This window comes from Cnephaeus nilssonii (assembly GCF_951640355.1).
Source record: "Cnephaeus nilssonii genome assembly, chromosome: 9".
In the NCBI taxonomy this organism is placed as follows: domain Eukaryota; kingdom Metazoa; phylum Chordata; class Mammalia; order Chiroptera; family Vespertilionidae; genus Cnephaeus; species Cnephaeus nilssonii.
In genome coordinates this window covers 95,290,290-95,362,378 of record NC_137080.1, presented here as the reverse complement: position 1 = coordinate 95,362,378, position 72,089 = coordinate 95,290,290, and the positions used below count along the sequence as shown (strand labels likewise).

At 44.9% G+C, this 72,089-nt stretch overlaps 1 protein-coding gene across 1 annotated transcript; it reads right to left on the bottom strand.

The window, feature by feature from the left end:
- Window positions 1–37,755: 37,755 nt before the first annotated feature.
- On the bottom strand, window positions 37,756–65,937 carry BTNL2 (butyrophilin like 2; the record flags this gene model as incomplete). Its single annotated transcript, XM_079781656.1, is given in 10 exon segments — window positions 37,756–37,799; window positions 37,802–38,208; window positions 52,189–52,327; window positions 52,865–52,960; window positions 54,318–54,599; window positions 55,726–56,073; window positions 60,320–60,340; window positions 61,313–61,594; window positions 63,385–63,735; window positions 65,859–65,937. Coding segments are annotated over 10 exon segments (2,049 nt in total).
- Window positions 65,938–72,089: the final 6,152 nt, after the last annotated feature.

Genomic DNA, 72,089 nt, shown 5'->3' with positions numbered 1-72,089 from the left:
CCAAGCCCACAGCCAAAGTGGACAGCATAATTTCCTCCTTTGTGGGTGGAATATAGGTAGAGACACAGAGTCAAGGGAAGTCTCTTTGGGGTGGAAGAAAATCAGATCTCTGTACTTCAAGTAGGAGTTAATGGATGAAGAAAATGTAGATAGAAGGGAGAAGCTATGACTGCTGAAGAGGTAAGTGGGGTGGGGAGATGAGGTCAAAAGCAGGAGTGGAGGCATTTGCTTGAAAACAACATGGGTGTTTAATTGTTCTAGAGAGAAAAGTGAGACAGGTGAGCATGATATGGGTAAGGTAAGCAATGAAGGAGAAGGTGGAGAATCACGAGCCTCAAGCCCTGTCACTCTGACACGCAGGGAGCAGGTGGGACAGGGAGGCGTCCTCTGCCTAGTGCAGGAGCCCTGCCATACCAGACTTTGCAACAAGAAGAAAAACTTGCTCACAGACCCTTGCAGTAACGCTAAGGCACAATAGGAAATATTTAAATCAGTCTAGAGCTAATGCTTTCAATAATCCACCCCTGTCCCAGGAGTCTTTCCAGAAATGTGCCCAGGATGCACTAGGCTCTCCGCTGCCCAGCGGGCACATAGGATGGCACACCTGCTGGTGTGGAGTCCTCTTCCCCCTGGGACTCTAGCCGGGAGTGAATGTTTTCTGCGGAGTATTCAGGTTTACTATACTCCCAACATCCCGATTTCATTCATTTCCCGTATCTTCCATTCCCTCCTCTCTTTCCTTTCTCTTTTCATTTTGAAAGTCTCCTCTCCATAATGGGATTGCTTCAAGAATCAGAGAAAAGGAATGTTAGAAAGGTTCAAATTTATCAGTATAAAAGAAAACTGAGGCTGAGAGGGGAGAAGCCCTAGGCCAGTGGTCAGCAAACTGTGGCTCGTGAGCCACATGCGGCTCTTTGGCTCCTTGAGTTTTTAGCAAAGGCCAGCTTAGGAGTACCCTAGTTAAGTTAATAACAATGTACTTACCTATATAGTTAAGTTTAAAAAATTTGGCTCTCAAAAGAAATTTCAATCGTTGTACTGTTGATATTTGGCTCTGTTGACTAATGAGTTTGCCGACCACTGCCCTAGGCCTGTGGATGCTAAAATCATACAATATTCCCCCTCATTCATGTTTTCACTGTCCATGGTTTCAGTTACCTGCAGTCAACTGCAGTTATAAATACCAAATGGAAACTTCCAGAAATAAACAATACAGATGTCTTAAATTGCACGCTGTTCTGAGTAGTGTGATGAAATCTTGCCCTGTCCTGCCCTGTGCCCCTGGGACATGCATCATCCCTTGGTCTAATGTATCACCCTGCCTGTCAGTCACTCCCTGCCTGTCAGTCACTTAGTAGCTGGCTGGGTTATCGGATTGACTGTGGAGGTATCACAGGGCTCGTGTTCAAAGTAACTCTCATTTTACTTCATAATGGCCACCAAGTGCAAGAGCAGTGATGCTGGCAATTTGGCTATGCCAGAGAGAAGCTGTAAACTTATCCTAGATATGTACAGCAAAAAAACACAGTCTTCATAAAGTTCGGTACTAACTGCAACTTCAGGCTTCCACTGGGGGTCTGGGAACGTATCCCCATGGATAAGGCAGGACACTACTGTAGGCAGTTTTAGCCTCCAACATTCTGAGTCTACGCTCAGTGTACTTTTCTTCTATACCCCAAACAATTTTCTCCTCTTTCTATTCTTTCTGGAATATTCCTTTATTTTATTTTTTATTTTATTTAAAATATATTTTATTGATTTTTTTACAGAGAGAAAGGGAGAGGGATAGAGAGCTAGAAACATCGATGAGAGAGAAACATCGATCAGCTGCCTCCTGCACACCCTCTACTGGGGATGTGCCCACAACCAAGGTACATGCCCTTGACCAGAATCGAACCCGGGACCTTTCAGTCCGCAGGCCGACGCTCCATCCACTGAGCTACACCGGTCAGGGCTGGAATATTCCTTTAAATAATAATTTACTTTTTCCTACATATTGATTCTTCTAATTTTACTGTTCTTTTTATTAATTTCTGTAGTGTTCCTCTTGGAAAATAATGTAAATTATAGGGAAGATCTAGGAGTTTTAATGATATTAATCATGATAAATAATAGTAATATGCAAGCTACTATGAAATGCACCCTCAGTATTCAGCGGAGAAGGTTGAGCATTTGTCTTAGTTGCCTTGTGTTAGTGTTAAGTTTCTATGTGAAGTTTGATAGTTTCCACCATCTTTTGGGACCTTATTTAACTAATCTCTAAAATGACAGGGTTTAAAAATACTCTTTTCAGCTCAACTTTTAATGATTGACTTAGTCTAAATTTACAAACTGAAGTCCTATATTTCTGGGCCTTTCAGCCTTATCTGATAAAATCTAGGATCGTGGGGGAGCAAAAGGGCTGGCATTCTAAACTGAGGGCCCGCCTAGAAGAGAGCAGACAGGCAGAACAAGGTTCCCAGACACCCAGGGTTGATGGTGGAAGAACAGCCAGGCATTGCTCAGTCCCCTTGTGGGCTGTGCTACATGGACACGCAGGTACATTCATGAGGGCTGCTGCTAAAAGGCACTCAAGTTAACCCCCTTTGAAGAGAGACCTCAGAAAGAAGCCCTTACACTCCCCTCCAGGGAGCTCCAAATCCTTGATGCCACCTGTGGCATGATTTGGTCACGATGTTTAAGGATCCTGTGCTTTGGCTGTGCAAATGGCCCAGAGAGACGGAGGACTGGTGATGATCATGGAGGCCATTTCCTCCTGCGTTTCAGGCTTTGTGAAGCTGAAGCTTTTATGGGAACGTGGATGACTTAGACTAGCTTAAACTTTTTTTAGTCGCCTTATGTACTCCTTTCTTTTTACCCATTTACTCCTTTCTATTTCCTAAATTGAGAAATAGAAAAGAGACTTAAATATGACTCCTGGAGTTGACACTGAAGAATAAAGGTTAAAATCCATCAAAGTCTGGATTCATTGTTTTAAAAAGCATAGGGTTCTCACTGAACTCTTTTTAGAAAGGGACTCTGGTTCTCATTAAGGAATGTGAGTGACCAGATATTAGAATGCTTGGATGTGAATCTCAGTTTCTCTACTTACTAGCTGTGTGAGCCTGCACAATTCCTTAACTTTTTGGTACCTAAGTTTGTTTATTTTACATGGAGGATTTATGTCTACTTCATAAGAGTGCTATGAAGATGGAGAGGGCCTGGGGCAGCATGACACATATACTAAATATACTTATTGATTATTACATTATTGTTTAAATCGCAGTCTTCATCTATGTGTCCCTTAGAGGGATGGACCACAGCTTCCTCTGCCTTGGGAACTCTGCTGGCTTGAGATTTTCAAATAAATAACAGGATTAGGCCCTTTGAGCTCCTGGTTTGGGAGCCGCTTTCCCAACTCACCACCGTCCAGTGAGCTGCGGGTGAGGTTGATCTCACAAGAGGGCCGCCCTCATTTGGCAGGACTACACATCCTACTGAACTTCAGGAGTAAATAGCTCCCTGGTGGCCCCATCCAACTTCCAGCCAAACACTCTACCTTCTTCACCATCAGAGGGTGATTCTCATTTTAGTATCATAATGATTGGTATAACTCTTACTCTGATTTTCTTTCCACCCCTCCTTCCTCTCTAAACTCTCAACACACCATGCTGTTCTCTTCACCATCTTTTTAAAAATAAGCCCAACTGTCCTTTGAAATACTGTCTCTTTCAGCACTCTGATCGAAGGCTAATTTTTGATCCCATATCCATATACAACAGAGCCTGGAAATAGTGCAAGAGAAATTAAAGATGTGAGTTTATTGTTTTACTTTGTTGAGCTTGGTATTTTCCAAGGGCAGCCTTTATGATATATATATATATATATATATATATATATATATATATATATATATATATAAAACAACCTTATTTGTAGGATTGTGTTATGTCACAGTATTGGACTAGCAAAGTAATTTTGAAATTTAGTTAATTTACACTTTTTAATTTTTAAATTACATTTTAAAAATTGAATATTTTTTTACATATGCATAATATCCCAAATTCCTTGAAATCTTTTATTTCAAAAAGCTACTTTGGATTGAAAATCCAACATATTTCATGGTATCCTGGGGATAGTTGGACAAGCACAGGATTTGGCCTCCAAAGACTGAATTTAGAACCTCAGTTTTACCTTTATTAGCTAAGTCCCCTAGGGCAAGTTAAATAATGCCCTTCAACTTCAGTTTTCTCATCTGTAATTCCTTTAAATATGGATTCAATAAACATGGCTTTCTTTAATTCTCCCCCTGTCTTTTACTTCCATTTCCTGCCCTCTTCACACCCTCTTTCTTCTTTTGTTTTATCTCTCAAAGAAGGTATAATTATTTTGCTGGGACCATCATGACTAGCTAAAACCATTTTAATCCTCTCTTTATCCTTTTTGTTTTTAAAATTTTTAATCCTCACCTGAGAATATGTTTTTATTGACTTTACAGAGAGAGGGAGAAGGAGAGGGAGAGGGAGAGAGAAACTCCAGTGTGAGACAGAAATATCAATTGGTTGCCTCCCGTATGTGCTCTGATGGGGGAGCAAACCTGCAGTGTGGGTATGTACCCTGACGAGGATTGAACCCTCAGCCTTTTGGTGAATGGGACAAAGCTCCAGCCAAGTGAGCCACCCTGGCCAGGGCCTCTCTTTGTTCTTAACAAGTAGGTTTTTCAGTTTCTAAGATTTTCGTTAATTTCAGATAAATGTTCAATGATGGGGAAGAAGGAGGATGAGGGACAAGAGCTGGGCAGAGAGGGTACCATCCCAGCCCTGTGTCACACAAAACGGAATGGAAACTGGGACTAGAGAAGGCCCTCAGCCCATTGTTCTCTTAAAAAGAGACACAAATCTAAAAGCTTATGTGGTTGTCTGGCTCAAAAGCTACACATTTGTTTGTTTGTTTGGGGAGTGTCAGTTCAGGGAAACCCAGGAGCACCAACCCCTGAGTATGGTTCCAGCACAAGGAGGTAGGAATCAGACGTCTGGCACCAGGACGTGGGGACACCTCCAGGGAAGCTTCCCGCACCGCTCTGCACACAAAGCTTCGGAATTCTCAGAAGGCAGATAAGACCACTTCTCTCAGACCCTATCACATCCCTTGTCTAGTCTTTCTCACTAGCTCCTTGCTCTCTTCCTTCTTCCCTGTTTCCCCAGCATTACAAGTTTGGAAAGGTTTCCTATTTCCTGCTGACATGTCATCATGGTCAGCCACTAGGAAGTTTCATTACTTCCTGTACTTCTGGTTAATTACTGAGGTGTCTGCATTATTTAGAAAAAAGAAATTAAAGAAATGTAAAGTTAAGGCTTTGGCTGTGACTCAGTGAAGAAGTCTGGGCCATTTAGGAAAATGGCCCCGGGATTAAATGGGGCTAAGTGTCAGTACAATTGATGGAAAGTAAGGTACTTACCAATACTTGCTCGAGACGGTGCTGAAAGGAAACAAAATGAGAATGAGATCTGAGTTTCCAGGGAGAATTTCGGTTGCATAAGCGACTGCATCAGGAAGAGGGTGTGGAGAGGGCAGCAAGGGTCACATTCACTTTCTAGTGTCAGTTGCAATGCAATGTGGCGGGCGGATGGACAGCCACTTATGGGTTGCTCTTGGGGTATACACTTCGAAGGTTGTACATTTTCTCAGTAATACTCTGGTGGTAGGGTAGAATTGTAAGATCTATGCAACCCATCTGTTAATTTCTTTCAGTAAGAGGCTAACAATGTTTTGGGTATCACTAATTTCTCAGCCCATGGAAACTTTTTGCCTCTATCTTTCTTCTACTTCTGATCCTGCTTCTTATTCTTCCTCCTCCTCTCTCTTCTCAATTTTCTTTCTCCTTTTTCCTTTTTATTTAAAAAATCCTTTGTTGCAGCAAACTATTACTACATAACTGCTTCAGCAGGGGGTTTCCAATTTGTATAAAGCGAAGCCGAATTAGCAAGTAAACATATGAGAAGATGCTGAATTTCAGGAGTGAGCAGGAAAATGAAAATGAAAACATTTTATACTCATCAAAGTGGCAATAATGTAAAAGGATGACAAAACCTAGGGCTGTTACAGATGCCAGGTAACGGGAAACTTCCACACGTTTTAGTGTGCCTCCTGTGTAACTACCAAGGAGCTCAATAGCTAGCAAGTTAAAATATGCCTAAATTACATAATATTCAGGCACAATGTGACTCATGAATCTACTTCAGGGTGTGTCCCCCTGATAAGCTGTTTCCCACTTACTTAAGGACATTTTTGCAGCATTATTTATGATAGCAGAAATTGGAAACATTGAGAATGCAGCAGTAGAGGAAAGAATAGAATAAATATTGTATATTCATAAGTTGGAAAAATTTTCAACAATTAAGATGCATAACCTGCATTTCTATATATCTCAATATTACAAAGGTGTTTTTTTTGTGGGGGTGGAAAGCAAGTTGCAATGATACTTTCAGAATGATGCCATTTTAGTGAAATTTTTAAAAGATACATACAAAACAATACTATATATTATTCAGTGATACATAGAAATTATATAAACATATGAAAATAAGCTTAAAAGAATTTAATACATCCATAAGTCTTTGGAAGAGTAGATTGGATCTAGGTTTGTGGACAAAAATTTTTACTTTATTTGCCACTTGAGAAATATGACAAAATATCATTTATCAAATCTAGAGTGTGAATTTATGTGTTAATTATTTTTGTAATTTATATCTATAGCTTCTTTAAGAGAAAGAAAAACAAATACAGAAACTACAGGACTTGCAAACCAGATGACAGTAGAATTGAAAGAAAAGCACAAAAACTTACCTGAGGAGTTGGCTGATGGTGCTACACACACACACACACACACACACACACAGAATCTGGAATTAAGTGAATTATCAGAATCTGGAGGCTAACCTTAGTGTATCAGCTTCAATCATTGTAACCTCCTTTCAAAGGCGAGCCCTGGCCCAGGGAGATCCACTGACCTGGTGGTGGGTTCTGGAGGTCACCCCCACCAGCTATCGCCCATCTGTTCAGTCTCTATAAAGGGTTTCATCTTTTAGTTGACAGATGCTATTCCTGTGGAACTTCATGGCTTACATTTTTCTGCCCTCATCCTTTCCCTTTTTCCTTCTTGTCTCTTTTTCTCTTCTTCCCCCTAATCCCTATCACTTCCCCTTTTCACTCATCATTTTCCCTATTTTTTCCCTTGCCTCTCAATCAATTTGGAAACTTGTTTGTTACTGATAGACCACCCTAAACTAACACGGCCAGGAGACTTTAGCTCTCTCTTAGTATTTACATGAACTGATAGGGTTTCTTTTTCCTCAAAGCATTTAAAATCTAAAGAAATTTTACTAATGGGAAGCACATTTTTTGTTGAGAAATGAGAGAATGCTTACTACAACCTCCTCTGGATCCCTTTAAACCATAAACAAAACAAAAATCAGTTTTGATTTTCTATTTTTGTAGTTAATTTTAAATGATAGTTTAATTCAATATTAGTTTGTATCAGTTTCAGGTATATAGCATATTTGTTAGATAATCATATACTTTACAAAGTGATCCCACTGATATTTCAACTACCCACCTGGCACCATACTTAGTTATTATAATATTATTGACTATATTCCCCATGTTATACTTTACAACATGTGACTATTCTGTAACTGCCAATTTGTACTTCTTAACCCCTTCACCTTTTTCACCCAGGACCCCAACCCCTCTCCCCTCTGGCAGCCATCAATCTATTGTTCTCTGTATCTATGAGTCTGTTTTTATCTATAGGGTGTTCCCAAAACATATACACACATTTTGTATAAATTTAAGGCTGTGTTTATTAAAATACATTTCATTTTCAAAATTGAGCTGTCAGCTGCTAAAGTGTATATACATTTTTGGGACACCCTGTATTTCTGTAGTTTTGATATTTTTATAGAGGATCACAATCAACAACCTCAAATATCCAAATAGGTAAGAAACTGGAGGCACAACTTCCTTAGGGTTTAATTTTGTAAGTCAAATGACATGAAAAAGCAGCAAAGGTTAACTAAGGTAAACGAGTAATGAGGAGAAATGGTAACCTATATATGGAAGCACTGCAACAGGAGAGTACCCTATATAATAAAAGCCTAATATGCTAAGTGTCCGGTCTTTCGGTCGTACATTCAACCAAGCAAAGTATAACATGCTAATGATATGCTATGGCTGCTCAAACACTTGCTATAACGTGCGCTGACCACCAGGGGGCAGATGCTCTGACTGGTAGGTTAGCTTGCTGCTGGGGTCCAGCTGATGGGGACTGAGTGAGATGGGCCAGACAGGCCCTGGAGCCCTCCCTGGCTGGCCAACCTCCCGCGTCCCTCCCCAACCCTGATTGTGCACTAGTGGGGTCCCTCAGCCTGGCCTGTGCCCTCTCACAATCTGGGACCCCTTAGGGGATGTTGGAGAGTAGGTTTTGGCCCTATCCCACTCAACGCAGGAGCTGCTCCCTGGTGGTCAGTGCACTCCCATAGGGGGAGCACCGCTCAGCCAGAAGCTGGGCTCATGGCTGGTGAGCTCAGTGGTGGTGGCAGGAGCCTCTCTGCCTCCATGGCAGTGCTAAGGATTTCCGACTGATGGCCCACCCATCCCCTGAGGGCTCCCGGACTGTGAGAGGGAGCAGGCCAGACTGAGGGACCCCTCCCCCCCCGAGTGCATGAATTTTGTGCATCAGGCCTCCAGTGTTAGTTATAACATAAGTTGAGGCCATGTAAGAGAAAGAGGGCAAAATATTTACTTAGCTGATTGAGAATTTAAGTTCAATGAAGGTATGGCAAATTATAATGAATACATATATATATTTATGGTGATTGCCTGAGTGTCCTGTGACCTAAAATTTATTTCTTAGTGATGTCATGGAAACAGACTTTCTAAAAGATCTGAGGACAAAGCAAATTCCAGAAAATCAGTCATGTGTTCATTAAAGTGTAAAAATAAAAACTTCTGGAAGTGACTTGAGTTATGTTATACGATGATAGCATTTGATAGTTTATGCAAATATAAGTAGCTAAACTCTATCTAGAAATGTAAAGACAAGGTGTATTTTTTTTCTCAGCTTATTTTTGGAAAAAGAGTGTTTTTCTTCCATACTTGGTTGCCATTGTGATGGGAATTAAGGGCAGAACACATAAAATCAGTGTTTTACATTAATGCTACTTATTTCTCATGGTTCTGTGAGTTTTTAAAAAATAGTAAATACTTAAAAAAGTAAATATTAAGAGATGATGGATACTTTCATGTGCTATACTTATGGTTGCTATAAAAATAATATTAAAAATAAATTCAGTGCATTTAAAAAGTTTTGAATTACCATAGCAACTTTAATATAGAATATGTGATGTGTTTAAATTAAACTAAATTCACTAAGATTTAAATACTAAATTTAATGTACCTAAACTAATATAATGATCTCACCTAATATTTTTTTGTCAGAGAATTCCATCATCTCAAGTTGATGAGAAAATTTCTATTTCTATGTCAAGAAATTGTGTTTGAAAGACTAGTAGAGATTGGCAACTGAGAGATTTAGGATGACAGATTTAGAGGTGACTGGAAAGTCAGAGAAATAAATTGTGACTTGGTTTTATGAATTTTAAGTTATGGCTTATTCAGATCAGACAACTGTAAAATGTTTACCAATGCACATTTTTGCTAAGAATGCAAGGGTAGCCTAGAATGGAAAGGAGCTACAATTGCAGACTGTAAATAAACTGAAGAGCTGTAACCAGGAAATTAATAATGGTTACTAAATTGTGTAAGAATAAACTAACAACATGAAACTTGAAGGCAGACAATTCTACGTTCATACCCGGGTTGAGTCACTTGGAAATGACTCAACCTGGCCCTAAGGCATTGGGCCAGTCACTAACACTTTTCATGCATATGCTTCTCTTGTATAAATCAGGGATAACAATCTATAGAGAATTAATTGATTATTTAAGAACTGCTCGTTAAGATTCACCATGACTGGTGAGGAGAATAGGTAGTAAGAAGGCAAGAGTAGAAACATGGAAACCAGTTAGCAGGCAGTTGTAGTTCAGGCAAGAGATGTTGGGGCTTCGGTTAAGATTGTCATCATGCCCAAAAGTGGTCTAATTTGGGATGTGATTCAAAAGTATCAAGGATGGCATTTACTGGTGGATTAGATGAGAAGAGTGAGGAATGATTCCAAGGTAGATGGCCTGAGCAATTGGGTGGACACAGGTGCGAGTACCTGTGTGTAGTAGAAATCAGGACTTGGATTTTGGACATGTTAAGACTGAAATGCCTCTCATACATCTTCAAGACCATTGTATAATGATTGTCTAGGTTGTTTGCTACACAAAGGGATATGGGGATTGAAATCCCTACCGGCGTCCCTGATGTGGGGCTGTATCTATCTGGTGGGAGAACTCCTCTCTAATTCACACCAAAGTAACGGATAAGCTAGTAGAAGCTTGGGGTCACCATAGCGGACTTTTTGGGTTCTTCACACTTGTGTGGTTGGCAGGGCTAGGGCTGTTTATAGATATAAAATAAAATAAAATTTAAAATGCCCACCAGAGTAACTAGCACATGGTAGGTACCAAGTGCATGCTAATTCTCTTCCTTCCCCAGTGTGCAGAGTTTTATTTCACTTATCTGTGTATCCTTCAATTCCTCACATTCGGGTTGCTTCTTGGTTAAATATGATGTTCCAATGAGGAGGTTGTTTCTCAAAAAACATGAGATATAAGTGACAACAGTAGAAAATACCAGCACTTCTTTGTGCCCTTAGAATTTCAATGCGTATGTTATACCCTATGTCAGCAGTTCTCAACCTGTGGGTCGCGACCTCTTTGGGGGTTGAACGAGGTCGCCTAAGACCAGCAGAAAACAGGGGTCGCCTAAGACCAGCAGAAAACAGGGGTCGCCTAAGACCAGCAGAAAACACAGATATTTACATTACGATTTATAACAGTAGCAACTGTTATGAAGTAGCAACAAAAATAATTTTATGGTTGGGGTGTCACCACAACATGAGGAACTGTATTAAAGGGTCGCAGCATTAGGAAGGTTGAGAACCACTGCCCTATGTAATATTTACAGGGATTTATTCCTCCACTTCTTAACATTTGTATTAAGAAAGGCATGCCAAATTGTTAGCATTTTTGAACTCTGGAACATTGAATTACATTTGAGTACTCAGATTTCTTTTGTTAACTGATTAAGAGGTGGATAGGAGAGAAACTTGGTTGCTCTGGGGAAAACTTGCCTCATTGTATGAAAATGTATATTTCTCAACACTTCTCAGAATTTCTATACTGTTCTTGGTTTCTTGCGTTTTATCTGGGTAGGTTTTACAGCCCCTCATGTTATAACAGGAAAACATTAATTTTCCTTGAATTTCACCATAATTTCTAAATATACTTACGTAGATCATCATATGAAGTGTCTAGAGGATTGAGGAAAAACATAAGATTCTTAATTTCTCATAAACAGATTCCTTTATTAATTTCTTAACAACGTGGTATCTAGCTTATTTACCACTTTCTGTCGAATATGAATGTCGGAGTCCTAAAAGACAAGATGGAAAAAATGAGACCTACCTTGACCACTATGTCTACATTATATTCTCATTAGGTGTAAATGTTTACCTCTTCCTCCTTCAGATCTCTGAGAGGAAAAATCTTTGCTGGAAAAATACTAGATTAAGTTTACTACAGCCTATCAAGAAATGTTTCACTATTAGTCTAAAGCTAACTGCTAAGAGATTTTTCTACTTTCCCAGATGTTCTCATTTTCTTTGGAATCCATTTCAGAAAAGAAAGAGGGGATGCCATTGTCCTTTGCTCCTCATTCTGGTTTGTCAGGACAGTTGAATCAGAGGTAAGAAGATGAATGGATCAAGAGACCATGTGTGAGGTATGGACAGCAAACAGAGGACCAAGCTGCCTCTGTTCTTTTCTCTGGGAGATATGAGTCTATATGCTTGGTGTGTGTGTGTGTGTGTGTGTGTGTGTGTGTGTGTGTGTGTGTGTGCGTCCCTACAAAAAAGTAGAGTGAGCCTTGGAATCTCCTTAGAACCATCAGATTTCTGGATGTCTTATTTAAAATAATCTTTATCATAATTCTTTACTCATTCCAGACCACATGTCCTGATTTGAGAGTCAGAGTATAACTCTATTGTTAAGAAGAAATACTGAAATTCAGTATACTTTTATTCAGTATACAAATTTTTGCCTTAAATCAAGTGGTTATAGTATGGTGTAAGGATATGAGTATTGGACTCAGGTCCACAAACCTGGGTTCCCTAGACAACTCCTTCCTTTTCCATGACTTTGGCTAAACCTCTTAAACTTTGAGCATCAATTGTATCTTCTAAAATGGAGATAATAATATAAGTTGTGCTCACTCTTATATTGTACTTTATAGCTTACAAAGTATCTTTTCATGTATGCTATTCAATCTTCATGGCAACTCATGAATTATGCAGTTTATTCCTATTTTACACAATCAGGAATTGTTTTGGAGAGGTTCCTTAACCTTTCAAGATATTGGGATAAAGAGGAGCTGGAAAGAATTCCTTTTTTTTTTTTCTTTCTTTCTTTCTTTCTTCCTTTTTTTTTTTTGTTGTTGTTAATCCTCACCCGAGGATTTTTCCATCTATTTAGAGAGAGTAGAAGAGAGAGGGAAAGACAGAGAGAAAGACTGATGTGAGAGAGACACATGGATTGATTGTCTCCTGCACATCCCCTGACCAGGGCCCAGGCCGGGGAGGAGCCTGCAACAGAGGTACATGACCTTGACTGGAATTGAACCCAGAACCCTTCGGTCTGCAGGCCGACACTCTATCCACTGAGCCAAAGCAGCTAGGGCTGGAAAGAATTCTTTCAATGCTCTTAACAAGGGGACATATTTGCCTCTTCTGAAGAAATGCATAAATCTTTCATACTTATATACATGTATAGAGAAATTGATTGGCGGTTGGATATTCTAACACCACAAGATGATCTAACAAACCATGCTCAAAGGGAGATGCCTTTACTTTGTTCTCTAATGAACATATTCATCCATCAATTCTCTGGTGCTTTCTAATCTACTTACCTCTACCATCCTCATAGTCCAGAAGACTGGCACCTGGAGAACAAAGGAGAAAGAGCTTCATTATTTTGCTTCTTGAAAATTATTGGGCCTTTAAGAGTCTGAGAGCTAAGGTAGACATGAACTCCTGGTAGTGAATAATGATGGAAATTAATTCACTTTGTAGGAACTAGAGACTGCATAAGTAGCAGGAGTAGATGATGACAAGTGACCATGCCAGTCAACAGTTTCATTTTAGCGAGGCTAAATAATAATCAGAAGGGGCTTCAAAGTTGCTTTTCCTTCTTGGCACACCAGCACCTAGCTCCTCTTTTCCTTGTCTTAATATTTCTGGGTTATCTTTGTGCAACTTGGGCATCTCACTGGACAGTGCCATGGAAATCCTGCTTCACCTCTGGAACTTGGTGCTCCTTATCAATCATAATGACCTTAGTTGTGCTCACTCTTATTATTTCTAGCTACATTAGATTCTTTCCCAGGCCACATTGCCGAGGCCCTCATAGCTATCAAATTTAGACTTTCTGCCTCATTGCCTGAGGAGTCAGCTATTTCCATAGCTTGATGTCTCTGTTGCTGCTCTCAGACCACAGGCATCTGAAGAGAGCCTCAGAATTATGCAGATCTACACTACTAACTCATTCTGTCCAAACCAGTTGCTGCATAGAAGTCTCTGATGGATTTCTCCCAGTAACTTAGAACTGCCAATACAATGGTAAACAAGACAGATTTGGTCACTGACTTACGAAAATTCATAATAAATGCTTACTATCTTTCTTTTTCTCATTGGCATAAGTACTTACTTTGTTCTGAATTGTATCTTGAGGCATCCATTTCTGTGAAAGAATTAAGCAAAAATAGATCTGTGGGCTACTTGTAAGAGAGGTTATTTCTCCTGTCCCTACTCTCCTCACTCTAAACTTCATTTCTCTCAAGGTAGCCTTTTGATCCGATGCATTACCTCCTTTCTTTGTCTCTAACCAGCCCTGTGCTTCCTATCCTTCCACACCACTTAGTCTCCGAGGGACCATGGGACTGAGGATGAGAACTAGAGAGGGATGCAGCTGACTAGAAGGAAGTAGGAAAGATATTGAGAAAAATGCTGGAGAGACTGCATGGCCTAGAAATAGGTCATTGCCTTTATGAGCCCCACCTCTGTTTCCTTGACTCTATATTTGTCTGTTCTTATTATCTCCCCAATTTTAAGTAACTAAAATACTAGCTAGTGATGTCTACTAGCACAGTGCCTTCTCTCCCATTTTCCTCCTCAGGTAATTTTCCTTGGAGCGCAGATCATTTTCTTTTAGAGTATTATGCTTATTAATATTGTTAAACTCAATCTGATGTTTTTAGTTGACATTATTGTTAATGTGAGCTTTGGGAGCTAAAAAAGGTGGGCATATCATTAATAGGTCAGAGATTTGTTGATTCATGTATTGAAATTAATTTCCAGAATATTGGCAAAGTCTCTAGCTATCTGATAAGTAGAAATGAACTCAGACTACATCTTGGCATCCCTCCTTTTATGACTTTCACAGGGAATCTCCATTTTGACTCATTGTTACTCACCATTTTGCTTGAGTTGTGTCCATCTTGTTAACAAAATAGCCAGAATAGCAAGTCCCAGTAGAGTCAGGATGACAGCCAAAGTTATTTCTGAAACAAAAACTCACCTGTATTTAGGCTCTTTCACTATCAGAGACTTCTGGTCACCTCTTACTGTTGTCACCAGATAGACACCCTCCATCTGTTATCTCAACTCCTTTTTTCCTTTATCTTCCTCATCTGACCCTCCTCACATTTCTTCACCTGGCCATTTCTTAGCCTTTATGAAATTTCTTTTGCTGAGATACTGAGAACTTTGGATGCTGTGTAACCTTAGTTTAGAGCAGTGGTCGGCAAACGCATTAGTCAACAGAGCCAAATATCAACAGTACAACGATTGAAATTTCTTTTGAGAGCCAAAATTTTTAAACTTAAACTTCTTCTAATGCCACTTCTTCAAAATAGACTCACCCAGGCCATGGTATTTTATGGAAGAGCCTCACTCAAGGGGCCAAAGAGCCACATGTGGCTCGCGAGCCGCAGTTTGCCGACCATGGGTTTAGAGTATGAAAGATTTCCTCCACAACTGAGCTCCTTACTCTTGCAGGTGGGAGAAGCTTAGAGAGAATTATAGGTATGCAAAGCAATCCTCTGGGATGTGTGAAAACATATTGTTTTTATTTTTATGTAATTTTAGATTTAAAATTTAAATAGAAAACTATGCAATTTTATGTGATTTTAGATTTATTAGCTATAAAATTTTTAGATTTTTCCATTTTAAAGCATATATTAGTACACTAGTTATATGTATAACATTTACAAATATACATATAGAAGAACTACATGCTAAAATAGAAAGGAAGTGAAGAAGGAAGGGAGGAGTGAGTGAGTGAGTGAATGAATGAATGAGTGAATGAACAAATGAACCAACAATAAATATACCTGTGACAGCAAAAATTGCTGAAAAAAACTGAACTCTGAAAGGTAAGAAAATTAGTTATACCAAGATTTAGGCTACTGCAAAAAATCAGAAGGTGAATTCACCTCAAGATGTAATGACACACCTCCAATTAAGGCAGATTAGGCAAATGTCTACTGAATCTTTTAGGTGTTAGGTCATGTGAGAAAAACCTCCTGCCAAACCAAACTTCAAAAATATGCTCATCATGGGCCACCAAATGAACAGCAAATAATCAATTTAGCCTTTATCATGTAAGACATAATTTTGTAACTGATGTGGAATGATCCTTAGGGAAAGAAGAGATAACCAGGTGGTATACTCATATCAAACCTCTGGAAAGTAGTACTCCCTTTGACTGATGTGTGAGATGCTCTAGCTATGGAAATAATCTCCATTTATGCGGAAAGTAAGAAGATGAATTGAGTAGATTGTAAAGTGAGCAATATTATAGGAAATTAGATAATAGGCTAAGGAATTTTCCTGTTGCTCTGAAGGATGGTTATTTTCTTTGAGCAGCTCAAACTTCATAAACCTGAGTTGACTCAGGCTCCCAGAGGAATCAATAAGAGTGAAAGAAGAGAACTTGAAAGAGAGCAGGCAAGAAAGGTACCCAAAGAGAAAACTCCTGAACCAATAGTGTTGAGGAGGCCTCAGGGAGTCAGTCCATACCCCAAACTGCCATTTTCCAGGTATTGTCTTCGATGGGTTCTGTGTCATCTGGATTTCTTTGTCAGAGGGAGGTCAAGATAAAACTAACACCCCAAGCTCACTGTTTCTGAGTAGTATGAACTTGGATGTGGGGAAAGCCCCTGTAGACGGGTGCAGAGAGTCACAGAGGAATTGTATGCCTCAGGTTGATCAGACCTGAGCAGGCTATAGAAGTGTGGCCTATGAAGGTTCCAGAATTTGTGTCATAACAAAGAATTAGAACTTCAGAGAGGCAAGAGAAAAGTAAAAGGAGGTCCAAGACTGGGAAGATTTCAGAATACTTTGGAGGACCTTAAATTTACTCTATGTGGGCTCTGGAATAATTTCTAATTTTCCAGAGACTGTGAGGGCAGAGCTTGTGTTTCATTCAGTTTTGTAATGTTTGTGTCTGAGAATTCCTATAGAACAGGCACTTAATAAATTTTTCATGATTAAAAATGAGACAAATTTCTATATTTATGTTAAGAACTAGAGGCCCAGAGCATGAAATTCATGCAGGGGGGGAGGCGGGGGGAGGGCAGGGGTGTCCCTCAGCCCAGCCTGTACCTTCTCCAATATGGGACCCCTCAAAGGATGTCCGACTGCCCATTTAGGCATGATCCTGGTGGGATCGGGCCTAAATGGGCAGTCAGACAGCCCTCTCACAATTCAGGACTGCTGGCTCCCAACTGCTCGCCTGCCTGCCTTCCTGATTGCCCCTAACCCAGTGATGGCGAACCTATGACACGCATGTCAGCACTGACACGCGTAGCCATTTTTGTCGACATGCGGCCGCATGCGAAGGATGAAACATTTGTGACTAGAGTCTTGGAGTTAGAGTCGCAAATGTTTCATCCTCCCCTATTAGACACTCTGTGCTGGAGGTCTGTAGGCCAAAACAACAGAAGTCCGGCACAGAGCGTCTAGTTCTGGGACTTCCGGTTAAGCCGGGATCTTTGCCCTCACTTCCGCCGGCAGAGCAGGGAGCAGCGGAACGCAGCGGGGGATGCATCTCTGGGGGCCCTGCCATTACCAGTAACCAAATAACAGTTAACCACAGCAACCATTATGTACTGTTCTGGGGTGTCATGGATTTCTAATCCATCATTACTGAGATAAGTGAGGGGGAGGCTGGGAGAGGCGAGGGTTTGTGGCGTGCTATGGGTGCCGTTTTCCGCCATTAGAAATAGCGGCAGCCATTTTAATTCACATAAGGAACACCATCTTGCTCCATAGTGCAGACTCCATTTCACCACTATTACTGTTGTGCATCCTTATTAACCCCTATTTCTGCTTATGAATTCTGCCCTTTCCTAAAAGACAGTTATATGCACCATTTTGTGGTTAGTTAGGCTAGTTAACCCCTAATTGCCTGCAGGCCTAACAAGCTATCTATAATTCTATCTTCTGTCACTGCCCCCCTGATGGAGAACCCCAAAAATAAAAAACTAAGGTTAAGTAAAGGAAGTAGTAGCAGTGGCCGACCCTTTCAAGAGACATGGACTGAGATGTATGGCTTTATAGAAAAAAATGGCAGATCATTTTGCGTTCTATGTACTGAAATGGTAGTAAGCAAAATGTGGAATATAAATAGACATTTTGAAACTAATCATTCCCAGCTCTTGGAAAAAAGTGAGGATGAAAGGAAGGAATACATTTCCAGGCAGCTACACCTTTATAAGAGCCAATCTAATTCCATCCTTAAATTTATGAAACGCTCTACAAATTTAATATCTGCAAGTTTAAGCATTGCTCACTCTATAGCTCAGCATGGAAAAGCGCTCAGTGAGGGAGAATTTATTAAAGAAACTCTCCTAAGATGTGCACCAGTTCTATTTCACGATATGCAGAATAAAGATGCAATTATTAAGAGAATATCTGAGTTACCACTCAGTAGAAATATCATAAAAGACTGAATAATGAGACTGAACATAAATGTACAACATCAATTAAAGAGAGACATAAGTAAGTGTAAATATTTTTCGATCTCTCTTGATGAAACTACTGATGTCAAATCACATGCTCAGTTGGCCATTATTGGTCGATATTCTGATGGTCTCACAATGAGAGAAGAGTTGATAAAGTTAGTATCAGTGTCAACAAGTAAATCAGGAAGCGAAATATGTAAGGTTGTTATACAAACATTTTCATGACCTAAGCATTGATATCTCTAAAGTTGTGTCAGTGACGACAGATGGGGCACCAAATATGGTGGGGAAAAAAGTCGGATTTGTCAAATTGTTTACAGAAGCTATTAGACATCTGATTGTGCCTTTTCATTGTATTATCCATCAGGAGGCTTTATGTGCCAAGGCAGGATTCACCGACTTAAACGACTTAATGTCAGTTGTTACAAAAATAGTTAATTTAATAGCTGCTCGCCCTCTTCAAAAGCGAGAATTTTCGGCACTTTTACTGGAGGTTGATTCCACCTACAGTGGACTGCTGATGCACAATAATGTAAGATGGCTGAGCCGAGGCAAAGTTCTTGAGCGCTTTGTGGAGTGCTTTGAAGAAATTAAGGTATTTCTTGACGATAAGGATCTGGGAAACTTTCCTCAGCTTAATGATGATAAGTGGGTCAACACCCTGATGTTTTTTACAGATCTCTCTGTTCATATTAATGAACTGAACTTAAAGTTACAAGGTTTTGGCAAAAGTATTGACGTTATGTTTGGATACATAAAAGCTTTTGAAAGTAAAGTTAAAATTTTCAAGTAAGATGTAGAAACTAAAACTTATAAGTATTTTCCTCGAGTAACAAAGTATTTTGAGAAGGCCAGTGCAGCTGTACAAAATGAAATGGAACTCTTGCATATGAAGTACCAGCATGTTTTAGACTCGTTACTTGACCAGTTTAGGGATAGATTTAGTCAATTTAGAAGTCTAGAACAGACCATGAAAATAATTAAGTATCCTGATGTAGTAGTCTACAGTAGTTTGGAATTAAATGGTTTCCAATGGATGCAAATTGATGATTTGGAGATGCAACTTGCAGAATTTCAAGACAGTATCTGGGCTCAGGTGTTTGTTGACTTGAGGTCAAAGCTTGAGAATCTGGAAAGGTGCTGCTTGGAGAATCAAGAGGAGTGCCACTACAAACAGGAAATTTGGAGTGCCTGGAACTGACTACCAGACACTTTTAGCACCCTGAAAAATATAGCAATGGCTTTACTCACAATTTTTCCCTCTACATACTTTTGTGAGGCCTTATTCTCAGCATTAAATAATATCAAAACCAACAAAAGAAACAGATTGACAGATGAAGTTAGTAGCTCTTTCTTGGGCCTGAAGTGTACAAAATACCAACCTTCAATTGAAGAATTTAGCCAATGAAATTCAGCAACAAAAAAGTCACTAATAGGCAGGTTAGTTAAAGAATCCCCCCCCCCACCCCCGCTCACTTATCTTAGTTCACGGCACCCCACACAAGCTAAATAATATCAAGACCAACAAAAGAAACCAGCTGACGATGAACAAAGAAGTCACTAAGCAGGTAAGTTAAATATTTAGTTTTTGGTTTATTAAATACAATTATATATAACAATTATACATTTACGTTATTTAAACTATAAATATCGCGAAATAATGTTTTTTCCTCAAAGTGACACACTACCCGAGTTATGCTCAGTTTTTTGGTGAAGTTTGACACACCAAGCTCAAAAGGTTGCCCATCACTGCCCTAACCACTCCCCTGCCAGCCTGATTGATGCCTAACTGCTCCCCTGCCAGCCTGTATTCCCCTAACTGCCCTTCCCTGCAGGCCTGGTCACTCTTAACTGCTCTCCCCTGCAGGCCTGATCACCCCTAACTCCCCTCCCCTGCAGGTCTGGTCCCCCCCCAACTGCCCTTCCCTGTAGGCCTGGTCACCCCCAACTTCCCTCCTCTGCGGGCCTGGTCACCCCCAATTGCCCTCTCCTGCTGGCCTGATCACCCACATCTGCCCTCCCTTGCAGGCCTGGTCCCTCCCAACTGCCCTCCCCTGCTTGCCATCTTGTGTCCACATGGGGGCAGGATCTTTGACCACATGGGGCACCCATCTTCTGTGTTGGAGTGATGGTCAATTTGCATATTATCCTTTTATTAGATAGGCTAGAGGCCTGGTGAATGGGTGGGGGCCAGCTGGTTTGCCCTGAAGGTTGTCCCAGATCAGGGTGGGGGTCCCCTTGGGGCATGGGGCGGCCTGGGCGAGGGGCCTCTGGTGGTTTGCAGGCCGGCCATGCCCCCCCACGATCCAAGTGGAGGCCCTGGTATCTGGGATTTATTTATTTTCTACAGTTGAAACTTCGTAGCCTGGAGCTGAGCCAAGCCTTCTGCTCACTCCGTGGCAGCAGCCATTTCTGTTGTGATTTATTTATCTTCTATAATTGAAACTTTGTAGCCTTAAGCGGAGGCCTGGGCAGGTCAGGGAGTGCGGAAAGCTTGGCTTCCTCCATTGCCAGGGAAACCCAAGCCTCCCTCCTGCTCTCTCCATGGCAGCAGCCATTTTTTGGTTAATTTGCATACTCGCTTCTGATTGGCTGGTGGGCATGGCTTGTGGGTGTAGCAGAGTGATGGTTAATTTGCACATTACTCTTTTATTAGATAGGATAAACAGTAAATGAAGGGTAAACTGAGTTGTTGGGGTTAGATAGTAAGGGAAAGTCAGAGGTTTGTGGTGATAGGAAGAATGAGCCAGTGGATGGGGTTTCATAGCCAGTGTGGAGAACAGTGGAGTAATAGCTTTTCCTTTTTATTGAGTGTCTATAAGCTATCAGGCTCTGTAATAGGTACTTTACAAGTACAAACTCATTTAATCCTGAATAACCTGCAAAACGAAAACCTTCAAAACTGAGCCACCTGAACTCACCCAGCCAACAAAAGGCAGTTTCTGACTCTAAATCCCATAGTATTCACAAAGCCACACTTCATTTCAGTCTTGGAGGCTGACTGTCCATGATGGCATTTTTCAGGCGAAGTAGTCAGTCTCGGAGGGACAGTGACGTCCTCCAATTTCAGGATGCGTCATCTTCCAGGTCTGGGCAGCTTGGGACTACCTTAATTTTTAAAATCAACTTTGATAGTTGAAATTCTTATTTAGTCTATTTTATGCTCTAGGTTGATTATGGAGGAGTCATTTAAATTTTTTACACATGTAAATTTAAATTACTAGTATTTCAACAATCACCCCACAATTTATTTCAGTAAAGACTCATTGATAGAGATAATTTCATTCTTATTATACTACAAAGTGATTAGAACCATCGTAAGTCCAATAGTCAATTATAATGATTAATTATATAATTTTGAGTAATAGTACATCATAATAGAATCACTAGGACTTAATTACATAACATTTTGTAAAATAGACTAGTACCTCAGCCTGGTTTCTGAATTGTAACTCTCCAACTATAGAATAAATGTAAACTGACAGCAAAATTTGAATGGAGGAAACACGGTAATTCTATGATAATACACTCATAGCTACTGCTATCATCATAAAATCTGAACCTGAACTCAAAATAAACCAACAAAACTAACTACCCTTGTGATGGCTAGTTTTATGTGTCAACTTGACTAGGCTATAACACCTGTCTAGATGTTTCTGTGAAAGATTTTTTTAAATGTGATAAACATTTACAATCACAAGACTTTAAGTACAGCAGGCTACTTTCCATAATCTGTGTGGGGCTCCTTTAATCAATTGTAAGTCTCAAGAGCAAAGACAGATTTTTCATGGAAAAAATAATATTCCTTAAGACTGTATCATAGAAACTCTGCCTTAGTTTCTGGCCAGCTTTGCCTGCCCTGTGGATTTTGAACACAAGACTGTAGTAATAACAACTCTTACATGAATTTGCTGGCCCACCCTACAGATTTCAGGATTGCCAGCACCCACAGTGTGTGAGCCAATTCCCTTGAATAAATCTATTTAATTTATTACCTTATATATACCTTATAATTCTGTTTCTCTGGAGGATCCTAATACATCCCTTTGCTAAAAATACCTAATTGTCCACAATATGATATAGTGTATGTGTTAGCAAAACTATGTATGGGCCTTCTCTACATTTCCCGTAGGGGTGGAGGACATTTAATCTATTTTAGAAAACTGATCACGCACAATAGGAATTCTAAACTATGAGTAAGGAAAAAAGAATAATGTGAAGGAGTTCAGATATGTAACTTTCAATTGATTTGACTTGATTGAGGTTACAGTTTACAAACTGTAGAGTAATGAATAGCAAGCATCCCCTTTGTTTGCCTCTGACTATAATCATCCTTGTCCTTCCATTTAGGCATTTGGATAAGAAGAGGAAATGTAATGTTAATATTACTAACCAGTATCTAAAGTACATATACAGTATTATGTATTGTTGATTGGTGTGAGGTCCATATAATTTAAATACTCTTCATATACAGCCATATAGCAACTTTTTGGGCAAGGGCAAGACTCTTACTTTCTTTTTAAAAGCGGAAAATTTCTCTACTCCATTGGGATAGGCTAGGAAACCTTATGTTTTAGGCCATGTGTTTCTTTTTTAATCCTTGCCTGAGGATGTTTTTTTCATTGATTCTAGAGAGACTAAGGAAGAAGGAGAGAGAGAGAGAGAGAGAGAGAGAGAGAGAAAGAGAGAGAGAGAAAGGAACTTTGATCAGTGCATGGGATGACACTCTAACCACTGAGCAACACCATCCAAGCAGGGGCCATACGTTAAAAAAAAACAAAAACACCTTTGGATTTGCTCCAATTCTTAAAGCTGTTATCACTTGACATTAGAGAATTCTGCACTATAACATGTGGATAAGATGACTGAGCCAGAACATTGCCATGTTTTAAAGTGTAGTGCAATAATCCTATCTAATAAAAGGGTAGTATGCAAATTAGACGTCACTCCGCTACAAAAATGGCGGCGCCCATAGCCACAAAATGGCGGCGCCCAGTGTTCTCGGCTCCGCCAGAGTCCCCCAGTCCAACCCCGCCAGAGTACCCCAGTCCAGCCCCTCCAGAGTCCCACAGTCCGGCTGGGAGGCACTTGCGCTCCTACGCAAATGATCAAGCCCCACGCACCGGCCGGTCCCCCGCCGCCGCCGCCGCCCGAGGGGGACCGGCCGCCACCGCCGCCGCCGCCGCCCGCGCGGGCAGACCGGCCGGGGCGTGGGGCTGTCAAAGACTCAGCCGCATGCCCCGGCTGGTCCGCTGCTGCCGCCGCCGCTGCCGTGGCAGGATAATTTGCACACACAGGTGCTGGGCGGAGAGCAGAGTAGTAGAGCCAGTGGAGAGTGGAGCGGCTTGGGGAACTTCACTTCCCAAGCCACCAGACAGAGAGCAGAGAGGGAGAGCTGGCGGTTTGGAGGAATTGGCAGAGCGGGAGGCCGTGGGACGGAGACAGAGCAGGAAGGGAAAACCCAGAGTGCGAGGAGCACCAGGAATTCTGGGACTCATAGTTCTGGTGGCAGACAGATCTCCTAGACACTAGAGCAAAGTGAGTCAGTAGCAAGTTACTGTTGCAGTGGGAAATGGAGGGAAAGCAAAGGTGAGAGACATAAGTAAAATCAGAGTGTCTAGGAAAAATTAAAGGGAAGATATCCTAAAACTTCCAGGAAATCTCCACCAATGAAGCAAAGAAAAAAAAAATGCCTCTATTATTCTGTGAGCAACAAACCCAACTGGGTTGGGGTCTCAGACTATTCTCTCATATGATTGCAAAGACAGACAGAAACTCCCAGATTGAAGAGGGCTCCCAGATTGGAGAGGGTGCAGGTCGGGCAGAGGGACCCACCTCCTGTGCATGAATCTTCATGCACCGGGCCCCTAGTAGAAAATATGAGGTATACTAACACCATCAGATCTGAAGAAGATTGTCATCAAAAGGACAGTGTGTTACCATTCCCAGGAGGGAAGGGCATGCCATGCTCCCGGGGCCCCATGGGGAAGCACCTGAGTTGGTCAGGAGGCAGAGGGAATGGGAGTGGCAGGGTAAACAGGCGTAGGATTGGCTGATTTGAACAATTTCAGTGGGCTCTGGGACATGGGGACGATCCCAGTTTTTCTGGCACCTGGCCTTGTGTGGTTAGGGCAGGTGGATAGTACCCTAGAATGTGAGACCCTAACAAAAGTGTGGCTGGGAGTGTGGGTTCTGGACTGATTGGTTTGTATTTGAAAAGCACATGTGTGGATGAATTGTTTACTATCTCTAAGACTTGGCTAACTTGCGAGAAGCAATCTTTCTAGGGTCAGCAAGGCCCTGAATATCAAAGCATCAGAAATACAGGATATATAAGATATGGTTGATATGTGAGGTAAAATCACGACCTCTGTTTCTAGTATAGGATAACTGAAATGTGACACATTTTAAATGTTCTGCTTTGAGTAACATAGAATCAGGGTGTGTATTTTAGGTTGTGGTCAAAAAGCAGCATTTTTGGAAGAGGTTAAAAAGGGATTATTAGATAAATGATTATATATCTAAATATATTACACAACCAGGAAAACATATTTTATAGATTTTTTTTAAGGACATGGGAAAAGCATATGGTATGATTTCACATGAAAAAATAAATTCAAATAAGTTGACATATTAATTAATCTAAAACCATAAAATACATTAGATTAATAATAGTTATCTCTCATTATGATATTATGTACAACTTATTTCTTTTTTATGTTTAAATTTTCCAATATTTTCCATGTTTTCAGTGTATTTGCTTTGCCTTTTTGAATCATAAAAATAGTAGATAGATGGGTAAGTGAAGATATGGAGATATGATGGAGGGATATTTATATACTCTTCTTTCCCTCTTGTCATTATGTTTTGCCTACATAGGCCAACGTTGCCTAGAGAGTTGCAGGAAAGTCTCACTGGGAAGTGAGGATGCCCTGAGACGAGAGCTGCCTTTGGAAAGTTTCCATTCATACTGGCTCACTAGGCTCCAAAAGTTAATATTTTGGTAGATTATACTACTACATCTATCCTATATAATAAAGAGGTAATATGCAAATTAACCCTCAAGCCCTCACAAGATGGCTGCCTATGACCAGGTCGGCAGGGGGGTTAGTGAGGGACGACCAAAAGAACTGAACAGCAGGCTGCGTGGGGCAACCAGGCCGGCAGGGGGTTAGTGAGGGATGACCAAATAACTGAGCAGCAGGCTGTGTGGGGCAACCAGGCAGGCAGGGGGGTCAGTGAGGGATGACCAAATGACTAAACAGCAGGCTGCATGGGGCAACCAGGCTGGCGGGGGAGCTGTGAGAGGAGACCAGGTCAGCACAGGGGGGGTAGTTGGGGGCAACCAGGCCAGCAGGGGGGGCAGTTGGGGGTTACCAGGCCAGCGGGGGGGGGGGGGGAACAGTAAGAGGCAACCAGGCTGGCAGGGGGATAGTTAGGGTGACCAGGCTGGCGAGGGGGGGCAGTTAGGGGCGACCAGGCCAGCAGAGGCAGGCAGTTTGGGGTGACCAGGGTGTCAGGGAGGGCAGTAAGGGGTGACCAGACTAGCGGGGGTGGGATGACAGTTAGGAGCAACCAGGTTGGCCAGGAGGGGGCACTTGGGGGTGACCTGGCTGTCAGTGAGGGGGAAGTTAGGGGTGACCAGGTCAGCAGGGGGGGCAGTTAGGGTGATCAGGCTGGCACGCAGAGGCAGTGAGGGGCAATCAGGCTGGCTGGGGGGGAAGTTAGGGGTGACCAAGCAGGCAGGCAGGTGAGCGATTAGGAGCCAGCAGTCCCGGATTGGAGAGGGTGCAGGCTGGGCTGAGGGGATACTCCCCCATGCACAAATTTTGTGCACTGGGCCTCTAGCCTACACTAATAAAAGAGTAAGATGCAAAATGACTGTGCCATCATGACGCCCACGAGCCAATCAGGAGTGAGTATGCAAATTAACCCAACAAAGATGGTGGGTTAATTTGCATATGCAGGCACTGAGTGACCGGGTGCAGGGTGGGATGCCTGTGTCAGCAACGGCGCAGGCGTTCCGCCCCACCTCAGCCACTCTGGGCCTCTGGGCAGCATGGGAAGGCGGAAACACAGCTCCGGGCTGGAGTGAAAAGGCGGCTCCCGCTGGAACAAAGGCAATGCCGGCAGCCAGGGGAAGGATGGCCCATTCTTGCATGAATCTTCATGCATTGGGCCTCTAGTACACACACACACACACACACACACACACACACACACACACACACATGTATATATAAAAGCCTAAGCGACCATTAGGACTGAACAACTGGAACGACTGGAACGACTGGTTGACCAGTCGCTGTGATGTGAACTGACCACCAGGGGGAAGATGCTCAATGCAGGAGCTGCCCTCTGGTGGTCAGTGCACTCCCACAGGTGTAGCGTAGCTCAGCCAGAACCTGGGCTTATGACTGGCAAGCACAACTGTGGTGGCAGGAGTCTCTCCTGACTCCGCAGCAGTGCTACTGAGTAGTGGCAGCAGGTGCAGGGGTCCAAGATGAGTGCAAGCAGGGCGGTGCTCGGCCCCAGCTCGGGCTCCTCCCTGGCCACCTGCTACTTGGTGCACTGCTACATCCCCAGAGGGTTCCTGGATTATGAGAGGGCACAGGCCAGGCTGAGGGACTCCCATGTGGATGAATCTGTGCACCGGGCCTCTAGTAATATGCATAATGCACATGAACCCACAGATTACTTTAACCTTCATATTGTTCATTAAACAAATATTCAGTATCTATTACATATAATGTTCTATAGGTCAAGTAACATCTATTTAAAATGACATAAAAGAACATATTTTAAAATATAAATAAAATCCTTAAAAATATAACCCTGATGGAGAACGAAGATGGCTGTGTAGGTAAACACCAGTACTCACCGCCTCCCACAACAACATCAAAATTACAACTAAAATACATCATTCAGAACCGCCTGAAATCTGGCTGAATGGAAGTACTACCACTAGAGAAGGAAAGAAGAAAACACATTGAGACTGGTAGGAGGGATGGAGGTGCAGAACAGACTGGTCCCACACCCACATGTGGTTTTTATAAAAAAATCAGGTGAAATATCATGTCTGTGAAGGCCTCCTGTGAGGAGGAAGGGATCCCATCCCCCACACCAGCTCCCCAGCCGAGGGTTCCAAAGCTGGGAAGAAAAGTCCCCGTAGCTTTGGGCTGTAAAAACCTACTAGGTATAGAATTCAAAACAATGGTTATAAGCTTGCTCAAGGATCTTAATGGGAGTGTTAAGGGACTTAGTGAGAATTTCAAGGACCTTAGTGAGAACATCAAAGACACGAAAAGGGACTGTCAGAAATTAAGCATACACTAACTGAAATAAAAAATAAATTACCGGGAATCAACAATAAAGTAGAGGACTCCAGGAATCAAATCAGTGATCTGGAATATGAGGAAGGAAAAAACAATCAATCGGAAGAGCAAAAAGAATCCAAAAATATGAAGGTAGTTTAAGGAGCCTCTGGGACAACTTCAAGTGTACCAACATTTGCATTATTGGAATGCCAGAAGGAGAAGAGAGAGACAAAGATTTTGAAAACCTATTTGAAGGAATAATGACAGAAAACTTCCCCTATCTGGTGAAAGAAATAGACTTGCAAGTCCAAAAAGCACAGAGTCCCAAATAAGAGGAACCCAAAGAGGCCCATACCAAGACACATCATAATTAAAATGCCAAAGGTTAAAGACAAAGTGATAATCTTAAAAGCAGCAAGAGAAACGCAGTTAGTTACCCAAAAGGGGCATCCATATGATTGTCAGCTGATTTCTCAACAGAAACTTTGCAGGCCAGAGGGAGTGACAAGAAATATTCAAAGTGATGAATAGCACTTGCTACATATTCTTAGTTTTTTTCTACCTTCCAGATGGTCTTCATTTAAAGACTGGTGAGATGAACAGGATAAGGTTAAGAAAATGTGCTTGTTTTCATTTAAGATATCTTCTAGAAAACTTTCTTTACCTTGGGCTGCTTTCCCATGGACTATCCTTCTCCTCATGTCTGCTCTTACCACCCTGACTTAGGACTAGACTTTTCCTATTTTGATTTCTGGCTTTGGAGCTCTGGTATGTGTGGGGCCAACCGAGTGCAGCCCTCAGGCATTAGGCAGCCAAGCTACGCACCCACAAAGTGCCATCACTTCTTCTAAAGCAGTTTCCTACAGTTCAGTCAAAACGTCTCAAAAACAATATTTGAACCCAATATACTATCCAAGCCTCATCTTCCCATTGTATGGTAAATCTCCTATTGGTTTTATGTATTAAGAGACAGAATCTCAAGAGAGGAAGTCTCCTTATAAATCGGCAGGCCTAAAGCAAAAGCCTACAACTTCCAAAGATAATTTTCCTTGGAACTCCTATCAAAACCACTCATCCTTCAAGGCTTGCTTTTTGGGCAAACAGGATTCTAACAAGGAGAAATAAAGTTCCACCTCCAGAACAATACTGCTCCTTCTCTGTTTTGTCATAGAAAACCCCTAATTTATGTCCTATCACAAATGCTGTTCACAGTTCTACAGTAATCTGTTGGAATAGAGCGACCTGGACTATATACTAATGACAGAGTAACTGTATGTTCATACTGAACACCAAACCATATGCAATGCATCCTGGGGCTGGCATCACGGGCACCGTGACACAGTCTCATTGTTTGCACGTCAGAGAGCCACGGTTCGCTTTAGTGTGGTGTTGGCCTGATCCACATCTCCCAAATGACGTGAGAGTCCGATTTACTATAAATATCACCTCATTGCTTACTTTGGTACAAGGGACCTGGGTTCAGATCACAGGGCACTTTAAAAGACTCAGCCTTGCCTTAACCGGTTTGGCTCAGTGGATAGAGCGTCAGCCTGCAGACTGAAGGGTCCCAGGTTTGATTCCGGTCAAGGGCATGTGCGTTGGTTGCGGGCACATCCCCAGTGGGGAGTGTGCAGGAGGCAGCTGATAGATGTTTCTCTCTCATCAATGTTTCTGACTCTCTATCCCTCTTCCTTCCTCTCTGTAAAAAATATATTTAAAAAAAAAAAAAAAGACTCAGCTTTGCCCTGGCCAGTGTGGCTCAGTTGATTGGAGCATTGTCCCATGCACCCAAAAGTGGTAGGTTCAATTCATGTCAGGGCACATACCCAGGTTGTGGGTTCGATCCTCAGTTGGGGGTGAGACACATATGGGGTTGAGGGAGCAGCCAATCAATGTTTCTCACGCACATGGATGTTTTTTTCTCTTTCTTTCTACCAAAAAACAAAACAAACAAACAAAAAAAAAACACAAATTAAATCTAAAGCAGTGGTTGCCAAACTTTTTCCTTTTTTTAATTTCTTTATTGATTTCAGAGAGGAAGGGAGAGGGAGATAGAAACATCAATGATGAGAGAGAATCATTGACCGGCTGCCTCCTGCACACCCCCTACTGGGGTTCAAGCCCACAACCTGGGCATATGCCCTTGGCTGGAATCGAACCCGGAAAACTTCAGTCCACATGCCAATGCTCTATCCACTGAGCAAAACCAGCTAGGGCTCCCAAACTTTTTTTGGCCATTCCCCACCTAAGCATCTCTAAAATCCTGATACCCACCCACCCCAGTCTGAGTGGCCAGATTATTATGACCACCTGACGTTTGTAGGCAAATTAGCCGTACACTGCATCATATAGGATATGGAAGCCAAAGGCCTGTTCGAACACCTTTGCTGTCTGCAGTTACTAAGATAAAATATCTCCAACTTGCACAGGAACACAAGGATTGGATAGTCGAGCATTGGAAAAAAGTCATGTGGTCCGATGAATCACGTTTCCAGTTGCATCATGCAGATGGCAGAGTGAGAATTTGGCGGAAACAGCATGAAAGCATGCACCCCACATGCATGAGTACAACCCTTCAAGCTGGTGGGGGCAGTGTTATGGTTTGGGGCATGTTTTTCTGGCATGATTGGGCCCTTTAATTCGTGTGGAACGTTTGAATAGCACAACATACTTAAGTATTATTGCTGATCAAGTTCATCCTATCATATTGATGTCGTATCCCAATGGATATTACTTCTTCCAACAAGACAATGCGCCGTGCCACAGTGCTCCTATTGTGCAGGAGTGGTTTCAAGAACATGAGGGAGACTTTACCTTGCTTAGGTGGCCCCCACAATCACCAGATCTCAATCCAATTGAGCATTTGTGGGACAAAGTTAGCCATCAGGCAGCTGGTTCCACAATCATCAAATTTCACAGAACTGGACAATGCTATTCATCAGGCATGGTGTCAGATTCCTTGCATCACCTTTCAACATCTCGTGGAGTCAATGCCAAGAAGAATCACAGCAGTATTGAAGGCAAAATGTGGCCCAACGAAGTACTGATGTGGTGGTCATAATAATCTGGCCACCCAGTGTATAATTATTATTATTCAAAAAGTGAACACCTATTCATGTGGAGAAAGCTTAAAAGGCCACTAACTTGGTCTAAACAAGCTTCCAAAGAACATGGCATCTATGAAAGAGAAAAATAAAAGAATGAAAGGACAGTTGAAGTACTGAGGAAGAAATCACTAAGAAATTGTTAAAAAAAATAATAAAATGAAGTGATATGAAAAATAGCAAATACAGTTAAAAATATATAACAGAGAACTGAAATGCATAAATATGTCACAATATATATTTATATGCTATATATGAGGCCCCTAGAACAATAAGACATGCAAAAATTCACTGTTAATAACTCATTCTCAAATCATCCCCCTTAAAAATAAAACTGCCCCCCTGTGCGGGGGGGGGGGTGCCCCACATTGGGAACCACTGGTCTAGAGGAATGATTCACTGTAAGGCAATGTGGGGAGAGGGGAAATTAGAAAATTTTATAAATTGCATTTAGCCATACCCCCAGCATTTATGATTTTGTTTTTAGAAAGTGACACCAACCTGTCATGAAATTGAAGTGTTTGCATTCCATATCTGTCACTTGATCTCCCTTTAAAGCCTCCTGCTCTAAAATTGGTAGTATTTCCGAGGGTGCTGATAACTCAGTAAATCTGGAGCATACTGCCTCTGACACATCCCTCATGTTTTTATGCTCTTTTTACAAGAATACAGTGTTCTCTTTAATCATTTCTAAAACTGAAAATAAAAATCTCCAAGCACATAATTACACTATCAACAATAAAAATATTTCATTTAATCCCTGTTGACTAAATCTTAAAGGCTACTGATTATATAATTCAGACATCTTTGTTCAGTAACCTTTTATGGTTAATTTATTCCTACAATTTTTAAAATATTAAGCAAGGGTGCATTTTGTGGCATTTTTATAACATATTGATGATGAGTGCAAAAGTGAAAAGAATAATGGAGAAATTTATTATTTGCCCACCATACAAAAATAGTCATAAGCAGGTGGAGGCAAAACATTCAGGAATTGGCAACAGCATCTAATGGTGTTAATTTGTAAGAGGAATGATCATATTTAATCTGAACATTCTAAAAATTGATGAAAGTACTGAAACCTAAGACTCCTGTGAATACAGAGTGGACATATATCAGTGAATGTGGAACAGGGTCCAAGCATCTTTTCTCAGTTCTCAGTGTTTGACTGATGCAGGTGGACTGGAAACCTTTTATAGAAATGGTAAGATCATATAGGTAGTTGGATATATAGATTGGTACATAGATAGAGTGATATATAGATAGAGGTAAGCAAATGACCACCCACCTACAAGATGTCCATGTGTTAATTCCCAGAATATATGAGTATGTTAGGTTACATGGCATAGGAGAATTAAAGTAGCAGGTTATTAATATTGCTAACCATCTTACTTCTCTTGCCATAAGTAGCCCTCTGAGAAAGACCACATGGCAAGGAATTGAGGCTTTCTGCCAACAACCTATGCGTAAGACACTTTGGCAGCACATCTTTAGCACTGGAGAAGCCTTCAAATGACTACAACCATGGTCAACAGGTTGACTGCAATCTCAAGAGAGACCTTAAACTAGATCCACCTGGCTAAGCCACTCCTAAATTCCTTTCTTCAGACTAACTTGGTCTAAACAAGCTAAACAGATGCCTGATGGCTCTTTTAACTTTGTCCCACAAATGTTTGTTGTCTTGAGCTGCTAAATTTGGGTGTAATTTATTATGCATCAATAGGTACCGTAATATAGTTAAGGTTGGCAAATAAATAAATTCATGATGAATGAAGTTGGTCATCTTTAACACCATGCCCTCTAAGCATTACTTTGTAAACAAACAATTGGGGTATATTTAGAATGTAAATGCAACAAGAACTCCTATAGACTGCCTGTAGGGTGCAAATTATTATAGCCACTTTTGAAAACTGTTCAGTAGTATCTACTAAAACTAAACATAGTCTAGCTAAAACATCAACTCCACTCCCAGATTAACACACAACAAAAGCTGATGCATATGCTTACAATAGATACACACATGAATATTCACAGCACTGTACTGATAAAAACAGAACAAAGGACATAAACCCAATGCTCACGCACAGTAACACAGACAAATAATTGTAGAATATTTATATGATGGAATACTCTATAGCAGTAAGAGACACAGGCCCTGTGAGCCTCGGTGCCTGAGCCCTCCAGGGAGTCTCAGAGAGAACAACCCTCCTGCCAAGCCCACAGCTATAACCACAGTCCTCACATGACTCAGAGCCTAGACCCTTTGGTGAGAGCAAAAATGGGGAGACCAAGAAACAACCCCCAAAGAAAAAAAAGGAGTCACCAGAAAAGAAACTAAATGAAATGGAGGCATGCAATATGTCAGAAAAAGAATTCAGAGTAAGGGTCATACAGTTTCTAAACTGGCTGGATGGGAAAATCATCAACATATGTAAGAATCAAGGGGAAATAAAGAATGATATAGCGACAATAAATATGCAATGGAAGGTTTCAATAGTAGACTAGAAGAAGTGGAGGACCGAATTAGTGAATTAGAAGATGGGGTAGTAAAACACACCCAATCTGAACAGCAATTTTAGAAAAAAACTTAGAAAGCAGGAGGAGAGACTAAGGAAGCTTTGGGACAACGTGAAACAAAGTAACATACATATAATAAGGGTGCCAGAATGACAAGAAGAGGAGCAAGGATTAGAAAACCTATTTGAAGAATAATGACAGAAAACTTCCCTGATTTGGGGAAGAAAAAAGTCACACAAGCACAGTAAGTCCCAAACAAGATGAACCCAAAGAGATCCACACCAAGACATGTTGTAATTACAATGGCAAATGTTAATGACAAAGAGAGAATCTTAAAGTCTTCAAGAGAGAGACAGAGAGTTACCTACAAGGGGATCTGTAGGTAACTCAACAGACACACATCAGGCCAGAAGGGAATAGAATGAAGTACACAAAGTGATGCAAAAAAAGGGACTGATTCCAAGAATACTCTATCCTGCAAGGCTATCATTTAAAATTGAAGGAGAAACCAGGAGCTTCACAAACAAACAAACAAAAAGGCTAATAGAGTTTATTACTACCAAGCCAACAATGCAAGAAATGCTAAAGGGACTGTTGTAAAAAGAAGAAATAGAACAGGAAGAAGGAATACAGGCACAAGGAATAAAAATGGCTACAATCAAGTAGCTATCAATAATAACCTTAAATGTAAATGGATTAAATGCTCCAATCAAAAGATATAGAGATGCTGAATAGCTAAGAAAACATCAACCACATATATGCTGTCTATAAGAGACCCACCTCAGAACAAGGGACTCACACAGACAGAAAGTGAAGGAATATAAAAATAACTTTCAGGCAAATGGAAATGAAATAAAAGCTGGGGTAGCAATACTTATATCTGACAAAATAGACCTCAAAGTAAAGGCCATAACAAGAGATAAGGAAGGCCACCTCATAATAGTAATGGGATAATTACAGCAAGAGGATATAACTCTGGCAAATATATATGCACCCAATACAGGAGTACCTAAACACATAAAAAAAACTTCTGGAAGATATAAAGGGAGAGATTGACAGCAATACAATCATAGTAGTAGACTTTAACACCCCATTGACATCACTGGATAAATCCTTTAGACAAAATAACAACAAAGAAACATCAATCCTAAATGATTCACTATATCAGATGGACTTAATTGACATCTTCAGAACATTTCACCCTAAAGCTACTGAATATACATTCAAGTGCACATAGGACATTTTCAAAGATAGACCACATATTGGGTCACAGGCAAAGTTTCTCCACATTCAAGAAGATTGAAGTCATATCAAGCATCTTCTCAGATCACAATGGCAAAATCCTATATAATAAAGAGGTAATATGCAAATTGACCATCATGCCCTTGCACAAGATGGCCACCCCATGTAGTCACAAGATGGCCGCCCCCATGTGGTCACAAGATGGCCACCACAAGATGGCCAGCAGGGGAAGGCAGTTTTGGGCAATCAGGCCAGCAGGGGAGGGCAGTTGGGGGTGACCAGGCTGGCAGGGGAGGTCAGTTGGGGGCAACCGGGCCAGCAGGGGAGCAATTAGGCATTGATCAGGCTGGCAGGGGAGTGGTTAGCGGGTGATCAGGCTGGCAGGCAGAAGTGGCTAGGGTCAATCATGTAGGCAGGCAGGCAAGTGGTTGGGAGCCAGCAATCCTGAGTTGTGAGAGGGATGTCCGACTGCCCGTTTAGTCCCCATCCCCATGGGATCGGGCCTAAATGGGCAGTCAGACATCCCTCGAGGGGTCCCAGGTTGGAGAAGGTGCAGGCTGGGTTGAGGGACACCCCCCCCCCCATGCATGAATTTCATGCACTGGGCCTCTAGTACTTAAATTATATATATATATATATATATATATATATATATATATATATATATATATAATTTTTAAAAACAAAAATTCTGAATCAATATTAGTTCATTACTTGTGACAAATAAACCACACTACTGTAAGATATGAATAATGAGAAAGCAGTGAAGGATATAAGAACACTCTCTTTACTATCTTTTCCATTTTTCTGTAAATCTAAAACTATTCTATAAAATCCTAATAAAAGAGTAATATGCAAATTGACCATACCTCCACTACACCCACAAGCCATGCCCACCAGCCAATCAGGAGGGAGTATGCAAATTAACCCAACCAAGATGGCTGCAGCCACAGATCGAGCAGGAGGCTTGGGTTTCCCCGGCAATGGAGGTGTGCCTGGGGCCACCTGACATGAACTACAGAGCAATCTGCAGATGGCTGCTATTTGTGCTGGTGTTGGAGGTGCCTGGGAGAAGCCACGCTGCCAACCAAGGCCAGCTACCACTAGTCTCAGGCCTGGGGCCATTTAGTGAGAATGCTGCAGGCGGAGGCCAGATGCTACCAGTTTGAGATTTTAGGAAAGTCTGCAGTGTAAGCCAAGGCAGGCCAGTTGTATGGAAAAGCCAGCAGAAAGAGCTTGGGTTGGGCCTGAAAATTGGTTGTGGCAGGGACTCAGGGAATCACCAGGGTGAGGTGAACAGTGTGAGCCAGGTTGATGGAGAATCAGATGTCACCTGCCTGCTGGCTCTGTGGGGTGAGGGCTCAGAAAAGGAACAATTGCCTCTGCCAGCACTTCTATCTGGGAGAAAGTTCCCCTCCAGCTCTCACCCCAATGCCAGACAATTCAATTCCTCCTTGTATGCCCCTGGCATCTTTTTGAGTTGCTATCTCAGGACTGGAACTCAGAGTGAGTGAGTCTAAGTCTGTGCATGGGCCCTTTAAGAGGAATACCTGGGACTCCAGCAGCCTTTTGTCTTACTCAGCCACAATTCCCGCAGGTTTTTAAAGGCTGAAGTTATGGAGACTTCTATTCCTGGCATTGGAACCCTGGGCTTGGGGGCCTGGTCGGGTGCTGGGACCCCTCACACCTCAGGGGGAACTTCCCCAGCTGAGATATCCCTCCTGTTTTTATCCACCACGCATGGGTGTGGGATCAGCCCATTCCACTTCTCTGCCTCTCCTACCAGTCTTGATGTGGCTATATCTTTAGTTGTAAGGTTTATATTCCACTACATTTCAGGTGGTTCTGTAATTTAGTTGTAATTTTGAATGCCACATTTATCTATGCCACTTTCTTGCCCGGAACTCCCTCCACCTTTTGGATATATTTATAGCAGCTCAAATAAACTAAGACAGCTTTTTGGATCTGAAATTTAGAATATATTTTTAGCTCTGTTTTCTCAAACCTTTAAACAAAAATCTCTTCAAGGACTCCAATTACTTTTGTATTAGATCCTTTAAATTTTTCCCACAGCTCACCAATACTCTTCATTTTCTTAAAAATGTATATTGAATTTTATTAAGGTAATATTTGTTAATAAAATTAGGTAGGTTCCACGGGTACAGTTCCATAACACATCATCTGTATGCTTTATTGTGGGTTCACCACCCACAGCCAAGTCTTCTTCCATCACATTTTATCTCCCCTTTACCCCCTTCTATCTCCCCACACCCCCGTTTCCCTCTGGTAATCACCATACTGTTGTCAGTGTCTATAAGTTTTTTAAAAAATTAATTTTTCTCTCTGTCTTAAATTTGGGATGGTTTCTATACCTTCAAGCTCACTAATAATTTATTTTTGCAATGGCTTATCTGCTGTTAATCCCATCCAATGTAATTTTCATCTCACACATTGTAGTTTCTCTCTTCAGAAGCTCAATTTGGGTCACATATAGGTAGTGTGACTTTTTTTTATCTCTGCCGGTGGTCACACTGAGAATTCCCAAGAGTATAAAGTGGCCATTCCCTTATTAGTACCTTAGGCAAAGTCATTTCTCTTTCCTTCAACAAGATAAATGCCTCTGACTTCACTCTGGCCTCCAGGCTCCATCATGTTGCCATCATCACATTTGTTAGGATTAGATTGTGATTGATGTTTAGTTTTCTTTCCTCAAATTATTCTTGCATTTAAGATATAGATCAGCTTGTTATAAAATTGTAGTTTCACTTTTCTCCTTTAACATTAGAAAACACAGTCTGTCATTTTTATGCAGTACTGGTATTGAGAAATGTGAAGAGGTTTATCTAAATTTTTATTCCTTTGAATATTGTGTTAGCAAAGCTACTCAACATGTGGGCCACAGACAAGTGCCTCCATATAAACTTTCTTACCAGTTGTTTCTGAGACAAATACAGACAGAGAGTATATTATAACACTTTTAGAGCAAATTGACAGAATAATTTTAGGTATATTGAATCTAATAATAATTACCACTTGTAATCGTGTGTCTATTTTTTATTCACTTCATTTTGTAGTAATTCATTTTAGAAAATCATCAGTCTGTGATACATTATATATAAATCAAGAAACAACATTTATAGCAATAAGCAAAAAAATATATACTTCTCTGGAGGTTGTTTAAGAAACTCTGCTTGATATGGCCAGACACTCTGCTATGCAGACTTACAGGGCCTTAGGCCAAGAGGCTTCAAAATCAGTGGCTTGGGGCCACCCTTCAGGACTGGAATCCTAGCAGCATTACAGAGAATGGGCTACTGTCTTCAAGGTATAGGGTTTTCCCTCTAAGTCACTTAATATTGAGCAGATGGGGAAAGCTCTACGGATTCCAGTTTGAATAAGGACACAGTGACCCAGAGAAGCTGGGCTGGGTGAAGGAAAAGATGTGGGTACCAGCAGTCATGTTGTAGAAAGAAATGTCACCGTCCTCACAATCCAAAAAAATCACAATCTTTTGTGGACACTTTTCTATCAGGAGACGCTCTGCTAGAGAAATTGCTTGGAGACAACAGGTGAGAGCCCTGTAGTCACATCCCTTCTTCTCTAAGACTCTGAATTGTAATCCACCGCTGTCTGCGGGCTCCTCAAAAATGCCTAGGGTCCACTCATCAGTGCCCTCAGTGTCCACCTCCCAGTAACATCTCCCTGAAGTGAAGCCTTCCATAGTAAGTCTGATGAGGTTGCCGTTTCCTTGCTTGTTACTAAGAGAGGGTCCGGTGTTTCCGCTCTCAAGGTCTCTGTTCTCTCTGCGTCAGAATTGTTCTGGATAAAACTTTTAAGATTTAGCGTCACAGGGGTTGGAAGAAAATAAAGGGAAGGACAACACTGTACATTTCAGACACCTGCTGTACCGGGGACCATAAACCAGCGAACGTGGGCCGCGTGGTGAAAGACCGCTCCTCTGACTGTGTGTTGGGGGGGTGGGAGTAGGGGGGGTAGCTGTGCTCTCCTGGGGTGCGATGCTACTCATCTGGTCTTATCTCATCCATGCCACTGCCCGTGTTTTGGAGGAGTGTCAGAGTGAGCCAGGGACTTGCGGTGTTCGCTTGAGAATAATGCTCTTCCCGTGTTTTCTGCAAATCAGACCTACAGTCCTTAATGAGTAACAGGCTCCATGAGGGCTGACCTCTTTAAAGAGAGAAGCCGAGTTACTCTTGCCATTTTGAGCACTTTTTACTGGTTAGGGGTCTCCTCGCGAAGGGGCTGCACGAATTTCTGTTTCAGAACCGAGTGGATTCCACAGAGGAGAAAGCTGGGCCAACAGATAAAGGCAGAAGCACAACCAGAGTAGCTAATTTCAGCAGCAAGTTTCAGTTCAGGCTAACATTTACTGACCTCATGTTCTTCCCTCTCTTTACCAGAATAATGCTGCCTCCATCTTCAACTAGGCATTGATGTTAGGAAGGGAAAGGGGGGCGTGGTTAAAAGAGAGCCAAAAAGATAAATAAAGAACCTCTCACCAAGGTCGAACTGTTCCTTCCTCCAGTCTGAAAAAGAGCAATACAAATAGAGATCAAGATGGACACACAGCCAGGGAATGAGAAGGAGGCGGATGCTTCCTCCTCTAAGCCCCTCACTCTGGTAGAGTCCAGAAACTACGGGACACACATAAGCTTTCCGTGCCCTGTCTCAGGTTAGGAACCATCACCTAGTTCATCCGGATGCTGGGGGAAGAAGCTCCCCCAGCCTGAGCCAGGTTAGGGGACACCTGCAGAGGGTCCGGTGTTCCAGGTGCCTATGCTCTTAAGACCTCTATGGCCCTCCCCAGTGAGGACCAGACCTGTTAAATGTCCTTCATTTTATTTTATTTTGGGGGTTTTCTCTGCCTGTGACCTCCTCAAATGTGAGCTTAAGCTTGTGACTAAGGTCTTTAAACTGACCCCTGTTATTTTGACCCCTGTAATCAGTTTTAATGTTTTTTTCCAGAGACAGATCACTGCATTTGCTTCTGCTCATGGCCACTCCTCTTATAATAAGACCTGTGGTGTTATTTAAAGGTTGGATATTATCATCGAGTCTTAGGAGGACAGGCAAATAAAGACATGGCCATGATTCTCTACAGCAGCAGGTTTATGATCTCTCGCTGAACTTCCCTCCTGGAACAAGTATAGCTCTGATATAGAGAATCTATGAATACAGGGGTCCCGAGAAATAACTGAAATCATGCATTCCAAACTCTTTGCCTTAGAGGTAAGGAGACTGCGGCCAAGACAGAGAATGACCCTACTCCTCAGCTGAAACTGTTAAGAGTTAGAGCTCAAATTCCTGTCCTCATCCTTGGTACTTGCTGTCTCCTCTAGACTCACTGGAACATGTTTAAGCATCTCAAAACAGAAAATGCTATAGAAACTGCTTAATTAACTTTAATTCTTGTGAGGGGCTCCTCTGACCTCTGCCTATCAAAGCGCTTTTCGGACTGTGTGCAGTTGCTGGCTTCCTTTCCCAGTGGATTTAAGTCCCATAGGGTCAGAGATGATGACTCGTGCCGCCAACATGCAGCACAATGTCTGACATGTGAAATGGCACACACATACGCTCAAAGAATGACCTGATATGTTTTCAAGGTCCAACTCTACTACACACACACACACACACACACACACACACGCACACTTACTTAAAACCCACACAATACATAGAAGGTATAACAACAATCAATCCCTTCTACCACCAGACAAACATATTTTTAAAAATTTTATAAATGATATTGAGATATTTTCAAACTTTTCAGACATAAATTCATCCCTGTATATTGAACTTTACTTTATTTGTTTCAAATAGGTAAAATAAGTAAAATCATAGTTAATATATTTTTGCAAATTTAAAATATAATAAATTATCTCCCTTTTAAACTTTAATTTCAGTATAGAAATGCTCCTATAATGGGGTACTTTTTATTCTTCCCAAATCTCATCAAAATTGTTCTGAGTTCTGTGCCTTCCTTCTCCATGGCGGATGAGCTAACAATTCATGTTGAATTATACCCTATGCATGTTGTAAAACCCCCCAGTTAGCAGCTATTTCTTTTCTATCCTTAGTTTTGGAAAACAATTGATTACTTAAGCCTCCAAATACAAAATACTACAGATCGAAACTGAATGCATTTTCACAACTTGTAAGTGTGTGTGTGCGTGCGTGTGTGTGTGGTGTGTATTTGTCTCTGCTTATTGTGCTCAGAATACCAGAAGCACTTGGCAAGATCTGAGGCCAAAGAGTTACTTACCAGGACATAGCAGGGCCTTCTTCCAACCTAAACAGAACAAACCGAGGTAAAACATGTGAGACATTCATCTGGGGCTTCACATCCCTCTCCCTTCCCCTTATTTTTCTTCCACTGGTTACTATTGAATTTTAGTCTTTCCCTCTGAGGAGAAGAAGCTGAGGAAGTATTGGGCATCAGGACACAAGGTGGCCTGGGAAACCCAGGGTGTCTTACCTGCAGCGTAGAATCTCTTTCGCCTTTCTGGAAGAAACAGCCCTCAGTGAGAAACCCAGAACAGGTGTGAAAGGTGAGCAAGTTTCCCAGGGCAGGAGAAGAAGCAAGACTCATCCAGCTCTGCTTTGAGATCCGCTGAAATAGAAGATATAAACTCCATCAAAGTGGGTTTTAGCTGCGCCTGAGTTCGGGAAGTAGCTAAATGAATTAAATCTGGCTTCCCTTAGGGGCACCATAGTAAAGTAGGCAAGAAAATTAGCAGACTTACACGTCAAGTCTAACATGACAAGAGCTAAGAGAAGTTACTTGGGAAGTGTCACAGAGGCCACAGAAGAAGGCGTGCCCATGCTTCATGGGTTTAAGATTTCTTCATTGTTTCTTGTTTTGAATTTCACATACACAAACTCTTTTATGTCTGGCTTTTCTTGCTCACCATTATGTTTGTGAGATTTTTCTATACAGTTGTAGTTGTAATTCACTTCTATCTCTTTTTATTGTTTTCCTTTTTACATTTAGATCATTAATCCTTCAAAATTGTTTTAGCATAAATATTTATGGAATTCTCAAAATATTTTTTCTAGACATATTCACTCATCACTATAACATTAGTGAGTAATGTAGGAAACAAATACATTGTTTCCCATAAACTTCTCATAGATACTGGGGTAAATTCTAAATTCTCTGTATGGTTATAATGACTTATCTGTCCATTTCTTTGACAATACCCTAGAGTTCCCATTTCTAAAGCTTTGTATTCTCTGCCAAGATAAACATGTTTTTTTAAATTATAATGTTTTCCTTCTTTTAATAGTAGACCTCTTAAATTAATACTTCTCATTTGATTATATCTGATAAGATATCTATGGGCTTATTTTATCTATTTTATTTATCTGTAACTTTAATGGGAAGAAGCCAAATCCATTAGGTCTTGAAGGAAAGAGTGACAAATTCTTCTGAGCCATGTCATTGTGACCTCCCAGTAGAAGGTCAAAAATTCTCAGATTTCCAGAGTCACAGTATTTTTTAGTTCCTTTCCCATATCAGTTCTTTGAATGACCTATATATATAAAGACAAGTCCAATGTTCAGAAGCAATTAATTGATTGTACATTTATACTATCTTCCATCTAGTTGACCTTTGTCTAGTACAGCCGCGTCTATGCTCAGAAATGGACATCCCTTCCTGCTTCTTTCTCAACACCAGTGTGGTTTTGTTTGCTTATTTCACTTGGCACTTCAGTGGTTACATTCTCCCAGGGGGCACAAGGTTGTTTGGTCTATTAGTACTTGCTCCCTAGGCTGTGATCTGCTTCATTTTGCTTAGAACCAGTTTCACCTGCGTACATTCATTTTCCTTCTCCAAGAGATTTAGAAGCCCCCTCAGACAGTTCTAAGGATTGTCTTGCAGATTGATTTCTGTTTTCTAGAAGTGTGTCCCTCCCAGGTAGGCCAGGGTCTGGTAGTAACAAATGCTAGCTATATCATAATTTTCAGAAGAGAGAGAGAGAGAGAGAGAGAGAGAGAGAGAGAGAGAATATAGCTGAGGTTCCTAATATATTTTCTACATCTAAGGAATTGAAGGAGGACTGAGGCAGACATAAGAGGATTCATAAAAATACAAAATAATATATAGTTTTAGAAGTTAAGACAGTCATTCTCAAAGAGACATTGGATTCTTCTAGCATTCTGGTAATGTGATGTTTTGATACAGGTGCTGGGGACATGGACCCACAAATTAACCCAGCCTGTGCTGAGTTGAAGAGGAGAGTTGGTAAAGGGAAAAGAAATGGATGAGAGTAAAAAATAAAATACATCTTGACTCCTTAATGGACTCAATTCACCTGGCTACCTTCATCTTGTATATAATCCCTACTCAGAACAAGAAAGAAAATCTGGAAAAAGAAAGAGATTGTTTAAGGAAGTGACTATAAGAAGTCTCAATTTAAGCACAAAAAGTTAGTTTTCTTGAGACTCCAATAAATGGGATAGATATAGGTGATAGATACAGATATAGATATAGATATGAATATAGAGATAGAGATAGATAGATGGAGATATCCTATCTAATAAAGAGGGAATATGCTAATTGACCCTCACACCATCACAATGATGGCGCCGCCCATAGCCAATAAGGAGGGAATATGCTAATTGACTGCCCCGCCCTCAAAGATGGAGGCACCCATAGCCACAAGATGAGGGTGCCCAGTCCCCTCAGCCCCTCTGGGGCGGCAGGCATGTGGCAACTCTGGGCCCACCCCCAGGCGGGCCTGGCCGCTCTGTGTGCCTGCTTCCAGAGTCCCCCAGTCCCCTCAGCCCCCCAGCCACCCGGGGCCGGCCCAAGGCACAGGCAAGCCTCGGATGGCAGCTGCTGAGCCGCCCAGGGCTGGCCCAAGGTGCAGTCAAACCTTAGATGGTGGCTGCCCAGCTGCCCAGGGCCGCCTGAGGCTCAGGTAACCAGGGCCAGCCAAGGCGTGTGCTGCTGGCAGTGGCAGCAGCAGAGGTGTGATGGGGCGTCACCTTCCCCTGTTTGCCGGGTCGCCTCCTGTCCCTGAGGGCTCCCATACTGTAAGAAGGTGCAGGCTGGGCTGAGGGACCCCCGCCTCCAGTGCATGACTGGGCCTCTAGTCTATATATATAAAAGGCTAAGTGACCGACCATCCGATCGACTGGCCAGTGCAGATGACATGCACTGGAAATTTAAAAATAAATGTTGGTTCGTGCACTTCTATTATAGAGAAAGGGTGAATAGCGATATTAAAATATTTTGTATGTATTATATATACTATTTTGACATGTAATTTTTTGCAATAATGTAATTATCTTACAAAGCTTTCTTCTAATTAATTTCCTTTCAATGCACACGAATCCATGTACCAGGCCCCTAGTAGAATAGATGGAATATAGATATAGATATAGATATAGATATAGATATAGATATAGATATAGATATAGATATATTGTTGTTTTCTGAAAGAATTCAACATTGGCAAATTTTACTGTGCTCCTTCTATAATCCTTCTATGACCAATTGCAGATATCTCTGGGTATGTGACAGGTATAAGTCCCAGTATCAACTTCAATTGCAGATATCTCTGGGTATGTGACAGGGTAAGTCCCAGTATCAACTTCAAGTCTCTTGTGAATTTGAACTACATATACCCATTTATCTCATGGGAGAAGGTAAGATGCCTTGTCCTTCCACCAAGAACTATGGTACTTTGTCCACCTTCCCACACAGGTGTTACTGTGTAATGCTAGGGACCTCTGGACAAAACGTATCCAGGTCTCAGATGAATGACTTTCCTCTCCAGGCCTGGGCTCTGGTCCTCATATTTTCATGGTGGGTCCAGAAGATGAAGGAATAAGACTGATGTGCACAGGCAAGAGATGGTTCCCCCAGCCTGAGGTACAATGGAAAGATGTGACGGGAGAGAAGATACCTTCTCTCTCTGAGGACAGGATCCAAGACAATGATGGGTTGTTTCAAATTGAGGTATCCCTCGTTGTGAGAGACAGCTCAAAGAGAGAGGTGTCCTGCATCATGAAGAACCCCTTCTTCAGACAAGAGCAGGTGGAAAACATTTTTATCGCAGGTCAGCACTGCTCATTTTAGGGACAGGACAGGAGTAGGGAGGAGATGTTTGGGAACTGGGGTGGGATAGGCTTACTCAGTGTACGTTTTGGATCAGGTTTTGGGGGCCCTGTATCAGACCCCTTCTTCCCTAGGACCTCTCCTTGGAAAGTAGCATTCATAGTGACTTTCCTCGTACTTGGGATTTTCATCAGTGTTATTGTATTTTTGACCTGGAAAGAGCAACAGGAAAGGAAGAGAGTACAGGAAGCCAAGGAGAAAAAACAAAAATAAAGCCAAGCCAAAGGTAAAACTGAAGGAGACTTGGGGACAGCTGTAAATTTATGAGTTTGTTAGCATGGCTGTGTATATGGATGGCATCTGTTGTGACACAGAGACATGTGTAAGACTTAGTTAGAGCCCCATGACCTTCAAGAAGACATGGAGCCCAGGACCTCCATGAGAAAAATATGATAATAGAACCCAATGGAGAGAGGAAACTCACTAGTATAAACATGGAGTCAAGAATAAATGTTCATTTGGCGTGCCTGTGATACGCGGGTTGTTATGAGTTAAAGGTGTTAACATAAAAAAACCATTGAAACCTGGAAAAAAAAGAATAAATGTTCACAGTAATTCCCAATTAAGGCAAATTTCCTGATCTAAGTATATGGAAGCAGCATTTAGGATCTGGGCTCAGTAACAGTCTAGAAAGTAAACGTTGGACTATTTTTCTGTAAAATCTGATTTGTTATTTTCTTGCCTTTTTAGAATCTTTCAAGAAAGAGCTTGGTAAGTTCTTTTTATTTTTTTATTTTCTAGTCATTACTGTATTCTGTACACTTGGCATCTCACAGACTGTTATGCTTTTCAGGAATTATATAATCAAGGTGAGTTAGACTGATGTTGTTGGATCAACCATCTCATCTGCCCCTCTGTTCTCACCTCCTCCTATTGACCTTGTTGGTGAAGAGGAATACTCCACCCAAAAAAGAATAAGGGGGTCATCCAACACTGGGCAGATGAGATGGACAGCGGTTTGTCGATCACATATACTCACATCCTGGGGGAGGGCACCACACACCATACAGGACACATGGAGGTAGCACTTGGGAGCAGAGTCAACCAGCAGGGCTGTGGGAGGTAGGTTCATAATAACAGGAGGATGAGGTACTCCTGTTTTCTACAGAAGTATGTGATTGGCATGTTTGAATAATTTTGCCAGCTGACAGGGAGGTGAAGCCCACTATTGGGCTGAGGACAGGTGGGGGTCAGCTGCTTTGGCTGGTAGGGGAGTTAGCTGGGTGGGAGCTCTTCCTGCTGGATAGAGAGCATATCTAGTGAGACCAGGGGCACTCACAGTTGGGCATTTGGATTCCTGTGAGGCTCAAAGATGTCAAGGCAGCAATGGAATTTCAGGATTTACAACAGTTTTACAATTATAGCCCACCCGCTTCTTCTCCCAAAAGAACCAGACCCTCATATTTTATCACAGATGTGTTGGTGGATGTGGAAAGTGTGAAGAGATAGCACAGGAAATATAAAAGAAGACAAATATCCCATAATTTGTATTGAGATGATGAACACAGAAATATAGCACTATCATAAACCTTCAGATTTCGTGTGGTTGCAGCAATTTCAGTCTGAAGCACATGTCTGTTGAATGGGAATATCTAACTTCTTCGTTTTATTTCAGACTGGAGAAAAGCTGGGTTATATGCTGGTGAGTAACTGATGTTGTCTTGGGGCTTCAGGTGCCCCAGGATTTCATGAGCCATTTCCAGGGAATTTTTAGAAAGGTTCCATCTTCTGGAGATTTTATTTTGAAACTGAGACTCCAGAAAAATATAGCAGCTAAGTGAATAAGCATCCCACTAGTTCAGAGGACACATTCTTGCCGTATTTTAACATGATTTTTTTCCTCTTTAGACTGGAGAAAGGAACATTTCAAAGCAGGTGAGTGGTCCTATTCTTTTGTCCTACATAATCTCTTTTATACAAACCACAAACTCTTGCATTTATATAAACAGCCAATAATACCTCCTTGTTAGGCATTTCATGGCTTTCACTTCAGTCTCAGTTTCGTGCTGAAACATTAACAGATTTCTTACTATTCTGATACCATTCGTTCAGCTAAATCTATACAACTATTTATTCAGTGTCAAATAAATACAACGGGGCTGGTCTCTGACTCCATAGGAACCTGCACATACAAATTGTGATGAATGTTATGAAGGAAAAAGCAATTGCTCTGAGGGGAAGGAATGGAGGATTAAAGAAACTGCCATGAAGAAATGATGTCAGTGACAGATTTACTCATGTGAACAACATTGAAAGAGTAGTTGAGCCGGAAGGAAGTCTGCTATGTAACCATCCTGAGACAGAGCACAGCTTGTTGCCACTCAGTGCAAGAGCACAATGGCCCTGGCCTCAGAGTCTTTCCAGAGTTAGAGTTGATTGTCAATGTCTAGTGCAGTAGTCAGCAAACTCATTAGTCAACAGAGTGGCAAACCGCGGCTTGCGAGCTGCATGTGGCTTGTGAGCCACAGTTTTCTGACCACTGGTCTAGTGCATGCTGCTTTACTCTGTATAAACCCACATCCACACCCATTTTCTAGTTAACATAATCCTCCAAATACATAATATCCTTCAAAATTCTTAGAAAAACTTTAATTATTGAAAATGTTGGGTTTGACAAGAAGCAGGTTCTTACTACTAGTACTAGTGCTACTGCTACTCTTAATGTCCAGTATTAGTGTTGCTACAACTACTGGAAGCTAACATTTACCAAGTGCTCATCATGGGCAAGACAGTATTAAACTCTACACATTATCTTGTTTCTTGCTCACCATAGTCCTATGCTGAGGAATCAGAATTACGTTCATTGTCGTGAGGGCAAAGTGAGGCTGAGAGAAGCAAAGTAGTTTCGCCAACTTCCAAGCTCCTAAAGATGGAGTGATTGTCACGATTTGGGGCTTTCAGATTAAAGATCCTGGGATTTCAACCATTAGAAGTATAATAAGTGTGTGTGAGAAGGATAATTGTGTTGTTACATAAGCCCACCGAAAAAGGATGCCAAAGAAGCTTAAATGCAAATAGGTACAGTGTGACTGAAATATGGCAGGACATAATTATTAAGAGCAAACAGCCAGCATTTGAAGGAAATTGGAGAGACCCCACCCTGCAATACCCAATCCTGGGTTTCAGCCCTCTTCCCTAAACAGCGTCTGCCTGTGGGGAACAGGTGTCCTGTCAACCCTGACCTTCTGTGATCTACACACCAAGCGTCTCCTATGAATAGATATGGATAGAACATAATGGTTTACCCACTCTTCCATTGCTCTCCCTCTTCTTTTCCGACACGCCCCTTTTCCTGTATTTGAATCTTTCCTAAAACCAACCAGTCTTGATTGTGGAATGACTTTTTTTTTCATACCTGCAGTGGCTGTTACTCTGGATCCAGACACAGCTCATACCAAACTCATCTTATCCGAGAGTAGAACACATGTTTCTTCAATAGAAAATGTTTCTCAGAACAATGATGGCCCCACACAGCAGGAGCAAGAGGACACCTTCTGTGATTTGGGCCAGAGTTGCTTTACCACAGGGAGACATTACTGGGAGGCAGAAGTAAATGTGGGAACAGAAGGTGGACCTGGAACCAGATGGGTGCTGGGTGTCTGCTCTGATACAGTGAAGAGAGAGGGGTGGTTTGTAGAAAGTCCAGAAAAGAATTTCTAGGTGGTGGCATACAAGGAAGGGGAAATCAGGGTTCTCACTTCCCAGCCGGAGTCTCTGTCGGTGAGGCAGCGCCCCCACAGGATAGGAGTGTTCCTGGACTGGGATGCTGGGGATGTGTCCTTTTATAACATGGTTGATGGATCTCACATCTATTCCTTCACTAGAATCAAATTCTGAGGGATCCTCCATCCTTATTTTAGCCTTCAGGGTCCTGGCACATCTGTGGCCATCTGCTTAGCTTCAGATCACACTGAAAATTGTCCTGATTCTTCTCCAAAGACCTCTGTGACTCACTCAAGGAGTTCTGATATGGGTGTCCCCCAAGAAGCTAACTCTGTTACCTCGGTAAGAAATGAAGTGTCAGTCCCTTAGGTATCCCTGACCTGCCCCCACTCAGAGCTCTTGTGGATGAGAAAGCTGCCGCTGTATGGAGAGTAGCCTGTTTTCAGTAGGTTAACATTTCAGCCCCTTTCAAAGAGGGGGAGGCAGAAAGAGGAATTGGGCAACTGGAAAATGGTTGGGAGAATTTCCTTCAATGTTACCTTTGGGGCAATGTAGTCTCTTTATGAGCAGCAACCATTTGTCACAGAAAACTGCAAACAAATGCATGGTATCTCTTCTGTTCCATTGCTCAGTGTGTGTTGAAATAAATACTATACAATGGAATACTACGCTGCTGTAAAAAGAAAGAACTCTTACCATTTGCAAGAGCATGGTCAGACCTAGAGAGCATTATGCTAAGCAAAATAAGCCAGTCAGAGAAAGATAAATATCATTTGATCTCACTCATATGTGGAATCTAATGGACAACATAAACTGATGAACAAAAATAGACCCAGAGACATAGAAACATCAAACAGACTGTCAGACCTCAGATGGAAGGCAGGGGAGGTTGGAGGAGAGACGAGATCAACCAATGAACTCATGTGCGTATATGCATAACCCCTAGACACAGACAGTGGGTGGTGAAGGCTTAGGAGGGATAGAGTTGGGAGAGGGCAATGGGGGGAAAAAAGTACATATGTAATATTTTCAATAATAAATATTTATTTTAAAATATTTTAAAAACTACATTTACAGAGAAATTTTATATTCTTATTGTTTGTGTTATCAAATGTGGAGGAGGGGTGGTGTCTAAAGGGAAGGGTCAACAGTTGAGTGAATTCTCAGTACATGTTGCTGTTGTTGGAAATACACAGAAATCGTTCAAATCTTTTGAAAGTTAATAGCTCAGCTTGTCCTTGCCTCCGTGACCATCGACTTGTAAACCTGGAGTCTTCCATAAGGTAGAGAGGATGGTAAAACCTTTCCAGTGGGAGACCAAGCCTTCTTGAGGCGAGCCTTTTATTTGCTAACTAGAGGCCTAGTGCACGGATTCATGCACAGGTGGTATCCCTCAGCCTAGCTGGTGCCCTCTCTCAATCCAGGACCCCTCAGGAGATGTTGGACTGCTGTTTTCAACTGGATACCTGCAGGCATGAAACCGGCAGTCCAACATCCCCCAAGGGATGTAGTAGTGTGTGAAGCAGCAGGGGGCCAGGGAGGAGCCTGAGCCTGGGCCAGGCACTGCTCCCACTCCTCCTGGCCCAGCTGCACCTGCTGCCACTGCTGCTTGGTAGCACTGCCGTGGAGGCAGGAGAAGCTCGCACTGCTGCAGCTGTGCTTGCCAGCCATGAGCCTGGCGTCTGGCACCCATCAGTCAGCTGAGTGGTGCTCCCGCTGTGGGAGTACACTGACCACCAGGGGGCAGCTCCTGCATTGAGCGTCTGTCCTAAGTGGTCAGTGCACATCATAGTGACCGGTAGACCCATTGTTTGGTCCTTCGGCTGCTTAGGCTTTTATATGTATAGACAAGTTCTCACTGGTCAGCAAGTCCAGACTTTTGTCCTCTGGGAATATGTGAATGAGAAAGGAATTAATATTGCAGTTTATGTTTTCAGAGTAAAAAATAAAACTAGTCAAATAGACATAAAGAAACATCTGCAGCCTTCATGGAGAAGAGTTGACAACATTGCTTGTTTTCTTCACTGACCATGTCCTTCCCACTGTTGAGGTTCCTTTGCCTTAATGCAGCTAAGTCTTCTCTAACATCACCAAGCTTGTGTCTTCAAGGATATAAAATATGATCTTCTCCTTTTAAGTGAGCTTTCACTTCCTGGTGACAGAAGAGATCCACTTAGCTTTTTCTACACTAGTGATAGTTCTTTAACCTTTCGCACTCGGATGTCAACCAGGCCTCCAGGGAAGGACAGTTGGTGGGGAGACAAGGCCTGCAGGGGAGGGCAGTTGGATGGGACCAGGCCTACAGGGGAGGGCAGTTGGGGGGTACCAGGCCTGAAGGAAAGGACAGTTGGGGGGGACCAGGCCTGCAGGGGAGGGAAGTTGGGCGCAATCAGTCCAGCAGGGGAGGGCAGTTGGGGGGACCAGGCTTCCAGGGGAGGGCAGTTGGGGGGGACCAGGCCTGCAGGGGAGGGCAGTTGGACGCAATCAGGCCAGCAGGCGAGGGCAGTTGGGGGGACCAGGCTTCCAGGGGAGGGCAGTTGGGGGCGACCAGGCCAGCAGGGGAGGGCAGTTGGGGGCTACCAGGCCTGCAGGGGAGGGCAATTTGGGGGAGACCAGGCCAGCAGGGGAGGGCAGTTGGGGGAGGACCGGGCCTACAGGGGAGGTCAGTTGGGCACGATCAAGCCAGCAGGGGAGGGCAGTTGGGTGTGACCAGGATGGCAGGGGAGGGCAGTTAGGGGCAATTGGGCTGGCAGGGGAGCAGTTAGGTGTCGATCATGCTGGCAGGGGAGTGGTTAGGGGGTGATCAGGCTGGCAGGCAGAAGCAGTTAGGGGCAATCAGGCAGGCAGGCAGGGAAGCAGTTGGGAGCCAGCAGTCCTGGATTGTGAGAGGGATGTCTGACTGTGAGAGGGCAGTTGGGCATCCCTCGAGGGGTCCCAGATTGCAGAGGGTGCAGGCTGGGCTGAGGGACACAGCCCCCCATCTTCCCCCACCATGCACAAATTTTGTGCACCAGGCCTCTAGTTTATTGTATAATTATTGATTTTTTAACATGTGTTTTATTTTTCTCTAAAGACAAAACTGACATTTTCATATACATGATACATAATTAAATTTTCTCTTGGACTAGAATTTCTGAAAATTGTCTCCACTCCACATTTTCTATTAACTTTCTGAGAAAGTATGAGATTCCACACTTCATATGATTTTCTAGATCATATCTTAGTGATAGGTTTTTCTCTGTATATTCAGCTATATTTTCTTTTACTCTTTTTAAACTGTATTTATAATTTTCTCAGCCCTAATTGGATAATTAATGTCACCTTGTTAAAGAAACCAATCAAATACTTGACCATTTCTTGCATGTCCTTCTCTAGGCTAAATTGCATTCCCCATTGGATTTTCTAAGGGTCTTTGGTCATCAGATATCAGATTGTGATCAGTAGGCAAGTATCAGAGGACTTGGGATGGTTATTTCTCTGAAGGGATCAGTCACCAAGTCAGATTTGAAGCCAAAGATTACAGCACTTTAGATCTGGTACTTGATGGTCTCGTGAGTCCCACTTGGAGGTAAAAAAAGAAACAAGCTGGTGCTTGGAATCTAATTTTGGTTTCCAGAGCCCAAGGGAACAGTGCTGGGAGAACCAATATTAGGGGCCAAAGAATGGAGAGGAGGCGTAGAGTTTCAGAGAATAAAACGGGGGAAGGTGACGATACGGTGCTCGGTCATGTTATAAAAGAAGCGATGTCCACAGGCACACTCAAGGGAGAGTCTGACCCCTCCGGTGCCATCTTCAGGGAGAGGAGGCATGAGAAGAGGGCATTGCCCAGGACTCGTGTCCATAGCACCCACTGCCTGAACTCGTTCTCAGGTGACACAGAGATGACTCCCTCTACATTGTCCTTGGCAATAGCTAGGACCCATCCCGTCCTGCCCTCAGCATTTGCTTCCTAGTACCACCTCCTTGACATGAGCACCTCCTGGCCTGGAGCACGGAGTACGCTGTCAAGTCTCTGTGGGACGTCTGGTTGCATGACTGTCCATGGGTCCCACGCTTCCTTCCCTCCAAAGGGGTCAGTTCTGGGTGAGCTGTATTTGGATCCAGTGTCTCATTCACTATAGAGGAAGAAATTCCAATATGAAAGTAAGCAATATTATGGAAGTATTAAAAATATTAATTTTGTGAAATTAACATCCAAACAGGCAGGCAAATGTTATGTGACATAAGAAATTTAAAGTGGAAGAACTTTCCAGGGCACATAGAACGGCTTCTCAATACGTGAGAAGTCTTTCATCAGCAATAAGCAAGTCACCACATTGTGAAAGACTCAGTGAGATGGTCTTGCCCATGGATCTGTGTCTCAGCTCACAGCCCGGAAAGCCAGGCTGCCTTGCCACCTTTTTTCTTCCTCTCCCCTAACGAGAGCACTTGGGAATGTCCATAGCCACAGATGGTTGTCTTTACATCCTTTTGCTTCTATATCACTGTGAACTCTGACCTCACTCAGCACCAATCCGAGTGCATGAATGTAAGTCATGGACTCTAGTGTTTCATCAGTTACTGACTGTTCGGTGAATGACTGCCATAGGCGCCTCCTGAAGAGAGAAGGTTCCCGCTGCCGAGTGTGCCCACAGTCTGTTTGCCTCACATACCTTTACTGAAGCTCTTCATCTGGATCAGGCCGACAACCACCACAACAGGCAGTCCCAGGAGAAACAGTATCTTCCATGAAAAAGTCATCCTGCTGTCTAAAATTAAACCAAAAATCATATATATATCACCCTAATATGCAAACAGACTAAATAGCAGAACAACCGAACAATCGAACAGTCAGTCACTGTGATGTGTGCTGACCACCAGGGGGCGTGTGAAGAACATGGCAGGCAACAGAGCACAGAATATGGGGGGCGTCGGCCATGGCAAGATAGTGTAGCAGGTGAGCAGGGGCGCCAGACCAAGTCAGGGTGCTGGTGGCTGTCATCGGGGCGAGCCTTTGGTGGTTACTGAAACTTCTTTGCTCTTGCATGCCACAGTCCCGCTGGGCGTTTGCACCTGCTGCTGGTGTCAGCCCCACTCGCACCCAATGATGGTGCCTGGTACCAACCCTGATCACTTGGCACAGTCAGTGGGTGTGAGCAGAGGCTGCCAGCCCCGATTGCCCCTGAGGACTTCTGCACCCCCCCACCCTGCTCCTGAGGGGCAATCAGGGCAGCAGCAGCTGCTTGCACCTGCTGATGGCGCAGAGCGATTGGGGCAGGTGCCATCAGCGGGTGTGAGCGGGGCTGGTGCTGTCAGTGAGTGGGAGCGATGGTGGAGGGAGTGGGCTGCCGGCAGATAGGAGACTGGGGGCTGCAGCAGGAGGGGCCAGGCGGGGGCGCAGAGGATGGGCTGAGACCGGCCCCTGTGTTCACCGCAGCCTTGAGGCCCACAGTTCCTTTCAAGATGCACAAATTCATGCACTGGGCCCCTAGTTAAATCATAAAACTGGGCAAATGTCAAGATCACCCACTGTATCTGACCAACCCCTGAGCTGGAGAGGAGGTGGGACTGGGCCTCAGGGAAGAAGTCGGCTGCTCCTCCCTGTCCTGCAGAAGCTGAGGAGAGACGTGAAGTGTAGGCTGCTTTATTGTTTGCTCCTCAGAGACAGACAGACACACACACACACTCACACTCACACTCACACTCACACTCACACAGTCACACACATACACACTTCTCACATATACACACACACACTTATTCACACACACACACACACACACACACTCACATAGTGCACATACACTCACACACGTACACATTCACAAACACTCACCCCCAAACACATATTCACACACACAAACACACACACACACAAACACACATACACACACACATCTCACACACACACACACATTTCTCCTCTCTCTTTTCCGGCTACATCACCACGATCCGTGGACAGCGAGGGGGAAGAGATGGGAGGACAAAGTGGCCAGCCCACAGGCAGGAAGGGGGTGTTAGGAAAATTAGTTTCTAATCCAGAAGAAAACGCACCGTGAGCAAAACAAAACGTCTGGGGCGGCCTCATACTTACTCCCAAGGCTGCGAGGACCTGGGGTCACCCACCTGAGAGAAAAAACGTGGCCATTCTCTCCTCGCCGAGGAGGGGGTTGCTGACGGAGCAGGTCACGTTCCCAGCGGAGCTGTTTGTGACCTGAAGGAAGGCCTCCACCTGGAACAGCCCATCGCTGCCCTGCGCCAGCGCCTGGGAAAACGAGGGCACCGGCTTCCCTTCCGGGTCCCTCCACTGCACCCGGGGCTGCGGGAACCACCCTGCCGAGGAGCACAGGAGCCGCATCTCTCCGTCCACCGGTCCCTCCGCGGTGATCCGCGGGGAAGAGCCCAGACCTGGGAGGAGGGTCAGGACACAGACCTCAGTCTCTGCACCTGGCGATGCACCGAGAGGACGGAGGTGGAGAGGAGGGCAACTCAGCCGTACGGGTTACTGAGGGGGGAGACCGGCTGGAGTGGTTTGCTTTTGTTTTATTTTGTTGGCTTATTTATTTTTGTATTTCTAAAATTATCCTAGGACCTGTTAAAGGATACAATAAATTTCAAATCCAATCTTTTTTCTTCTCTGCCTGAGAACAAAATTATTTTGACAGGGGCATAAACCACATGGCCAGGATGTGAGTCAATAAATAAGCAAGAGAATATAGTTTCCCAGATCGAAATCTTATAAATATAGAGTGTCCCCCAAAAGGTATACACACACTTTGAAGCATTATAAAGGCAGGGCGTATTAAAACACAATTCATTTTCAAAATTGAGCTGTCGCCTGTTCAAGTGTGTACACATTGGGGGGGGGGGGCACCCTGCATGTATGTCCAATGGCAGAAAGTGATGGAGTCCATTCACCTTCTCCACATGTGCTCCTGTGGATATTCCCTAAACGTGTTTATGTGTTTATTAATTTAGACACAAAATCAATGGGAGAACCACGTACACCATCCAGGATGTTGGCCTATGTCTTCAATGGCATTTGCTAGCCTTGGAAAATCCATTTTCATTCACAAATATAGACAGTGGCAAATTATGAGGCAGGCAACAATTTTGTCTTTTCCCCTCCAGCCTTCCAGTTCTGTCAATATTTAATATTATTGTCTATATGTGGATCTAGTTTAATCTTCGAATCATTAAACTTTCTAGTAACAATCCATTTCACAGAATTTTAATAACATTCTGTGAAATAGTGAGTCCTTTGTAAAATTATGGCGAAAAATTCTCACATTTCACTAAATGGATGGTCACTTTATGGAGCTCCTAAGGAGATTACAAATTCTGTAGCCAAAGAATTAAATCTGGTCCATTTGAGTTTGTGGACATTAAGTATCTATGGCAGTTACTGACATCAGAGGGTTCAATAGTAATTTGACGAGTGAATGGACATTAAGAAAATTTCGGATGCCGGGGAAATTTCCCAGAACCACCATGTTAAAGCAGTAAAAATCAAACAGCTATCTAGAACTCTTACCTACTATCTTCACATCCAAGGTGTTCTCCTGGTAGACACCGTCTTTTTCAAAAAGGCACCGGTACTGCCCATCGTCTGAAGTCCTGGCATCATGTATCTGCAGGGTCAGCCTCCCCTCGCTGATGGCATCTGTCACCAGCACTGTCCTCCCTCTATATTCTGCCATCTGCTCTGCAGACACATGGTCCCCATCCATATACACATAAACAGCAGGGTAACGGCGGGCTCGGACCCACCTCACCTCCATGCTCTGTGCATTAGCCTCGGGGGACAGGCAACAGGTTAACTGTATGTCTTCTCCCACTCTGACAAGAAGGGGCTGGGAAGGTCCAATCACTTTTAAGGAAGCTATTAAATACAACAGAAAAAAAACAACACAATGAAAGACTCAAAATGGAGCAAAAATAACTGTCATCGGCAAGAACATCTCAAGTGGGGTTTAGGACCCACCAGCACCCAGGGGAGCTCGAAGCTCAAGGTCACCCATTGGAGAGGAGGGTGTTTGGTGATCAGGATAGAGGTCGTCCTGCTCAAGGCCGAACCATCCCATCATGTGTGTCAGTCTGAAAAAATTCACTAAGGAAACCCTCACCTGCCCCTAACTACAATTGTATTCAGGTTACAGCCCAGTAAGATAATTTTGCAATTAAAACTTCTAGAATACAGTTAATACTTTATCCTTTCAAATCTGCATGACCTTAACGTCTCTTAACTGGTGTATGCCTCAGTTTCTTAAACTATAAAACAAATATATCCCTACAAAATCATGAGGTTGTTCTGGAGTCAACAAAATAATCGGTGCAAAGCTCTTGAATGCAAAGCTCCATCAGTGTGAGTGGAGGCATGCAGACTGAGGCCTGAGGGCACTGGAATAAACCCCACCCTCCACCTTGATGGGGTGGTGCCGGAAACCAATCACTGTTTCACTAATAGAGAGATGTGGACAGGAAGCCTGGAAGGCTGGTCAACAACCTTAATTGCTCTAACCACTCACCCTATAGTTCAGGCATGGTTAGCTGAAGCAGCCTCCACCTCTGTTGGCCCTATGTAAATTTCTGTTATTTCCTGCCTAAGCGCTATGGGTGTTTCCCCATAGCCTCAATAAAAGGGATGGCAGGGCCAGAGCAGGGGGTAGTTCTCCCACTAGAGTTGGACTACCGCCTGGTCCCCCATTTCGCCAAATTAAATTTCTTCTAGTCTCTTTTCATTTGTGTGCGGCCCTTCTCCAGAACCCAAACCCTGAACTGGAACCCTGAACCATGTGGGATGTGGAAAGGGGATCCCACGTTGGGGGGAGGGGAGCATGAAAGTTAGTTTCAGGTGGATCGTAGTAATGAAATGTGAAGAAACCTTCTCCTGGTTCGCTTTCATTAAATAAACCTTAGAAGTCAGATCCAGCCATCATATTTCAGTTGCCCAAGGTGCACATGTGTGGGGCTCTAAGCCCACACCAAGTTCAATGTCCCCAGATGATTTTGAGAAAAATAAAATCAAGAATTGGGGAAGTTGGCAAAATACAGAATGCAACAGGAAGACGGAGCCACAGGTGGAGTCTGATCTTGGGGAATGGAGGTTCCCCGGACGGCTCTCCTGGATCTGAGCTGCTGCACCTCCAGCTCCCTGGCTGTGGCCACGCCAGCTTTGCTCTATTCTAAATTCAGAGTCATCCTCTCCTATCAAATGGTCGGAATGCTTCCACATATGTTATGGTCCTTTATATTAGAAAAACAGGTATAGATTTGCATATCGTCTGAATGGGGCTCAACAACCAAAGGCAAAAATATCCTCATTATGTAATTATTCAAAATCTGCCAGGCACTTCTCTAGCGAGAAAACTCACTGTGGCCACAATTTTAATTTTCAGATTATTTCCTTCTATTCTGGCTAAAATTGGACTCCCACTTATTTCCAGCATTTTGTTTGGTTGGCCCTTCAATTTTACCTAAAATAGTATGTATCTGTTGAAATATAAAATAGTATGCATCCCATGTGTATCTGTTAAAGGCTAAAAACAAATATAAGAGTCAAAAAAGTAAACAAATAATTGCTAGAATTAGTGGGGTGATCACAAGTGTAAGGTATAAACATGTTGAATCACTATATTGTACACCGGAAACTAATATAACCAGGATAAGATTGCATACCAACTGTGCTTTAAATTTTTATAATGAAACAATGATGTAGGAATTAGCTTGCTGCTATTTCTCCACCCGTGTGTCTGACAGTAAATTACTCAGTAAAACTGACCGTTTCCTCATCTCTGCTACCATCTGAGGATTTCCCCGGTGCATGGCCCGTGGTGCATGTCAAACTGGATTACCCTGCCAGGCACCGGTTAATTAAGAGCTAAAACTGATACTAATGGAAACCGAAGAAAGCAAAAGTAAGTTTGGAGGTTGAGTCAGGCGTGTTATAGAGACATGGAACTCCTGTTCCTCCAGAATGCAAGTGAAAATGGGTGTAAAGTCCCGGGAGCCCTTCAGGCCTGTCAGGAACTGGTGCTCCCCCAGGGAAAGACCTGAGGGCAGCTCCACACAACCCTCCCAGACAGCTGTGTGCACAGCCCCCCGACCTCCAATCCGTGCTCACGCTTCCTGCTTTGTTTTAGTTTTGAGAAGTGGAGCATGCTCCTGCAATGCCTTCAGAATATTCACTGGAAAATGAAAACCTTTCTGGAGTGTGAAGCCCACCACCTTACACACTGATTCCCTGAAACCTGACCATCTCATCATCCTAACACACAATCCTCATTCAGTCAGCATACCCAATTACGGGGCTATCTCATTCCCCGATATGCTCAATTATATCATACTATGCTATATATGTTTTGTTTTGTTTGTTTTATTCCTCACCTGAGGATATTTTTTCCATTGATTTTCAGAGCGTGAAAGGGGGAGAAGAGGAAGAGGGAGAGAGAGAAACATGGATGTGAGAGATCAACTGGTTCCTCCTACACTGGCCCTAACCAAGGGTGGGCAGCAAATCTGCAACTGAGCTACCTGCCCTTGACCAGGAATTGAACCGCGGCCCTTTGGGCCTCAGGCTGACGCTCTAACCACCGAGAATGCCAGCCAGGGCTATACTGCATCTGTTATCATATCAACACTCTTATAAGCTGACACATTAGAGATTAAATTCAATATGTTCATTTTAAAGTTGAGGAAAATAGGGGCCAACGCTTTACTTAAATCACACATAAATGATTAAGAACTTGCACCCGTAAGTCAGACATAGGTTAGAAAGCAAACATCACAATTTCTTCATGGTTTTTAGCAAACCACATATGCTTCTAAGATTATTTCCCAACTGTAAAATGAGGATAAATCTATTAACCTTTATAATTAACACAAGGAAAAAATTCCTGTAAAGCACTGAGCATAGTGCCCAGCATATAATTAATATTTCAAAGAACTAGTCATTATTTTTACAAACCAACAACATTATTGGCCAGAGTGGGAGCTGGGGTTCCTGTCTCGGGACTTCCAGAGAGAGCTCGGCCTGCCAGCCGCCCTTTGCCTCGGAGCCCTAATTCCTGAGGATACAGGAGGCGGCTTGACGCTCCTGCCTCCTCAGTGGGCAGCTCACCCTGGGCACCCGAGGGCCCGGCCTCCTCCCGCACCCTCCAGGGAGCTGGGCTCTCTTCTGGTTTCAGTGCGTCCAGGGGGCCAGCACAACTCAGGAACCGCACAGCCTCAGGCGGTCTCTGTGCTGGGACCCAGTGAGCATGTCCATTGGCACCTCACCTGACACCCTCCTGAGGACAGAGACCAGTGCCAGCCCAGCACCGGCTTGGCTTTCTGATCTGCAACGACAAGCGCTGCCGCTGCCGGGGAAGGTTCCGCCTGATCCTGAGCAGAAAGGGGAGGCGCACAGGTGTGCAGCTCTCCTCAGATTGCGGAGTTACCTTTGAACTTCCCGAGGCCCTTTCCTTTATCTCCATGGCCCACTGGGGTCCAAAGTGTCACCCTAAACTCTGGGAAATATTGGGGAGTGTTTGCCACCTTGATGTTCCTCAGAAACTCCTACATGGGCACAGAAGTGTGCTTACGCTCACCTGATGTGCGCACGCGCACACACACACACACACACACACACACACACACACACACACTCCTGTAGCGGGTGACGGAGAGCAGAGTGTGGATGGAAGAGAAGATGGGTGACACAAGTTCACATGCATTTGGGCAGGTGCAGGCTGTGGTCATGGGCTGGGAGAAGAGGTCACAAAAAGGAGGTAAAGGAAAAAGCAAAATACATTCAAATATCAATTGGCTATTTTTTAAAGCACTTGTCTTAGGCACAGTAAAATACCTGCAGTCCAACTATTAAGTGAGAAAGAAAAACACAAAGCAGACAAAAATGGAGAATTATCAGCCCAGGGTCCCAGGCTGCACCTGGGGAAGCAGCTCCCGTGGTGAGGAGGTTAGGAGTGCCGGGGCAAGGGGCAGGTGCAAACTGTGGCATCAGGAACCAGGGGGCCAAGGTCCGCCTGGGATCACGTGGTGTCTGGGGCCTGCTAGGCTAGGCCCAGGGCGCCGGCTCCCTCCAGGCAGCGCAGGGCCTCGTCCACACCCATGGGTGTGCGGCTACTTACCCAGCTCCGTTTGGAGTTTCTCTGGAAAAAAGAACAAGATGTTAAGTAAGCAATTTGTTCTAAGGAAAAGGAGTTAAAATATCTCACAAAAATAAAAGCAAGTTCTACATTTTATTGGAAATCCAGATTCATAAGAAATAAGTTAACTGTAGAAAAATATTGATTCTTTCCTCATGGTTCAGCTGCTTTTCCTTTTCTCTGAACAACAAAAACGCTCTCGAGTTCTACCACCTCATAATACATATCCTTTTTATAAATGCATGGAAAGTATAAAGTATATGGACCTAGACAATTATCACCTATAATTCCAAACCGAGAGACAAAACATAGTGTGTCTCATTTTAATATTAACATATAGCATTTACTTCAATTTTTTTCTATATTCATTTATAATAAGAATAATGATGTCCTTATATCTAAATATATATGGCATCCCCCAAACCCAAAAATCTTTACAGGACTGGAGATGCCTATTTATAGATAGATATATAATAGATAGATGTAATCTTTACCATTAAACAGTCCATAATGAAGAATTTTTTCACCCATTAAAATTTTTTGGAAATATTATTTTTCATTGATGCTATAATGTAATTTCATTGGGCTGTTGTTTTTACTGCTATTTACCAGTGAGGCTATGATTAGGATGCTATTGTATAAATAATTGTCTCCATCTTTGATTATCTGCATATGACAGTAACCAGCACAATATCACATAAGAAAACATTTCAGCCGAAAGAATATAACTTATTTTTCCTTTACAATGTCATGCATACTTGTGAGTAATAAAATCTTGAACTTGGAAATAATTGAAACACCATTAGCAATAGCTACTCAATCAAAATATAGTGTATATATATATATATTCTAGTCATAAATGTTTTATAGCTTTCAATACAAATTATTAAATGCTAGATAATTTTCTTGATTAAAATAATATCTGGAACCTCTCCCGCTAATCTGAGCATCCTGGTCCTGGGGCAGAGCGCTGACCTGGGATGGAGAGGACTGCGCCCTTCTCCTCGGCGAGGACAGGGTTGTGGATGGAGCAGGACACAGTGTCCGCGGAGGCAATCCTGACCACGAGCGTAGCTTCCACGTGGAACAAGCCATCTTCGTCTGGGATGTGATGCTCATAGAGAGTCAGCAGCCTCTCTCCCCTGGAGTCTTCCCAGTGAACCCGGGGCTCTGGGAACCAGCCTTCCGCCGTGCACACGAGCTGGATCTCACCTTCCATGGATCCCGCCATGTGGATGTGCGGGGCGGACCCCAGACCTGTGGAGAGGGAGCGTACCCCTGCATTCAGTCCCAAATCATAGAGACTGAGAGCCCGGCAACATTGGCAGGAGAGAGTAGACGTCTAGGGGTCTGGGGAGCAAAACCATTCCCAAGTCTTCTATCCATCCCAGTGGGAGTTCCCATCCACTGTTCCCCAGGTGGGATCTGTAAATTTTTGCAGATAAGCAATACTTTTCTTAGGATCTAGACAGGAGAGTAAGAGAAAAGGACATGTGACATTCGGCTTATGTCTCTAGTACTGTAAACAGAGACGTGTTATAACTTATTCATGAGCTTGCCCTAGTCACAACCTCCCCCTTTTTTCATCTTAATATTATTGTGTTCAAGGTGATTCAATATGGATGAAAGAATCTGTGTGTTTCTGAGATGTGGAGTGCGGGGGTGGGGGAGGGGAGTGGGAAGGGGGGTGGGAGGCACATACCAAGGCCTCTCTGTCAAGGACACTTGAAAATAAGAATATAATGTTATGTCCTTTACAATGGTATCACTCTGTCTGACATGTTGGATGATAACTTGACTCCAATTTAAACAGACTATTTAATAAAAAGTCTGAAATCACCGCCCTGGGGACCTTCCGCATTGGTTCGGTTGGTGGCTGTGATCTTGGGACGCTCTGAGGCATCTGGGTGTGTAAAATGGGAAGCTCCATGAGGAGTTCCCACATCCACATAAATATTCCATTCATTGGGAAAATGTTTTTGTGAAATCCTACTTTTACACAATGTTGAAATCCTTTCTCTATTCAACACAACTCCCAAACGCAAACAAAGGGGACTGTATTTTTCTTACATGGTAACAGTCTCTGTCACTCGCTGGGTGACCAAGACCCACTCCTTCAGCGAGAACCTAGGAAAACGTATGGCTTATTTTCAAATGTCCCTGACTGTGAGATACCTTAGTGATGTGCACCCCTCCACATCTCAGGAACACACGGTTCTTGCATCCATCTTGAACCACCTCGAACATTATGAGTGTTTAAGAAAAAGAAGGGGGGAGTGTTAGGAAACAGCCAGATACTGCTTCATCCAAAGAACTATTTTGCTGGTAAGATAAATGGATTTGCCTGATGTTCTCTTCAGCATGCAGAGGAGTTATTCCTGCCAGCAAACCATCTGACAGTTTAATTTGCAGATATTTGTTCTCCCTAAACACAGATCCTTTCTTCGTGATCCCCTTCTTCCAGACTCCTTCCTGCTTTGCTTTACAGAAGCATCAGGCAGACAGAGCCTGCCATTCACGGTGAATCTCCGACTCAGGGAACACAGTATATGATAATCTCCATAAAGACACCAAGTTCTTAACCGCTGTGGCCCCATCACTAGCCTTCTAACTGGAGGCATTGCACAAAGAAAGAGGTGTTCACATCTCAGCTCCTGCATATTGGTGGTGGGTAGAGACCAACCAGTTCCACTGAGATAGGGACGCTAAGCAGCCGGCTAGACTCACTCACTCAGAGGTGAACTTGCCCTTGCACATCAGCCTGTGTGGCACAAATCATCCTCAGCAAATCTGAGAATGACCACATGCCAGGGATTTAAAATAACTGTCAAGAATAGCCAAAACCAGGCCAGTTCAGTTTGGGGATATTGCCCATGTGGGCCCGTTTCGGAGACCTCAGGACCACTTGCCCTCAGAGGGATCAGGGTGGAGGACTGGGCGTTGGAAGTGCCTCGAAGATTAAAGGGAGCTTTTTAACTGGCCATGAACTTCCCATAAATCAACAGACTCCTCCCTCCGAGACCCCGTGTCTTTCCCCAGATATTCACCTGCCACTTGGAGCAGCAGGCTGGTCTCTCCACAGTAGTGCCCCTCTTGGAAACGGCACCAGTATTGCCCATCGTCGGAGGGTCGGATGTTGTGCATCTTCAGAGCCACGCTTCCCTCGGCCAGGTCGTCCTCTACCCACTCCACTCGGCCCCGGTACTCCTCCGTCTGCACCTCGCTCACCTCAGCTCCGTCCTGGTGTGCAAGCAGCACGTGGGTGCCAGGCTCCGAGCGGTACCACCTCACCTCCATGTGCTCCGCGCTCCTCTTGGGGAAGAGCTGACAAGTGAGGAGGGCATCTTCCCCGACCCTGGCCAGGATGCCATGAGCAGGACCAATCACTCTGAAGTGCTCTGCAAAAGAGTGCAGACGAGGAACCAGGGAATGCCAAGTGGAAGCTGACTTGCTTGCTTTGGGTGATCCTACTACGCAAATGGAGGCCCTGGAGGAGGCGGGCTTCGGTTTCAGTGTTTGGAGAACCCAAGCCTGGCGATTTGCACACATGGCTGCTACAGGGACAATTCCGTGCACTGAAAAGAACACACAGCTCACAAATGTGAGTCAGCACCGAATCTGTCGCCAGCTGTGTGGTTTGGGGGCAAATCCATTATTTTCAGTGAGATTTGAGATTTGGAATCTCAATTTCTTCACCTTTAAAATACTGCCTTCATCTCTGGGGTGTTTTCATTCTCAAATAAGTTAATGTGTCAATCCATTTTTAATTGGGTACCATATTACTGAGTTATTTTATATTTTACTAGAGGCCCAGTGCATGAAATTTGTGCATGGGGGAGGGTGTGTCCCTCACCCCAGCCTGCACCCTCTCCCATCTGGGACATCCCTCTCACAATCCAGGACTGCTGGCTTCCAACTGCTCACCTGCCTGCCTGCCTGATTGCCCCTAACCACTACCCTGCCAGCCTGATTGACACCTAACTGCTCCCCTGCTGGCCCAATTGCCCCAAACTGACCTCCCCTGCCAACCTAATCACCCCAAACTGCCCTCCCCTACATGCCTGGTCACCCCCAACTGCCCTCCCCTGTAGGCCTGGGACCCCCCCCCCCCACAACTGCCTTCCCCTGCTGGCCATCTTGTGGTGGCCATCTTGTGTCCACATGGGGGCAGCCATCTTTGACCACATGGGGTCGGTCATCTTGTGTGTTGGAGTGATGGTCAATTTGCATATTACCTCTTTATTATATAGGATAGTGATTTATAGTTCATGATTTCACTTTATATTATAACTGACTGACACTGTAATCACTTTTCATAAAATTTAGGTAATACATTTATTCAATAGATTTTTCAACTTTTCAGAGTTGTTCTTGTCCTGGATCAAACACTGAGGTTTTGATGGTTGCTGTTGTTGTTGTTTGTGTGTGTGTGTGTATGTGTGTGTGTTTGTGTGTGTATGTGTGTGTGTCTGTGTGTGTGTGAGTGTTTTCTTTTCTCTTTTGCTCTGGAGAAGGCAGGACTCCCGTCCCTGGGGCTGTTGTAGAGGCTGTTTTCACAAGGACATTTGTGGTGGGTTAAGGGCAGTGATTTGTCTAGAGTGTGAACCTTCCAATCAAACGTTGAGTCACGTTTGACTCCTTCATTGTTATCTGCAAATTGAGGAGGTTAATAGTTCTGTGTGTTAGTCATTGTGTTTAATCACTCCTCTGCCACGTGTGCCGTCTTTCTCAGCCTCCGTGCTGTAGGACTTTGTGCAGGTCCCACCCCCTTAGCAGGAGCCCAGCCTCGCTCAGTGGCTCAGTGTCAGGTAGAGGCTCCTCACCGGGCCTGCAGGACCCACGGGTCACCTGCGAGCTTGTTGATGGAACCCACTGGAGCCAGAGCTGCCATCCCACCTGGTGGCTGCTTCCCCGTGAGGGACCTGCCTTGCCCAGAGCGCAGGCGGCTCACCCCGCTTAGTCCCCGCAGCCCGGGCAGCTGTGCCTTCCCACGCCCTGGCCGGTGCTTTTCCCCTTTGCCGGCTGCGTTTCCCCGGGGCTCGGACATTACCCACTGACACTGCATTTTCATAATCCTTTTCCAAAGCAATACTTGGCCAACAAAATCCAGCTACTGAGCTCTCCAAGCCCATTTACTGGAAGTCTCTCTTTCTAGTTGTTTATTTCCAGGTGTTTTCATGCTACTTGGTTTTTGCTACAAAGCGTTTTTCTAGCCCCAAGTGCCGTCCGCAGAGGAGCGGGAGGAGGAGGAGCACTGGCCCGCGCTCCGGGGCTGTTCGGTGCTCCCGCGGCCTCCATTCTCAGCGCCGTGCGCCTGTGAAGCTGAGGAAACGGAGGCAGGAGGTGCTCAAGCAGCTGTCCAAGGCAGCGCGGTGGGAGGTGGAGGCCCTTTTGGAACCCAGATGTTTGGTCCCGGGACCCCACCCTCCCTCATTCCCAGCGGTTCCCTGGTTGCCAGCGGTGTCCCAGCCTTTGGGCTGTGGACTCTGCACCGGGTGCGCAGGAGGGCGAGGCGGCCTACCTGACTGCTTCATGGTGAGCAGCACGAAGAGGAAGGAGGCGGCCGCGCCCGGCAGGCTGTACCCCGGGAAATCCACCATCCTCCCTGGAGCAGACAGGAGAGAGGGGGCCGGGCCTGAGTGAGGCTGCCTCACCGACCCGCACCGCGTTCGGCTCCCAGGGTTCCTGGTTCCCAGGGTTCCGAGGTTCCCAGGGTTCCGAGGTTCCCAGGGTTCCGTGGTTCCCAGGGTTCCATGGTTCCCAGGGTTCTGAGGTTCCCAGGGTTCCATGGTTCCCAGGGTTCCAAGGTTCCCACGGTTCCATGGTTCCCAGGGTTCCGTGGTTCCCAGGGTTCTGAGGTTCCCAGGGTTCCGAGGTTCCCACGGTTCCATGGTTCCCAGGGTTCCGTGGTTCCCAGGGTTCTGAGGTTCCCAGGGTTCTGAGGTTCCCAGGGTTCTGTGGTTCCCAGGGTTCTGAGGTTCCCAGGGTTCCGAGGTTCCCACGGTCCCATGGTTCCCAGGGTTCCGTGGTTCCCAGGGTTCTGAGGTTCCCAGGGTTCTGTGGTTCCCAGGGTTCTGAGGTTCCCAGGGTTCCGAGGTTCCCACGGTTCCATGGTTCCCAGGGTTCCGTGGTTCCCAGGGTTCCGTGGTTCCCAAGGTTCCATGGTTCCCAGGGTTCTGTGGTTCCCAGGGTTCTGAGGTTCCCAGGGTTCCAAGGTTCCCACGGTTCCATGGTTCCCAGGGTTCCGTGGTTCCCAGGGTTCCGTGGTTCCCAGGGTTCCGTGGTTCCCACGGTTCCATGGTTCCCAGGGTTCCGTGGTTCCCAGGGTTCTGTGGTTCCCAAGGTTCCATGGTTCCCAGGGTTCTGTGGTTCCCAGGGTTCTGAGGTTCCCAGGGTTCCAAGGTTCCCACGGTTCCATGGTTCCCAGGGTTCCATGGTTCCCAGGGTTCCATGGTTCCCAGGGTTCCGAGGTTCCCAGGGTTCCGTGGTTCCCAGGGTTCCGTGGTTCCCAGGGTTCCGAGGTTCCCACGGTTCCATGGTTCCCAGGGTTCCATGGTTCCCAGGGTTCCGTGGTTCCCAGGGTCCATGGTTCCCAGGGTTCCATGGTTCCCAGGGTTCCGAGGTTCCCACGGTTCCATGGTTCCCAGGGTTCCATGGTTCCCAGGGTTCCAAGGTTCCCAGGGTTCCGAGGTTCCCAGGGTTCCGTGGTTCCCAGGGTTCCGTGGTTCCCAGGGTTCCGAGGTTCCCACGGTTCCATGGTTCCCAGGGTTCCATGGTTCCCAGGGTTCCGTGGTTCCCAGGGTCCATGGTTCCCAGGGTTCCATGGTTCCCAGGGTTCCGAGGTTCCCACGGTTCCATGGTTCCCAGGGTTCCATGGTTCCCAGGGTTCCGAGGTTCCCAGGGTTCCGAGGTTCCCACGGTTCCATGGTTCCCAGGGTTCCGAGGTTCCCAGGGTTCCGAGGTTCCCAGGGTTCCTGGTTCCCAGCGGTTCCCTGGTTTCCGGTGGTTCGGTTCCGTGGTCCTATGAGAAGCCACCATCAACGCCTCTGGAGCGAACAGGGAACCGGCCGGGGCTCCCTCCTGGGTCATTGCCCCCCCGCCCCTCCCAGTGCGCTGTCCCCGGAGCCGAGCTCAGCCTGAGGCATCCTGATGGGAACGAAACGCTTTCCTGGGCCAATGGGACGGTCACATTCACTAAGAAATCGCCTTAGTCCGTCTCCCCGAGCACCAGGAAGCCTGGAGCAGGAGGCCAATGCTTCCGGCCTCTGCGAAGGCCTTCATCTGGGCCCGGGTGGAGGAAGGAAGGAGCCGCCTCGGACAGTGGGGGGAGTCCGGAAGCGGGGCCCCCTCAGCGATGACCTGGGGACAGCCCGGACGGCCTTGCCGGGTCGGTGTGACTAAAGGGAGGGGCCACGGCAGAGGCTGGTTGACCCACGGCCATGGCGCCAGCCACGCCGGGTGCCTCCCCCCTCCTGCCGGGTGCCTCCCCGCCCCGCCCCGGCCTCCCGGCCATCGGGAAGCTCTGGGACCCACGGAGCCAGCTGGGTTTTGAAGCCGGAAGACCAGCCGTACCCCGTGTGTCAGTGTGTTACTGACAGGAAGGCCCGCCTCACTCCAGCGGAAGAGCCGCGCGGTCTGCGAGCCAGAAGCTGAAGTGGGGGGACTGCAGGGCGGGGAGCGGCACCCCCTGAGTGGAGCCTGGTCTCACGTGCTCTGGGTGTCACCTTTCCTCTCACTCCGCTCGGGTTAAAGCGATGCCCGCTCTCCCCGAAGCCTCTGTGCACCCAGCGGGGAGGTCGGGGGGGAGAGAGAGAGAGAGAGCCCGCACCCTCACCTGTGTGCCCGCACCCTCACCTGTGTGCCCGCTCACTCACCTGTGTGCCCGCTCACTGACCTGTGTGCCCGCTCACTGACCTGTGTGCCCGCACCCTCACCTGTGTGCCCGCACACTCACCTGTGTGCCCGCACCCTCACCTGTGTGCCCGCACCCTCACCTGTGTGCCCGCACACTCACCTGTGTGCCCGCTCACTCACCTGTGTGCCCGCTCACTCACCTGTGTGCTCGCTCACTCACCTGTGTGCCCGCACCCTCACCTGTGTGCCCGCACCCTCACCTGTGTGCCCGCTCACTCACCTGTGTGCTCGCTCACTCACCTGTGTGCTCGCTCACTCACCTGTGTGCCCGCACCCTCACCTGTGTGCCCGCACCCTCACCTGTGTGCCCGCTCACTCACCTGTGTGCCCGCTCACTCACCTGTGTGCCCGCACCCTCACCTGTGTGCCCGCACCCTCACCTGTGTGCCCGCACCCTCACCTGTGTGCCCGCTCTCTCACCTGTGTGCCCGCTCACTGACCTGTGTGCCCGCTCCCTCACCTGTGTGCCCGCTCACTGACCTGTGTGCCCGCTCCCTCACCTGTGTGCCCGCTCACTGACCTGTGTGCCCGCTCCCTCACCTGTGTGCCCGCTCACTCACCTGTGTGCCCACTCACTCACCTGTGTGCCCGCACCCTCACCTGTGTGCCCGCTCACTCACCTGTGTGCCCACTCACTCACCTGTGTGCCCGCTCACTGACCTGTGTGCCCACACCCTCACCTGTGTGCCCGCTCTCTCACCTGTGTGCCCGCTCGCTCACCTGTGTGCCCACTCACTCACCTGTGTGCCCGCACCCTCACCTGTGTGCCCACACCCTCACCTGTGTGCCCGCTCTCTCACCTGTGTGCCCGCACCCTCACCTGTGTGCCCGCTCCCTCACCTGTGTGCCCGCTCCCTCACCTGTGTGCCCGCTCCCTCACCTGTGTTCCCGCTCTCTCACCTGTGTGCCCGCTCCCTCACCTGTGTGCCCGCTCCCTCACCTGTGTGCCCGCTCTCTCACCTGTGTGCCCGCTCACTGACCTGTGTGCCCGCACCCTCACCTGTGTGCCCGCTCCCTCACCTGTGTGCCCGCTCCCTCACCTGTGTGCCCGCACCCTCACCTGTGTGCCCACACCCTCACCTGTGTGCCCGCTCCCTCACCTGTGTGCCCGCTCTCTCACCTGTGTGCCCGCACCCTCACCTGTGTGCCCGCACCCTCACCTGTGTGCCCGCTCCCTCACCTGTGTGCCACAACCCTCACCTGTGTGCCCGCACACTCACCTGTGTGCCCGCTCCCTCACCTGTGTGCCCGCACCCTCACCTGTGTGCCCGCACACTCACCTGTGTGCCCGCTCCCTCACCTGTGTGCCCGCTCCCTCACCTGTGTGCCCGCTCTCTCACCTGTGTGCCCGCACCCTCACCTGTGTGCCCGCTCCCTCACCTGTGTGCCCGCTCTCTCACCTGTGTGCCCGCTCCCTCACCTGTGTGCCCGGACCCTCACCTGTGTGCCCGCACCCTCACCTGTGTGCCCGCACCCTCACCTGTGTGCCCGCTCCCTCACCTGTGTGCCCGCTCCCTCACCTGTGTGCCCGCTCCGGGACGGCTGCTGGGCCCGTCCTCACCGGGCTCAGGGGCTCCCTTCCACGCAGCAGGTGGCCAAGGCTGGAGCGACAGCTGTGGGCGGCTGGGCAGGTGGGAGTGGCCTGGCCCCGGCCAGGGAGGGGTGATGCCACCTCGCCCACACCCCGGGAGAGCCGCGCCCGAGGCCCAGGGAAATCAGATTCCAGTGGAGAGGTGTGTCCCTCCCTCCGCCTCAATCCTCAGAAAACGGAAACTCGGGCGTGGACTTTGCCTGGGGCTAGTATGAATTGGCTCCTCCTGCAGCTGAGTGGTGGCATTAGCTGGGCTCACCCGTCCCCAAAGCCAGGGCGGGGTGCGGCTGGGTGACCCGGGGTCAGGCCCCACACAGCAGCTCTGCCTCCACCCTCCCTCTGCCCCTCAGAGGTCACCGACCCCCAGCCCAGGCCCAGGTCTCAGCAGACTGCTCACGGGGTTAGCGCGGGAAGCAGGGCTGGCATGGGCTTCCCCACCTCTTCTTGCAGAGGAGAGCGGAGGCGGGAGAAAGGAATGGCCTTTTCCAGCAGCACCGCCAGGCCAGGCCCCTGTGCCCACTGCCGTCCGGTTCTCTACCCCCTTTGCTGGGGAATAGAGAGCTTAACGACCCCGGATAGCGACCGAAGAGCCCGCACAGGCTTCTCAGCGCAGTGTGTGGGCACAGAATCACAGCGACCGAGCCTGTAGGCCCATTTATGTATGTGGGCTGTTCAGCTCAATTTCCCCTTACGTCAGTCAGTTTTTCTTGAATCACCGTGGGTGTATTCTCGGGGATTCAAGAGTCCCCAGAACAACCTCATTTTCGGGGTTCATTTCGGCGTAAAACACAGCATATGTGACATAAGGTTTAAACTGGCCTTTTCCCTGAAGGCCTCCCCTCACCTGCTGAGTCAGCCACATTTGGAGATCTGACCTGAGGTGGCCACTCTTTCTTTCCTCAATGACAGTGACACGCAGCATTATTTTATAATAGTTTCAGGGGTGCAGCAAGGTGGTTAGACACTGATGTAACTCACAAAGTGAGCCCCTGGTATTCCCCGTGCCCACCTGACACCATGTCAGTTATCACAGCACTATTGGCCCTATTCCCTGTGCTGTACTTGACACCCGTGACTGTATTTATCTCCCGACCCGTACTCTCAATCCCTTCCCCTCTTTCTCTCAGCCCCCAAGCCCTCCCCTCTGGCGACCATCCGTCTGTTCTCTGTATCTGAGTCTGTTTGTTTATTTCATCCCTTAGATTCCACATAGGCGTGAAGTCATGTGGCATGTGCCTTTCCCTGTCTGACCTATTTCACGCAGCTTAATGCCCTCTAGGTCCATCCACGCTGTCGCAAAAGGTAAGATTTTGTTCCGGAGGTTGCTATCCTGAATGTGAAGCATGTTCCCTCCACCTTCCAGTGTGATAAAGACCCTTCCCCTGCGGAGGGTGAGGGGTGTGAAGAGAAGAGAAAATTAAACGTTGGTGTCTCCTTTCCCTGTGTCTGCCTCCATTCCCCAGGGCGCACAGCGCCCCCTTCCCTCTGTTGGGGAATGACAGCGGTGCCCACAGCCTTTCCTCCCTGCAACAACATCCACCCCCTCCTCCTTCACCTCCTTCTCCATCCCCCACTCTCCCCTTCACCCCCCACAGCCCTCTCCCCCACACACCCCATAAGAAGAGGTGACCCGAGAAGGCTCAGGGACTGGAATGGAAGATTGCGGCCTAAAATGCTGGCACGGAGTGATACAGCAGGGGAGAGAGATGGTGGGGATATGACAGTCATCACCAAGGCAGTGGCCACCAGGGTCACGAAGTGGCCATGACAGGAAGTGGTGGTCAAGGCCGGAAATATGAGGGGAGCCTTCCGCAGCCACCCTGCACCTTTGCTCAGGACTTAGAAACAACCCTGGGGGGAGCTGATTTTTAATTATTCACTCCTGTGAAAGCCACTGAGTGTTTCTGGAAATTGCTGGATCAACTCCTCTGCTGTAAGACATTGCAGTGCTTGACTTAAAGATAAGGATCCGTTATTGGACAAAGCAGAATTTTTTCAACCCAGACTTGTGAAAATGTTCTACCCGCTGCACATATTCCCTATTGGAACCCGGGAGTCTGCATTCTGTTTAGGGTCAGCCACCAGGAGACCTGTGCATCTACATGGCCACCAGAGGGCAGCAGAGGCACACGCACGGTCTGGCCTTCAAGGACTTCTCTTCCAAAGGTGATTCACTCACAGATGTTTCCTCCTCCAAATGCTATTGTCATGTGTGACCCACATGAAGACTCCCTCAGCCAGTAAATG